At 31.5% G+C, this 72,089-nt stretch overlaps 7 protein-coding genes across 7 annotated transcripts in view; 2 read left to right on the top strand and 5 right to left on the bottom strand.

Moving 5' to 3' along the window:
* Nucleotides 1-6,087, top strand: part of LOC100812127 (ABC transporter G family member 25) — a 7,278-nt gene extending 1,191 nt beyond the window's left edge. The window contains exons 2-3 of the mRNA XM_003535496.5: nt 1-107; nt 4,712-6,087. The exon at nt 1-107 is cut by the window's left edge and continues 743 nt beyond it. Coding sequence (XP_003535544.1) covers nt 1-107; nt 4,712-5,724 — 1,120 coding nt within the window. The 3' untranslated portion in view covers nt 5,725-6,087. The remainder of the gene's footprint in view (nt 108-4,711) is intronic.
* A 3,118-nt stretch (nt 6,088-9,205) lies between these two features.
* Nucleotides 9,206-10,214, top strand: LOC100305600 (uncharacterized). Its single transcript, NM_001250792.2, has one exon. It carries the CDS (start codon nt 9,300-9,302, stop codon nt 9,912-9,914), a length of 615 nt encoding a protein of 204 aa, NP_001237721.2. The 5' UTR covers nt 9,206-9,299; the 3' UTR covers nt 9,915-10,214.
* An 8,812-nt stretch (nt 10,215-19,026) lies between these two features.
* LOC100791248 (receptor homology region, transmembrane domain- and RING domain-containing protein 2) lies at nt 19,027-24,746 on the bottom strand. Its single transcript, XM_003536341.5, has 4 exons — nt 24,181-24,746; nt 23,353-23,583; nt 22,268-22,672; nt 19,027-20,128 (listed from the first exon to the last, which is right to left on the bottom strand). The coding sequence occupies exons 1-4, from the start codon at nt 24,302-24,304 to the stop codon at nt 19,479-19,481; spliced, it is 1,410 nt and encodes a 469-aa protein (XP_003536389.1). The 5' UTR covers nt 24,305-24,746; the 3' UTR covers nt 19,027-19,478.
* Nucleotides 24,747-29,508: 4,762 nt separating this feature from the next.
* LOC100791778 (protein disulfide-isomerase 5-2) lies at nt 29,509-34,518 on the bottom strand. The gene is made up of 5 exons (XM_003536342.5): nt 34,061-34,518; nt 33,729-33,832; nt 33,194-33,564; nt 31,707-32,008; nt 29,509-30,066 (listed from the first exon to the last, which is right to left on the bottom strand). The coding sequence occupies exons 1-5, from the start codon at nt 34,265-34,267 to the stop codon at nt 29,749-29,751; spliced, it is 1,302 nt and encodes a 433-aa protein (XP_003536390.1). The 5' UTR covers nt 34,268-34,518; the 3' UTR covers nt 29,509-29,748.
* An 853-nt stretch (nt 34,519-35,371) lies between these two features.
* Nucleotides 35,372-42,405, bottom strand: LOC100527248 (polynucleotide adenylyltransferase family protein). The gene is made up of 15 exons (NM_001250050.2): nt 42,045-42,405; nt 41,811-41,941; nt 41,131-41,248; nt 40,722-40,777; nt 40,415-40,464; nt 40,237-40,335; nt 40,021-40,130; nt 39,730-39,857; nt 38,949-39,015; nt 38,727-38,810; nt 37,935-37,997; nt 37,649-37,793; nt 36,810-36,959; nt 36,048-36,142; nt 35,372-35,962 (listed from the first exon to the last, which is right to left on the bottom strand). Exons 1-15 carry the CDS (start codon nt 42,375-42,377, stop codon nt 35,858-35,860), a joined length of 1,734 nt encoding a protein of 577 aa, NP_001236979.2. The 5' UTR covers nt 42,378-42,405; the 3' UTR covers nt 35,372-35,857.
* Nucleotides 42,406-44,553: 2,148 nt separating this feature from the next.
* LOC100792300 (alpha-(1,4)-fucosyltransferase) lies at nt 44,554-48,271 on the bottom strand. The gene is made up of 3 exons (XM_003536343.5): nt 47,624-48,271; nt 45,354-45,527; nt 44,554-45,270 (listed from the first exon to the last, which is right to left on the bottom strand). Exons 1-3 carry the CDS (start codon nt 48,086-48,088, stop codon nt 44,704-44,706), a joined length of 1,206 nt encoding a protein of 401 aa, XP_003536391.1. The 5' UTR covers nt 48,089-48,271; the 3' UTR covers nt 44,554-44,703.
* Nucleotides 48,272-53,514: 5,243 nt separating this feature from the next.
* Nucleotides 53,515-57,086, bottom strand: SUT1 (sucrose transporter). The gene is made up of 4 exons (NM_001348923.1): nt 55,752-57,086; nt 54,427-54,490; nt 54,291-54,334; nt 53,515-54,170 (listed from the first exon to the last, which is right to left on the bottom strand). The coding sequence occupies exons 1-4, from the start codon at nt 57,027-57,029 to the stop codon at nt 53,991-53,993; spliced, it is 1,566 nt and encodes a 521-aa protein (NP_001335852.1). The 5' UTR covers nt 57,030-57,086; the 3' UTR covers nt 53,515-53,990.
* Nucleotides 57,087-72,089: the final 15,003 nt, after the last annotated feature.

A 72,089-nucleotide genomic window follows, 5' to 3' on the forward strand; every position in this document is an offset into this window, starting at 1 on the left:
TTTGTACTTCGGCAAAGGAAGCGACGCCATGCGCTACTTTCAGTCGGTTGGGTTCGCGCCGTCTTTTCCGATGAATCCGGCAGATTTTCTGCTCGATCTCGCTAACGGTACGTCATCGTTTTAACCGTTTCTGTTATCTCTTAACGAATTACGGTTTTAACTTGTGTCGGTTTAACTGATTCAACTGCTTTTGCTATTGTTACTAATTATTGGTGTGAATTATTACTTATTAGTGTTGAGTGATGTTGGCTACTAAGGGAGTGTTTGTGATTGAAGTTGATATGATATAGTAGTAGTGTGTTATAGTGGGGGTAATGGTAATGTGTGTAGTGTCATTGTGTGGGGTAGAATGTTTAGAATATGGGCATGATGGCTGAGTGTTTGTTCATAAAACTAATTAATGAACGTCATTCAGGGCATTAAGTTGGGCAACATACTGTGGGAGACATCATACTAATGTAACACACTCCGTTGCTTCTTCCATACTCAACTAGGTTTTCTCATTCATTTTGGGGTTTCTTCCTAGTTATTTAGACCCTTTTTCATAATATATATATAGGTCCTGCTTTGATCCAAACACAATTTTACTTGCAAATTTTTAATTAATTAACACTAAAGATGAAAAGTAAAAGAAGAAAAAAAAATAGACTTATAATAAATAAATGATCTCATAGAAAGAGATTTAGAGATAAATAATAAATGTTAATATATAGTGTATAATATATATAAAAGTATCTACGTATCATCACTTTTTCTAATAAAGCATCACAAATAATGCTGGCAATAAGTATTTTTAAGATATACCATTATAAAATACAAAAACAAAATATTATATTAAAATTATTTAATGTTTATTATTTTAAATATTAAGTAAAATATATATTATATTTCTATAACTAATATTCTGCAGATTCTCGCGAATAATCCTTAACAAATGTTACTTTCTCATTTCTCCCCAACGCCTTTTCCTTTGTCCAGTCTCTTTAGTGGAAATTTAGTAGCCATCACTCTAATATTCGGATCAATCCTACAACATAATAGGATGTAGTTAAAAAATAAACTTGTAGGCCACTTGTGTTTTTTTTTAATGAGTTGGCCATTCGTACTGTGGTAGACTGGTAGTGATGAAATCGAGTGTGTGTAAAGAATATTTAATAATAATAGCGATAATTTTTTTTAACATGACATTACTTACTATATTTTTTTTTTTACTTTTCTTTATAATTTTCGCTTGGTGTAGTAATTTTTTTATTTATCAAAGGTATATTTTAGGTATAAGCGAGGAGAGAAAGATAAAGATTTCTGAGCTAGCTTGAGTGGAGCAAATCGATTAGATACGTAATGGGTTTTGATTTCGCATCAATATAATTGGGTTGCTTTATTTAAACAGATCGTTGATGCTTACCACGTGTCCTCTTTTTTTGGAACTGTCTGTCGTTGGCTCTACTTTTCCTTGCCTTTCTTGTATAGCCAGTTAATTTTACTTTTTTGGGGGGCCAACCTGATTTGACTCGATATGCTGCTGGTTTTTCGGTTTTTCCTCTCTTTTTTCGTCCATTTTTTTTCATCTCTCAAAATACTCAATGCTGTTTCTTCCTGGCCAAACCAAAATCATAATCAATTAATCATTGCTTCCTCCAGTGAGGCATGCAAATTTTCCCTTTAAACTAACTAGCAATTTGATAAGAAAAATTAAGTCCACATTTACCACATATTTGGAATTAAGCTGGACGCATGAACTTTCTAGGATATGGAGGGAACTAATTAGGGATATTATGTGATTACATATATCTCCTTAGAAGAGTGAAAACTAAACTTATAAGCCCATTTTAGGAAACAGAAAAGGGTGGTTTAATTAGAAACTAATAGAAAGTGATAAGAGTTTCCAAAATTGGTGCCAATCAAATTCAGTTAATTTGGTGCCAATTTTTATGTGGGTCCGGATATATTCCAAAATTGGAAGAAAAATAGCGTGGACGCGTATCATGCGTTCATGGACTTAAGCGGGGGCATGGCCGCTTGTTACTAGAACCATCAACCATATCCTTTTCAACAGGAACAAGTTGATCTAATATCTTTGGAAAGAATAACATCAGAATCAACAATACTTTTGTTGTTGTGATGTCGAAAATTGGCATTTGGGTTGAGCTTGTACGAGGACAATAAATTATTAGGATACAAAGTAACCTCTTGGGGTGCAGATGCATGTATATATATTGACGTCGTGTTTTGTCATCACAATCCATAAACCGCTTTCTGTTTTCAAACTTAAATTGGATTATTTTGCATTTTCTCTTTTCTTTTCTTTTTCGTTTTTGTTCTTCTTTGCCCAAGAAACCTTTTCAACTAATAGTCGTCTTCGTTTCCCATTTCTTTGTTTATTTGTCAAGTTGAAACAAGCAAAGAATGCTATATAACTTGCTTTATAAGATATGAGAGCTTAATTAGTATAAGCTCTCTGAATTATTTACAACCTTTAGCATCTGTTGAAAGACTAATGTAATTAGAGTAGACTAGAGTAATTGTCGTTGAAAACACCTGCCATGTGGACCAAAGCAATTTGTGGCCGGTCAAATTAAAGAGAACGTGCATATGGTATAAAGTTGGAAATGCTTAGGTAGTGGACCGGAGTCTTTTGAGTTGTAGATAACTGGCCTTTTTTTATGTGCTTCTGTTTACTTCTTTTAGTATATATAAATAGATAGATTGGTTGGTGATATCACTAAGCACAATCTCTAATTAATTAATTAATTCACAAATAACTGTATGGTAAGTGCTCTTTGACTAGGTATTTTTATCTTATATGGGATTCAACACCTTTGGCACTAAAAGATTATTAGGGGTATGTGCCTCTCTTAACCTTTTTCGTTGATTCTTGGGACCATGATGATAATGTGGATATTAAGGTGTGGAGGAGGTGATGACGACATTGATAGCGTGAGAAACCATCAAACTGAGGTAAAAAAAAAAGAAGCAAAGAGCAACTGGGAAAGGTGGCACACTAAATCCCTGTCTGCCCTTATAAAATTAGTGAATACTGAATAGTTCAAAAGTAATTTACCAACACGAGTGGTATCTTGTATTCTATGGAGGAGGTTAACCCTTCGGAAGTATAAGAGGTATTAAATTGGTGTTTAGGATATATCTTTGTCAATGTTCTACATTTGGTACTTTGGATTGCTCTGCATATATAATTGTGGTACGTTGATAATATTTCCTTTAATAAAGTTATTCTTACTCCTAATGTATCCATGCTCTATAACTTTTTTTTCTATTAAAAAAACGGGAAGAGAGAAAATATTTTTTCTTTCTTATAAAAATGAATTGTGGAAAAAGAAAATGTAAAGAATTGAAGTCTAAGAACAAAAGTTGAATTTTCGTTTAAATTATTCTTGACCTACTCGAGAACATGGTCTCGGGGGCTGGGGTGTTCCGTATTCATCATTACATCTGAAAAAAAAAATCCCAAAAAACTTGAGCTTCACTTCTTTGACAATGATCTGGCCAATTTTGCAAGGATTCTCTTTTCCCGTTCACTTTGTTTCTTTTTCTCTTTTCCTCCCACTTTATTAGAATCTCTTATCTTAGGATCTGTTAGGGAGCTACACGTGTTGGGTTGCTTTACATCCATATAAACATTTTCTCTCGAAAAGTGAAGTCTGATGGCAGAAAGGTGTAGTGAAATAAAAGTAAATAGCTACATTGATATTATGCAAGTGAAAGTGGGAGCTGGTGTGGCCCAGTCAGCAGTGCCATCACCAATCTTAGTGGAGACTCACCATAACATAATTAGTCAGCTTTTATAAGTCCCACTATCCTATTTAAGCACGTTCATGACCCTAATAAATCCCCTTTTTGAATAATCTAGTACTTGTTTAATGAATTTAAACATATTTTGATTTAGTTTATCCCTGGTTCGACCGATCCTATACTTTGTAGGTTCTTCAGCTTCAATATTTATTTTAGCTAGATAGATCCGGGCTATCTAAATGCTATTATATTTTACAATATTTTTCCATAGGGCATCGCCGTGGTGCTGCATCTGTCACTTTCTTTAGTTTATTCCTTTGTATACTATATTGGTTGAGAAATTGTATAGTAAATAAATTTTATATAAAAATATAGTGTATAACAAAAAGAGAGATAGGAAGAGAAGCCAGATAAAAATGAGATTAGATAACTAATAAAATAGAAAGAGATAAAAAAAAGTAAATACTATTATAAAAGATATTATATAAATTTATTTAAAATATCATAATAGAATAATGTAACTATATTATATGTTGCCTTGTGATAAGGACTTTTCGTAGAAGTCTTCAATTTCTCTCTTGCTTTATTGTGGATAATCGCTTTCCCTTCCTAACTCTTTGTCGTACGTGTAACCTATTCTTTTTTCCTAAATTTGAAAGTTGAATAATATATACTTCTTGTCAATTATAAGCTAAATATTGGTTAACTAGAAAGTGATATGCATAGGACAAGAGAGAAATATAGATACAATGAGCGATATAATATAATAAAAATAGATTGTTGACAAAGGGTCTGATATATTGAAATGTGCATATATCTTTACTCCACATTAGTCCAGTTAGTTTATTCACATAAGCGATACAACTAGATAATTTGAAATGCAAAATAGAATGAACTTTATGTTGTTTTACGAGGGGGAAAATCCTAAGATATTAATCAAGTTTGGCCTTGAATCCTTCAGGTGTTTGCCATGTCGATGGTCAAAGCGAAAAAGATAGACCAAACATAAAGCAAAACCTAATCCATTCATACAACACAATATTGGGTCCCAAGGTAACAGCTGCCTGCATGGACAGTACTAATGTTCCTTCAAGAAACACACACCCTTTGAGAAGCAACTCTTCAAAAGAATTTAGACGTAACGACAGGGTTAGCTTCTTTGATTGGTTTTACCAATTCAGAATTCTTCTCCAGAGAAGCCTCAAGGAAAGAAAACACGAATCCTTCAACACTCTGAGAGTCTGTCAAGTTATTGCTGCAGCACTGTTAGCTGGTTTAATGTGGTGGCACTCAGACTACAGGAACATTCAAGATAGGCTTGGCCTACTCTTCTTCATTTCCATCTTCTGGGGAGTCTTCCCGTCTTTCAACTCGGTTTTCGCATTCCCTCAAGAACGTGCCATCTTCATGAAAGAGCGAGCTTCTGGTATGTACACACTGTCCTCCTATTTCATGGCTCGAATTGTTGGAGATCTGCCAATGGAGCTTATTCTTCCCACGATTTTCCTCATTGTGACATATTGGATGGGTGGATTAAAGCCTGATTTGTGGGCTTTTCTCTTGACTTTGTTGGTTGTGCTTGGATATGTGATGGTGTCACAAGGTCTTGGCCTTGCTTTAGGGGCAGCAATAATGGATGCCAAACAGGCTTCCACAGTGGCAGCAGTGACAATGCTAGCATTTGTGTTGACAGGTGGATACTATGTCCATAAGGTGCCATCTTGCATGGCTTGGATCAAATATATATCCACAACCTTCTACTGTTATAGGCTGCTGACTAGAATCCAGTATGAGGATGGCAAGAAGATATCATATCTATTGGGTTGCTATCAACGTGATAAGGGTGGTTGCAGCTTTGTTGAAGAGGATGTGGTGGGGCAAATTGGCACCCTAGGATGCATTGGGGTGTTGCTTTTCATGTTTGTGTTCTACAGATTATTGGCCTACCTTGCCTTGAGACGCATCAAGAGTTGAAACTTGAAAATCGAAATTCTGTGTTGAATGCAGCCTAGTTCTTTTGGGAAAGCTTGTATGCAGAGAAGGATGGATCAATTTGTTGGCTCCTAGCCAGTGCAGCAGTAACACCACTTTTACACTGGGCTAGAGTGGCTACTTGATTCATACTAACTGTAATTGAAGAATGAATGAGAGATTTTCTGTTGTAATTGTAAAGTTAGAGAATTAAATTAACAAGCAAAATTGAAGTGAAGAGAGAAAAGAATAGTAATTGTAGATTTGGATTTCGAATCGCTCTCCAAGTTCAACCTGTATTCAGAATGTCAAGGGAAGAAATCAAGAAATTTCTTCCGTACGGAATATATAATTTTCAAGTTTTTACGGTTCTTACTCTGCCATCAATTCTTTTCATTCGAATGCATTACGTACCATTTATTATTGTTTTTGCCTTTTGGTAATGGTAATTGGAAACATTTTACGTAGGCCAAACCACGCCCACCCACACTTGAGAAGAATACGTGCTGCGAGTGGCGGATCTAACACCCAAAATCAAACAAACTATTTTAAAAAATAAATCTACACATAAAAATGAAAAGTGATTCAAATATGAAAAAATAATAACTGTAAAATATAAAATTTAAAATAAATATTCATGATTTATTAAAATAAGGGGTGCATTTTGTTTACTTTGAGATAAAAATAAGTCAAAGGTTTAAATATATAAAATTTTTATAAAAAATACATATAAATTTATTAAAATAAGGAGGTGTATTTACCCATCCTCAAACAACCTAGGTCTACCACTGCGTGCTAATGCGTACAGTTGAACAATTGTTTTTGAATTTTCTCCCAAATATGTTAGTTTTTTTTTTTTTTGAGAAAGTATATGTTATAGTTTTAGAAAATAGTTAGTATGATTTTTAATATTCATTATTTAAAGTGATTTTTATTTGTTTGAGAAACCACTTAATAGAAAACGTAATTCTCAATGGATGAAACTATTCAGATTTATTTCAAGATTGAAGTTCAATCATCATGAACACCATTCATGGAGCTCGAGTGAAGGAGAAAATATTTTCTTTTTATGGACAAAGACAACTGATTTTTCTAATCTGTGCAATTTTGCATAGGTTAAGCTTCATTAATGATTCATTTTCAATAAAATTTAATTAGTTAATTAATTGTATAATTCTTTGAAAAGAATAATTATGTGTCTCTCCTATCTATTTTATAGACCCACTTCAATGTAATCTCTCTTCCATTAAACTAATAATAATTACTAACAGTTTTTAAGTAAACTTACAAAATAAATAACAAAAATAATTATTTTTATGATAAACCATGATTAATATTTGTTACATAAAATGCAAAGCAAATTTTAGATAAAATTTATATATAATGCTCTTTCCAAAGAATTGTATAATTAATTAATTAAAGTTGATTGAAAGTGAGTCATTAATCAAACTTAACTTGTGTAAAGTTGCACATATTAGAAAATATAAGTTGGAGAACTCAAAGTTTAAACCCATGATCTGTCATCCTTCCTTTCTCTCTTCACTCTTTTCTAACTACTAAACTAATTTTATATCTTTAAAAAAAAAAAAAGTTGTTCCATCATATGAAGCCAATACAGGGGTAACTACAAAGAGATGAAATGCCACCAGAGTGCCCTTTGAATGTTTTTACACATTCACCAGACCGGCTATCACACAATCTCACTTTAACATCCATACAACCAGTAGCCACATATATGTGATGCACCAAGCCACGCTAATCATGTCACTCCATCCTGTCCACAGCACAAAATTATACAATTTCAAGCCAATGTAAATGTACAATTGCAAAGCACGAAGATGAAACTTGGATCACGTTTCCGTCACAAAGATATTTTTGGAAGAACAAAAATACAGAAAGCATGGGGTGAAAATAATAAAAATGAGGTGCGAATAGAATCTGTACGACATATTTAGGAGCCTTGCTAGATTCTTGTGTACTCCTAAGCTTTTGGAGTCTTTGTCTCTCTGTTTGGGCCTTTTCAGGCCTGTGTCCCTTTGTGCTGTTGAAAAAAAAAGTAAACAAAGCAAAATTTGCATTCCTTAAAATATCTTGTTTATCTTTTATTAGGTAGGTGATCAATCAACAAATATTTAATTAACCAAAACCACGGGCAAAGAACAGAAATTTTACGATTTGGAATTTTGGATGGTCTAGAATTAAATTATTTCCAGATAATTATTTTAATCAATAAAGTTATTATACATTGTGATTAAATAATTCTATAAAGTTTTTTACACTGTTCGTATATTATTTTTTTCTCTTTTCTGAAATTGTATACAATCTCCACCATCAAAACTTTGACTCTAATAAAAAATAAAAAACATAAGTTACAGTTTTCTATAATGTGTACAATCTCCACCATAATTTTTATTCTGTAATAAGTAAATATTATAAACATAAAATTGTTAGTACGAACAACTGGGTGAAAACTGTACCAACTCATGCAATTGGAACATAGATAATCCTGGATTCCTCGTCCCAAAAAATGCATTTTACCAAAAACAAAACTATTTATTTCAAAAGAATGTTTAAAGTCTCAAACTTTTGACTCTACCAATGGAACAAGCTGAGTTAATAATTTGATGTTTGATTTGACATCTTCAAACATATGCTGTGTGCATTTATGGTTTGATGTGTATTTTTTAGATGAAATTAATTATCTATTCTTCGAAATGGACATGGAGCAGGTCTTTTTTGCTCCAGAACCAAATTGATTTAAAACTGCACCTGTGTAGCTTCAATTGCTCATGTTTGCCCAGCCACCTCCATGCATGTGATTGCTTTCTAACCACTCTTTATGGTAACCCCCCTATTTAAACACATGGCTTTATCTGCCCCATAATTATTGATTTTCCAATTTTATCCCCCTCATGAATGCTATGGGGTCGTTTTTGTTAGTCAATAATATCTTTTTTTTTTCGTTACCTTCTTTTTTTTAGAGGTTTTCTTTACCTTCTTCTTACTTAACAAATCGATGATCTAAAAAAAATATCAAAGCATAAAATTAATTTAAAAAGTAAATAGTCTATCCTTTAATAAGACAAAAAAAATTTCATGTTATCTTCCTATCACAACTTGATATGAATGATAAATTAGTTAATCTTTGTAATAAGAAAAAGTAGACAATTTACATGTAAGATAGTTTTACACAAATATTTAATCATAAAAAATTAAGTATCTTAAATTTATTGATTCTTATAATAATTAACTAAAAAGTTAAATTAATAATATTTTTTTATTAGTTAGACAGTATAAATATTTTATTCCAACAATACAAATTACTATAATTTTTCTTAAACTTGTTGACTTTTACACTAAAACCTAAAAACTCATAAAAATTTCTGATTAGCTGACATGTAAAATATTTTACCCTAAAATGCAGAGAAATTAAAACTCTTACTAAAATAGGACTGGGACTCCTGTCTTAGTCTTTGTGCCTATAAAATAAAATGTGCAATGAGACCTAGAGAGAGAGAGAGAGAGAGAGAAAGTTTTGAGTGACACATCTTTTCTCCTCCTCACACAGCAGGAACACAATGGATTCTTCTTCATCAGCAAGTGTTAGTCAGCATGCCAAGGTTGTTCCAAAACAATTTGACATCTTCTTCCATGCAGGAAGGTACCCTTCATCTCGCAGGACTCATTCCTCTTCCTCCTCTTCCTCCTTTGAATCATTCTATTTCCCAGAGGATCCTCTTCTTAGTCCTGCATCCCCTCTTAGATTCTCTGGTGTTCCATTTTCTTGGGAACACTTGCCTGGAATTCCCAAGAAACAAAATTCTAAAAAGAAGCTGCAAGAGTCTTCCTTGAAACTACTACCATTGCCCCCTCCAACTACCACACACTGTTCTTCTAAAAAGCACTCTCATGAAGAAACAAGGATTAGGAAAAAGAATTCAATACAAAGTGTTTTCCAAAGGGATCCTTTCTTTGCTGCACTTGTTGAATGCTCAAAGGATGATAATGAAGAAATTACAAGTAGAAATTTGTGGAATGGAGCTAAGGTGCCAATAAGGAGTATTAGTGATCGTTTTGGGTTTATTAGCCTTTATGCCTCTTGCAAGAGAACTTGTGCTGTTTCTGAATCTTTAGTCTACCTTCCAAGCTCAAGAAGAAGCACCTGTGAGCATGTTAGTCCCAGGTCCCTCTAAGCTTGTGATGATGCATGCATAGCTGTCAATGTACTTGTGTTCATGTTTTTCTAAGAAAAACCCAGAAAGAGGTATTTCTTTCCCTCTTTTCTTAAAATATTTCAAACCTTGATCTTTGTTTTTAGTTTCTAAAATATGGTATGTGAAGACAAAGTATGTCTTTGGAAACCCAAGTTATTGTAATATGTTAATACAAGTATATAGGAAGTAGTGCTGGTCTCCTTTTGTTCAGAGATCACTGATGACTGATATTTTTCTAATGTATTTTTTTATCCTTCTGGTTTTTATTTTTTTAGCATCAAACACCAAAATCTCTAAATACAATATACGCTCTTTGCTGTATTTCATGTGATAACAACACATTATGAGTGAAAATTACATGATCCCATGAGGAAACAATGTACCGGACCATAGTGGAAAGAGACTGCCAAATTATTAATTTGACTTTATTTTTTAATTTGTTTTCTAATATTTGCAATTGTATCAATTGATTCCCTAATATTTTCAGTGATGTCTATAGTGGCTGCTGTTACTGATGTTGATAACAATTAACAAAGTTGTTGAGCTACCTTCGCTTTGTTTTAAACGATTCCACGCTACACAAGTACGTAAACTCTGTACTCTGTACAGATTAGAAATTTAATATACCACAAACAAACATGTAATCATATTATTATAATAAGGTGGCTGTGGAATTAGTTTACCTTCTCAAATAATTTTATAAGGTTAATTAGTGTTAAACGAAATAATGATCACCCTCAGAATATAAAAACTTCACAAATTGAGTGTACCCTTCTTTTCTCCTGCTGTGTAAGCTATACACAAGACTACAAGAGTTAACTTTCATCTTCCAAAAAAAAATATTTTATTTTTCTATTAAGGTGAGATCTCATTTCAGGTCCTGAAAAGTTGGCATCAACTTAGGTGATTTGACTACGAATTTTCTAAGACATGGATCCTGAATTATTTGCCTGTCACGGTTTCACCACTATTCTGCAGAAACAAAACTGAAAAAAATTAAAAACTTCACAGATTTGTTTTGTACATATCAGAGTACAATCAATTTAAAGTCCACATGCTCCGTTTGGTTGGTTCTGCATTTAGTGACATTTCCGTGTAGATTTTAAACAACCAAAAGTTAGAAAATGTTCATCTATTTAGATTATTATAATGGTACTTGTAAGTTTTAACGTGCATTTAATACCCAAAATTACACGTGTGGGTCACATACAAGTATGTGGAGTAAAATGTATTTTATTTTCTAATAAACCAATCTACACCTAGCTAAGTGAAAGGCATTATTATTCATTAAGTGGAGTTCAACTATTGGTAGAAACATATTCATCTGATACATTACTCTACGTCACCTCCCTTTAGGGAAATATAAATAAATAAATAAATAAACACCGTATTTTAGAGAAGAAAATAAAAGGGAGAGACAAGTGAGGAAGCACCCAACTATCATGATTCAACTATCACCATAATTGTTTTAGACAATCTTAGAGCTCAAGTTATGCAAATGGGTCCATCTGGTTTTCCCCCACATGGTTTCTCAATATATTCAATGCATTTCTTATGACAAATCCACTAGCTAGTAGCTACTATTAAATCCATGGATATTGGAAGAAAATAACCATTATCTTGATATTTGAAGCCTCTATGTTGGTGTAAATTAAAGGTCAAAGCCAAAAATCCTTTCCCTTTATCTTTGTTCACTTTGGCTGTGCAGCATATGATGAAAGCTACCTGAGCATATATATCCTTGTCATGTTTTACGGTAGTGGATGTGCTCAAAGTAGAGACTATATAATGAGTAAGAGGCCCATCTGCCCTGTGATATAGCATTATTCAACTTAGGGTATCTCTTGGTTATGATAGCCGGTGCCCAAAAAAGCATTAAGAAAAAAAGGGACCAAATTCAAGTCAAATGAGACTGCTATGGGGTAGGTTGGTTTTTATTATTGAAAAAAGTGAGGTAAAGCTATAGTGTCACTAATGTACTTAAAACAAAATAAAAACATATCCTCCTTAATAATCAAGTACATATACTCAACTGGAAATTGGAACGACTTAATATGTAGACAAAAGGTAACTAATAGATGATAATATTCATACAAGTACATGAGAGGGTTGATCCCATTTTACCGGCTAGAAATGTGACGAGTTCTTCAATCTGGATTACCCCTAGCTACCTTGTTGTTCAATATGCATACCCCATATATGTAATAATGAGAATAAACCTATCCTCACGAGTCACGACAATTAATGTGCCTCTTAGAACTCTCTAACGTGTCTCTTACTAATGATATGTTACTATTTAAAAAGGCTTTTCATTATAACTAAATATTGTGCATTAAACGCTACAGCCAATTCAACAGTTACAAATTTAAGTGGTGGAGTATTGGGCTGGCTGGAAAACAGGTAAATGGATAATCAGTAATTCAGATAGTTAGTTATACCAAGTACCATATTTGTTTCACACTTAGGTTACAGACTTACGGCAACACAAGTCTCTTATATAAAATATACAATTGAAGTGAATTTATAAATACATTTTAATCATATTGAATAAAAGTAATATTTTTCTTTTTTTCCCCTCAAGATCAGTTCGTTTTTAGTCAACAGTAAAACACGTACTTTTTTTTAATGATGAAATGAATGAATGAGTAAAACACTAAGATATTATTAAAGTATTGACCCCCTTTGTTCTTTCAATAAACGCTATACTATTGTATGAGCTTTTGTTTCTGTAAAATAATTTTTTTTAATTTTTAGGGATAATCACATTCTCCTAATTTTTGGAAATTTTCTATTAATTATAACGTTTTGTTTGTGATTTTTAATCTTTCTTTAACAAGCTACAGAGGATTAATATCTTTAATAACTTTTATGAATGTTTACATTGAATTTATCAATCAAACTGTTTAGTCATGTAATATTATCTTAATGATCACGTGTACTAAATTTTATATAATTTAAAAAAAATTAGATAAATAATTTATTATTATTAATTTATTTATATTTTATATCATATGTTAAAATAAAGTAGTGGGATAAAGTATTAATTAGTTTTTCAATTATATAAAATTTATAAATTTAATATATGTCGTGAGTAATTTTAATTTAATGGTTAAATTGATAAAATTTAACAATATTTAAAAAACATAATAAAGGTGTAGCCTTATCATATGCATTCTTAAATATACAATCCAGACTGAAAAAAACAATTTAATAGATAAATAAGTAGTAAGCGGTGAAGTGGGCTGACCTCAACCATCGCAAACATGTTATTGGTTGGATTGGTTCGAGTAAAATTAAGTTTAATTTTGTCAAACAAGATTTTGGAGTCAAGCATTGCATTGTAGATAAAAAAAAAAATCATAATTGAAAGATAAGACTCAATTAAAGATAATTAATTAATTAGACTTTAGATAAAGATTAGTAAAAATTGATAAATACTATATACTAATATCATTTTATGAGAAAAAAAACCTTATATTATTAATCATATAGGGTTTTAGTTCGAATGATTCTGACCCAAGATACAATAAATAAATCAAAATTCGACCCAAAATTGAGTGTTGATTTCACGCTACTAAATATTAGAAAATAACAGTTCATCATGGTACGATTAACTAAGAAAAACAGATGGATCGTGATTCTCTACCATTTTAGAGAATTGCAAAAAAATGCAAGTCGATATTTAGTGAGAGAAAGAAACGCTGGTTTTTATTTTATTTTATATTTTTTTAAGAATGAATTCGATGATATTTTATTCAGCAACAGAGTGTAAATTCTGTACGTCAGATAACACTAAAGAATCTATCTGACGAGGGTAGTACTCCATCCAATACATTTCATAAAAACAAAAGGCCAGCTTGGCTAATTTGTCCGCAGAAACACTGAACTAAGATTATATAATTTTAAAAAAATGTATATTTATTATTTTATTGTGCCGTTTACTTCTTTATCTCTCTAACTAACATTAATAAAAAGTAAAAAAAATTGTGTCTCATGATGACTCATTTTCCTAACGAGTTTTATTTCTTGCTTGAAAATTATATCGTCTTTAGAAAAATTGATACGCAAAGTTTGTTTTTCTTGTGAAAAATACTCGCAAGTAGCATTGTTCACGCAACGAAAGAAGAAAGCCACAACAAGCTTCCAATAATAATAAATAACACTCTGAAAATATTGCATTTGTGTATGTGATCGCATAATTCATGCCGGTCGGGAACGTGGAAAAGAAAGAGAGACAAAATATCACAAACTTATTCTGTAAGATCAACAATTTCTCCACTTTTTCTTCCAAGTTTATTTTTATTGAATAAATAATACTCCTTGGCTTCATGATAATGTTTTTCTTTTCTTCTTCTCCATAACCCTCTTCATCTGCCACAACTCTATCATTGCTCCAAATTTCAACCAGTACATATTCTCATTATTCTGCAGCACTACTACATGGGCCACAAAGAAACCATCAAACACATTAATTAATTAGTATTAAAATGTTTTAACTTAATCAGAAATTTTAGATTTAAATCTTAAGTATATAAACCTATATTAAATAAGAAATTTTTTTATCGTTCATAATGTTACTTGAACTGGGTGGAGGATAGTGTGTTTAGACCAAAAACAAGATGGGCCACCAAGATTACTATGTGTTGCCCCAGTTCTGATTACCTATAAATGCACAAAAGACGGTTGAAACATAATAATTAATATGAAAGATTTTTTTCATTTTAATTTGGAAAAAGGAATAATTTTGTATTCCAATAACAACTACATGATGATTTATTTTTCCCATCATCTCATAATATGAAGTGAAGTTGCAAAAATATATAACTTTCCACGCCGACATATTTTCTAGAAATAAATATTAGCCATATAAGGCACCTTATTGCTTGATGTTAAAGACTCCATAGGAATTGGGTCCTCATCAGAGAGCACCCCAAAAGGTGAATCCAATGCAAGCATGCGTGCTGAGAGAAGAGTTATAAGAATGATAGCTAGCCTGCTACACGTTAATCCGAGCATATATAAGAGAAAACTAATATTTGAGCAAATTGCTATAGTTAACTTGCAAATTTTCAGCGTGTAAAAATGTTTGAAATTCATACGGTCAACCTAGCTATGCTATTAATTAATACTTTACTCCAAATTCCAAAAAGTAAAATGAATGTCATTTAGGTCCATTGGACAAGAGTTCTCATTAATTAAAAATATAAAATAATTTTATATTGTCTATCAATATTAAAAATTATGATTAGAGTAATTTTTAAACTAATTATTATAAAAGTTAATAAATTTATTATATATAATAATTTATAATTAAATGATATAAAATTTATTATTTTACAATAGCAATGCATAACTTATTTTTTATTTAAATAAACAACTTAATATCTTATTAAATAAGTATTTATTATATACATACTTATGTAACTTGTTTTTATAATTCAAGGTCATGAAATAGGATTAAAATATTTTCATATAAGTTATAAGTTGTTTTCATTAGTTATTTTAAAGGGTTTATTGAAATAACTTGAAAATTATAGACATATATAAACTATTTTCATAAACTTTCTCAAATACATGTGCTTACTTGAATAAATCCTTTACAGTTAGCACTTAGCACTGTTTACAAACCTTCTTTATAGATCACAAGATTACAATTCGACACAATCTTTTTAACAGCTCAAGTTCTTCAAAAAAAATGGAAACAATGATTTTCCTACCACTCAGGCAGTTTTATTAAACACTTGCCAAGCACTGGGTGCTTAAAGAAGCCTTTGTGCTTGTCACTTTGTGTGGGTCCTTATAGGGGATGTGAGATTATTTGTGTGGAAGTCATTTAGTAAGTTGTTGGGTTGGAGAACTAAATTGCTTAAATTATGAATAGGATAGTAATACTATTTTTTTCGCTTAATATATTTTTTTCCTTCAATTTAATATTTTTTATTTTCATTCCTATAAAAAAAATTATTTTAATTCTTATAAAATATGTTTTTGTTTTTCGTCGTTGAAGTATTTTAAATAACTTTTTTACTGTATAAAGTATTTTTACTATTTAAAACATTATCTAGATCATCTAAAAAGATGAAAAATAAAAACAAATATATTTTTTATGGATTAAAATAAATAAAAATTACAGAAACGAAAATGAAAAAAAAATATTAAATTATATGGAATAAAATATATTTAACCTTTTTTATTGGACAAAGAAAGATAACATAAGGGTGGTCAAATGATGAATAAGATAATAATTTGCAGAAGTTGGATATTTTTTTCTTAAGTTTTTCTTTTGGTGTTTTTTTTATTATTAAATTTGATTCAAGCAAGGGAGTTCTTCTTTGATTTTGAATTAGAGATGCAGCAGCTGCAATAAACTCTTCTGGAAATTAGAAAGGGTAGCATTGTGTTATTTGGTTAGTAATTTTTTTAACAAAAATTCATTTTTGCAAGAGACACAATTTATTTCGAAGTCACCAGAATTAGAATCAACAAAAGTGAGATTCAAACACAATTTGGAAAGTTCTCCAAGAAACACAACACATCAATCAGCTTTGATATGCAGTGCCATCAAAGCCCATCGATCTGGAAGCAGACGGAGATTGACGATGCAGATCTGAAAAACCACCCGAGGAGGAGAAAGGAGCGTAACATAATCCCTTTTAATGAACAAGTCTACATTTTTAATAAAAGGTATTGTTTAAATTTTTTATTATGTTTTTCTTTCGATAAGTAATCTATTATTACAAGCAATTTTGACTTCCGATCCTTACCAATGATGCATTTTCTAAGAGACTTTACCGTAGCCATCACCATTGTGTACAAGTATTGTTTAATGTTTACTTTGAGTTGTCAAGATGATTATAGTTTAAGAGTCTCAATGTTAAAATTCTAATAACAACTTATCTTCCCAATGTGACACAGTTTATACTAGCTGGAGTACTATCATTTTTTCCTCAGAAACAATAGGATTGACTCCTACATATATAAAAAATCAGATTAAATAAATTTTAGGTCTTTTATATAATAAAATTTATTAATTTTTCTATCTGAATAGATATATTCTCGCAGAAGAGAGAATCAAACACCATCACAAGCACACGCAAGAAGTGGGAATCATACATTATTGCATGAAAGAGTGGCAGATATATAATAATAAATTTGGCGTAACTGGTTTCATCTCATGTACTATGAAAAAGAAGAAAGAAAAGAAAAGTATGCAATAGGCAAACAATCACCCGTGCAGTTAGGGTTGGAAGTCTTCCCATCAATCCCAATCTGTCTCAAATTAACTATTGAAAATTGTCTCTACGCCAAATATATAGGCGATTTAATGGCAGAATTAACAAAGTTTACTGGGATTGGGCTTTCATCTTCAGTAGTAGTGACCATGAAGAGACATCTTGGGTCCTACGACATTAGGCAGCATGCTGCACAAGCGTAAACGTTTTTGTTAAGGAATGTTTCTATATTCAATCTTATCTTCTTTTTTAGCTTAATAGCATTTTTAATTCTTTGACTATTGTATTGTGGGATTTTAATCCATCGAGTCCTAATTCTATCAATTAGATTTTTTAATTTTCTTTCATTTACAAAACAATCAGAATTTTTATTTTTACTTTTATCCATTCGATCTATGTGTCACAATAATTTCAATATTTAAACATGTACCAATTAAGTAATTTTTTTAGTAGACTTTTAATTTCAAACGTGAAATATACTATGTTTGGACTGAATAAGATCCACACCCCATCTTTTTTCCTTTTTCCTTTTTATTTTTAGTTTTAATTCAATAATGACAAACAATAAAGCTGAAATAATAAGGGAACAAAAAGGGAATTTGGATTAATTTTGCTACATCTTAAGACATACAGTACGACTATATTTTATGAGTTCAAATTTGAGTCGTCACTTTAAATGAATTTTAGTGTATCTGTGAATAAGAGTATTTGCATATTGGATTGAACTAATCTTAAAGAAGAAAAATTATCCAATTCAGTTGTTTTGTTTTTTTAATTCTTCGTCTAATTAATTTAGTTTAAAATTTTCGAATTCAATATAATTAAAAACAGGATTAGACTGATTTTCATTTTTTTTAAAGAAAATATTACACAAATTGTTTTTTTGCATCGTGAAAAGAAAGACCAAAAACTAACAGACTAGGATACCAAAAAAGAGTCATGCCTTAAGGCAACTAAGACACCATCAAGTGGTTCATCATCCCACTGTTTCAACCAGGTACAACAGCTCCAAATAAATTTGCCAACTGTTTTTATGTCAATCTACACAACTTGATAATTATATTTATGAACCTTTTCTCAAATAATCATTAAAATAATATCTTTGATTAAATATATTTTTATAAATAAATATTAAGTTATGTGATAATTTTCCATATAACAAGAAAAAAATATAAACAAGAATGATATCATAAATTTATAAATAGAAAATATATACATGTGCATCCATTAGTTTTGTTTGTGACAAATCTCTGTCGAGTTTAATTTAGACCGAATAAAATCGATTTTTATAATTTATGTTGTAAAATACATACATGTATTTACTTTTTTCAAGAAATTGAAACCAAAAGAAGAAAGAACGTGCTAAGTTGAGGGGGGCCGGGAAGGATTTTTTTTAATAATTTCACATAAATAACTTTCTTCTTTTATTTTTTTTTTCTCAAACAAATAATAAGAAATTAATATTTTTATTGTAACTCTCAACACGATCGGAAGGTTCTATTGAATCTTTAGACTCTTGACAAATCAAAGCTTCATTCATTGTTGTCCCCTCATGTTCTTTAGCCATGAAACTCATATCCTAACACCGACAAATACGGGTTAAGATCCTCTCCATTTTTTCCATTACTAAAGTTTTGGAGTAATAAATAAAATTGACATTATACACATTAAACTGAGTACCGTATATTTTTTCAAATCAATAGAAATGGAGAAAAAAAGAAATAGAAACCTAAAATTTCACGCACTCTCTAGAAAATTCAATTTACAAGTATCTATATATGATGAATTTTCCACAGATCAAATAGGATACCTAATTTGCCCCCATGGTTTAAAACTGATAATCTATTAGCAATGCAAGCTACGAAAATTTTACAAGTATTATTACTCACTTTTGCAATTAGATGATCAAGTATAGATAACACTAGAGTATCACATCACATGATCTCTCATGACTAGAAAGAACTTAAAGAACTCTTCTTACTTCAGCCCAACATTTCTCTTGTTAGCAGTTGACTATACTTTGACATCAAGGCCATGAAAACATCAATATCCAAAGTACAAACAATACACACTAGTGACTGTATGCAAGCTCGCCAACCAGCACATGTAAAAATGAAACTAACACCACAGAGAAGCTACAATGTACACCAGGTGCCAAGAAGGAAGTCAAATGCCAGAGGAGACAAAGGAGGAAATGCTACGCCCAAATATCGACCAGTCATCCATGGTCACCTTTTAGTTCAAGACTTGGCAATTACTGGTTCAACTGCATGGACGTGTCTCAATCATATGATATAATCAATTGAACAATTTAACATTCCGGAAGGGAGTGTGTCGATGCAAATGGGGAGAAGCTTGCAGCTGACTCACTATAGCGGAGAGGATGTTGTTGATGACTGGATGAGCCCATATAGCTCACCGAAGCATTGCTTGGACTTGGAATGTGTGGAGACATGTACCGCGAGTTAAGAGATGACAAAGACGGGTATCCCATGGAACGTGGTGAATTCAAGTGAGAAGCTAGAGATCTTTGGGATGCATTCCTAAGATCTACGGAGCTTCGGCTGATACTTAGGGAGGGGGATTGATGGTAGGAGGACCTAAGAGATGGCTGAACATAAGGTGTACTGGCTATGGAGTGGTTACGAGAAACAGATGGGGTCTGTGAAGCTGCCCGGGCAATTTGTATTGCCGAAGAGGAAGCTAGGGATGATCTCGCAGAAGGTAAGGCAGAGGATGCCATAGATGCTGTCCGGGCAATTTGTATGGCTGAAGATGAAGCTAGCGATGATCTTGCAGAAGATAAGACAGACGATGCCATAGATGCTGGGGTTGATGAGAGCAAGGGTGTGGATTCTGAAGGTGGTGGATCAGTTAAGCCGGATCTAGCATCACGCTTGCAAACTGGACAAAAGGTTCTCCATGAAGTAAGCCACGAATCCACACAGGCAGCATGAAACTCTGTGAATAACTCATCAGGTAAAACAGCATTAATGTAATCTTGTAACATAATCATAATTTAATATGCACATAATGCAAATACAAGTAATACCAATGCAGGCAGAAGAGATTAATCTTGTTAAGCAACAAAACATCAATAGCATGTAATGTATTGCAAAATAAAAAACAAAGGAAAACAAGAAAAAAAAAAAAAATATATATATATATATATATATAAAGGCCTTGTCTAAACCTTCAGAAGTCTCAGACCAACACCAGGAATCAAGCACATTGTCTAAAAGCAAAAATACAACGAGCAGAAGTTGGTGATGTAATTAGCATCCTATTTTCAAGTTTGATTTATGAATGAAGATCACTCTTTCATCTGGAGCATCATTACACCGCCCATTTGCAGTTTTAGAATTCATAGAGCCACACACGGGATTCAGATAATTCTTGAACTTCCATTTTTTCCAAAACTTTAATGACAGTTTTTTATATTATATCCCAGGCCAATCAACAATCATCTGAACCTTTCAACCAATTGGGTTGACTACTTAGACATTGAGATATGGGTTGCTAATTAGAAAAAAATATTTTCCCAGTCAGGTCATGTGATGTGAATTTTATACATTCATCCATGATCCATCAACAATCAATTTTCATATACCACTTGCAAGTCACAGACCAAGATTCCACATAAATTAAGCAATTTGTTTAATTTGCAGTACTTAGTGACTTGTGAGGAATACAGAGACCAAATTAAAATTGTAATGAATCGTTCCATTGTTCAACTGTAAAAACCATTGGGTGCCAGTTCTTTAGTATAGGTACTTCTCAATTGGCAAAATTAAAAGTTTTCAAGATTAAGATGGAATGAAAATTTTAACCATTCTCACAAATGTCTGTGTTAAAGGTTGAAGATTAAGAAGCAATAGGATTGTATAAGAGGCTTACTGGTGGTTGCTTTTTTTTTTGGAGGGGTTGTTAAAACACACTTCAACCCCATCAGGATTGTCAGTATGACACTCAAGCCCAAAAAAACTGTTAACATGCCTACTCCTTATAAGACTCGGGAAACAATCCTCCTCTCTTAAGCTAGCTTTTGGAAGTGAGTTAAGCTTGTTCTATACTAATAAAAACAATTAACTGCTTTGCAAACAGTTAAAATAAGACAGAAATTTCCAATCAACTAAATTAATACACAAGCTTTGAAGAAAAAAAATTGTAATAACATATTGATAAAAGCTTAATTAAAAGTTTGAGGGATCTTTCAGAATTCCAAATGGTATTTCAAGGTGACAACTTATCAGTTAAAAATAGGAAAAGGGGTTTGCAAGAAAACACACCAGAAGAATCCAAGTCTGAATTACCCTACCAGGATTAGCAAAGAAGTGGCTGGAATGCACTATCAAGTAATATGAGCAAGAGGAACTGTAAGTTGAAAGTAGGTAGCACCTAGAAAGTATAACTGCTCCCAGTTTTCCATTTTCGGAAATCTCATTAGAAGATTTTTTTTTTATTGTATTTTTTATTTGTTGCAACATGTGATTACACTTTTCATTTCCAAGGATTAATTGTGATGATCAACGTCAATGATACAATATAGTCAAATTGAAAGTGTCTGAGATTTTAAATCTCATTTGTAAAGGAAAGGTATGGCAAAGGAAAACACCATAGTTCAAACTTCAAACAACTAAATACTTCACCATAGTTTCTAGAGGAACAGAAGGGTGGGAGAAGCTCGAATATAAGTGTAAGCCTCCAAGCAAAGAGATATCCTGCTTGAGGCCTCTGAGCAATGTAAATCATTTATTTCATAACCTATTATTTCCTCAAAACTAACATTCATTGTATACTTATCTCCAATGAACCCTAAAAGGATGGCAGGGAAAATATCCAAAACCTGCCTCACAATCAAGGACATTTTTATTTGCCAGTTAAGGGTAAGTGGTAACTGATATTACACCAGAAGTTTACAACATGTGACGGCTATCGTATGTCTTAACACAGATGAACATTAGATCCAACAATGAACTGCATACAGTACCAGGGAATTCAAGCTGAATAATGCCCCAGTACATAGGCATACACTGAAATATATCAAACCAACACAATAATATACTGAATTTATAAAAAAATTGGCATGGGAACACTTACTGTGACAGCAGGGCAGAATCCTGAGCTTCTCACCAACACAATAGTCTTCAAGGCATATAGCACATGTTCTTGATGTACAGTTATCTTCCAAAACAGCAGTAAATATCAAACTTGGCATTGCTTTCACTAGGCGACTACTCATACCATGAAATTCACGAACAAGAGGAGCTCGAGGCCTTTCTCTTCTTATGCGATGCCTGCGGACGAAGAAACAAGTGGCCAGCACCGCAGACATAGCTAGCAGGGAAATAAATGAAATTGCCATGATAGACCACGCTGAGTTTTCAAAAGTTGGAATGAGCCATATTTCCACATTAGTCAACCCAGCATATTTGCTTAGTATTTCACCTGAAGCTTTAGATACAAATACAGCGTGTATTTTTATACCAGCAGAATTTCCTGCCACTGAACTCAAGAATTGTTAATTAGACATTCCCAAAATATGAAGTAGGTGTGTGAAAACATATACAATTACTATATTCAAGGTAACAAGAAAACTATCCAAGGATAAGTTATCTATCTTTAATAGCCATTCTTTTACTATATAATTCATATGCTGGACAAGTGTCAACATTTTGCCCATATATTGTATATATGTTGTCATCCTTTCCAAAAGTTTTACCTTGATAATATATTCCATCAACTACACATAAACCCCTAATACATCATTCAATCATTGCTGGCACCTGAATTTCAATGGGCACAAAGAAAATCACCTCTAGGGAGAACAATGAACACAATTGTTTCTCCAGCATTTCATTTAACATCAGATAGCAACCAACAACCCCTAATACATGTCTTCCAAGTGACATCATATTAATTAATTTCTTTTACAGAAACTTCAATGGAATTATAATCTCTTTTAGGGTTACAAAAATCATAATTAGTGTAAAATTAATAGCTACCTCAATCATTAAATGATGAATCTCTAATCTATACAAAACCATTTTGCCACAACCAGTGAGTGCACATTACAACTCACATTATCTTTAGCAGTTGGAGAAAACATAAGTTTGATGGCAATTGCATGTGAGAAGAGAATGATAAACAACAAAATGTAGCTACATATAAGAATTGGTCATTACTCGCAACCAAGATGCCACCATCTTCATTGTCATAGACAATTACAGCTTTGAAGCCAGCCTTTTGTGCCCTTCTGACTTTTTCCTCAAAGCTACATCCCCCTCTAACCACCAAAGCAAAAGGTGAACTCGCATTGGGAAGTTGTTCAACTTTATTTGTCAATTCTGTACATGCATCCAGTGGTTCTGCCAAATATAAGATCCCATATTCTCCAGAACCTTTGACTGTTGGGGCTGAAACCAAAAGACATTCATGTCAACAAAAAAAAGATTGATAAAATTAACATCCACACACCATCACATGCAAAAAACATCGACATCAGAACAACAACATAACACCACACTTACATTCTTCTTCTGCACTATTTTTTCCCCACAAAAAAATCACAAATTTAGTGATACAAATTACAAAAATCTTGAAACTTTACAATGGCAAGCATATGCTTTAAGCACGTGCATCCTTAACCCAAACTTGCATACCACACATCAGCATCTACTGTTTGATATCCCCCCGAATCATTTCAAAACCTTTCTCCACTTTTCCCCCTCCTATCTACAGTAATCTCTCTCTGTCTCTTCTCATGAAATTTTTTACTTTCTAACATGACAAAAGGTTTCAGCTGAACCAAATTCCAACTTGAACAAGATTGCCTCCATGGACAATACCTTTGATCCTAGATCGAAAGGCTGAACTAGTTTCCCACTGAAAAGGTTCCAACAAACCACTATCCATCACCCAAATTGAAATTTTCAACATTCATAAGGCACAAAGACCAAAACCACACCCTCCCTTATCCAAAACAGTTTATACACAAAGCACAGAAAACTCACCAAAATTAGCTTCAATATCATCGAAGGAGAGAGTGATATTATTCCCAATAAGAACCACCTTGGAAGCCGCCATAGCACACAGACTCACCAGAGAGAAGAACAATAGAAGATTGGAAGTACCCATCAGAGCAAAAGATTCGAAAAGCACAAAAGCACAGATTTTTGGTTGAAAATCATCCAAAGCAGAGAGAGAGGAGGGGAAATTGGGATTTCTTCAATTTAGGGTTTTGAAAACGCGGCAAAAATAATAGAAACATCAGCTTCCATATCAAAATGGAAAAATGAATCTTCTATTCTATTCCTTGATGCTCTCAGCTCTGTATCAATTTCAAATTGATCGATAATAATGTTTTGACAGCAAATTGGAAATATAATATCAGAAGATAAAATAAATAGTAATCAATATTATATCCCCAAAAAAAATATTTCAGCAGCATGTATTCAGAAAGTTCCAAATCGTACGTGGATAAGCAAGTTTGATGTGGAAATTGGTAAATATCAAAGGTAATTATTATAATGTGACTGAATAATTTGAAAATGATTATAAATTTAGCCAATTGTTGTTTGTTTCTTGTATCAGACCTAACAAACAATAAATGATAATATTAGGTAATCGTTTGTATTAAATTTATCTTTTTTCTTTTAGGATGACAATTGACAAGCTCTTTTATGAGTGATAATTTTCCTTAAACTGAAAAGATCTACACTACTATATATTAACAATCATTCTCTTGAGAGAATTTATTTTTACTTAAAGAAAATCATCCGTGTATTAACATTTGCTGCTTGTAATTGTCGCAATCTGATTATATTATATTATCAAATTAAAAATTGCCTTAAGTGTCTCAATCTTAATATTATTATCTTATCAAATTAAAAGTTGTCTTGGTTGAGGTTATTATTAATTATTAATTAATTAAAAGCAATGGTTACTTATGTCTCACCGCCAGAACAGAACAGCAGTAGTCCCTGGAGTCTCGATTACTCTATAGAACTGTCGAACCTCAAATATTTATTTATTTTTAAACTAATCATAACAATAGTTTTTTTAGGGTATAATAATAATAATAGTTAAATGCATTGATAAAATGGAATATTCTAGGATCGGAAAACAATGTACTAGATGCAAATTATATTCGTGTACATTGCTTATCAATTTTAATACATTGTGATAGAAAAATTAATACAGTACATTAAATTGATTAAAAATAATTATATTTAAAAAGGTGGAATATATATTTTTTATTTCATTTATGGAATTTATTTAAATTCTTTATCTTTTAAAAAAACATTTTTATTCATTAATTTTTAAATTTGAATCGATATTACCATTATTAGTGTTTTGTATTTTGTAACAGTTATTAACATACTTTACAGTGATTATAAACCACCAATGAGTTAAATGATTAAAATAAATAATTTTAAAATATAAAAGATAAAATAAAATTTCACAATGAGAATAATGACTAAAAAATATATTTTAGCTTATTTTTATTTAAGATTATATTGTTATTTTTATTGTGGACATTTAATCTTAAATTGGATTCCAAGCTACTAGAGCATCTAGAGGGAAAGTGGTGCATGGTGACGATAACAATAGTAATCACCATTGTTGTGTCGGCTAAAGAAAGAAAAAAAATTAAAAAAAAAGAGAACAATAATAATAAATTATTTTTTATAACAATTAGTTTTTTCTTACTTTTCTTATGTATAAACTCCAAAAAAAATATTTTATACTCATATAGTCAAGGATTAAAGACGGTGATTTCAAATGAAATGAAATGATTTATAAGGTTTAAAAGTTGGAAAATTAATAAAATTTAAATATTTTGTGGATCATTAATTTAACTTTCTTAGTTCACTTGGATAATTAAGCTACTAAATGTGATTTTTGAGTGTGAAGGTTCAATCGTCTTAAAGTTTTATCTTTTTTTATTCATTTATCTTTGTTTTTTATTCTTATTATTTATATTATAAATATTTATTTAAAGAAAGATAAGTAACCATTTTTAAATTTTTTATTTTTTTATAAATTCAACAAACAAAATTTTGTTATTGTCTTTCTTTTTTTTATTTTTTTCATTAGAAAATGTTAGTTTCATAGTTTTGTTAAAAATATTAGTTAGAAATTCGAACGGTCACCTTTTCTTTATTCTTTCTTTCTTCATCATTTTTTAACCCGTGGATCAATCTTATATTTCAAAATTTTGTTATTGTCTTTCTTTTTTGTTATTTTTTTCATTAGAAAATGATAGTTTGATAGTTATATTAGAAATATTAATTGGCAATTGGAACAATTCAAAGTATTACCTCTGTCTTCCCCTTTTGTAACATACCCAGGTGCCCTCCTTTCCAATCACTAAGAAAAAAAATACCAATCAAAGCCCTATCTAAGTAAAGCTTCGTTCCGGCCCCAGGGGAGTTTACTCAACCCATTCCCCAGTCTTCCGCACTGCTCAAGTAAGTGTGCGACTCTGTATGAGAACTTCCTTCCCTTCTGCCCACTCTCCATTCACACGGTTCTCAAAGCAGAGGAGGAATGGTGGGCAGCAGGTACCACAAGCCCTCTGTCCCACACATCTATCCAGAAGCAAGTGTAGTTCACCGGTTCCACCGAATGCTCCTATCTTCCTTCATTCTTTCTTCTTTTTTTTTTATCATTTTTCAACCAGTGGATCAATCTTATATTCCCTTCTTGTTATAATAAACAACAATGAGACCTCTTGAGTCTCAAACTTAAAACCAAAAGTCCAATTATATATAAAAGTTTATTTGAATAAGTTTCTTTATAAATATTTATAAGAAAAATATGAAATGGATTTTTTCATAAGTTAAAATGAGTTATATGTTAGTTAACTATTAGTTAATTTGTAGAATATTTATAAGATGAGAAAATATGTCTTCTCTAAAAGATGAAAGAATATCTATAAATTAGTTAATGATTAATTAATGGAGAATTCTCTTTGACTTATGGAGAAGTTCATTTTATTTTCTTTTTCTAAAAATGTTTGTAAAGGAGTAGGTTACCCAAACAAATTAGTTATGGTAGAAGCTGAAAGAAAAATGACATCATTCCATTGTTTCTTAGCTACAAATAGAACCCATGAAAATTTCAAGAAGAAAGCAATGTAGTACATGCACCTTGAAGAGAATTAGGAGCATTGATCTCAATTTCAAACTTCTCAACCTTAATCTCGATAATCTTGATCTTAATCATTTCAATGGTTTTAAATACCATGTTTAATCTTGACTAGTTAGTTGCCTTCGAAGAAACAGTTTGTCAAGAGAAACATCTTCACTCAATAAAAGGATTAGGTACTTTAGAATTTAGATTTACCTCAGATAACAGATAGCACATGTTGGATAAAAATTATTTATATATTTTTAAACTTTAAAATATCCCTAAAACAAACCAATTACCAATAAAAATGAGATGTCGTAAGTATATGTCTCGATCTTATTATAAAGTAGCATCTTTAACTTCTATCGAAGAAAGAGGGAGAAAATCTATCAACATAACCGCAAGTTGGCCACTTGAACATTTTAGAATTTTTGTGTGGTTGCGCGCCAACGGTTGTGCGCCAACCTTGTTTGGAAACTTAGACTATAACCAAAGTATAAAATAATGATGAATCTTCTTTCAAATTTATTTTAATGACAATATTTTTAGTTATCAAATAAGATGCTCGAGTTTTATTAATATATTAATTTATTTTTATTTTGTATTATATTAAAAATTACTATACAAAGATACAACATTTCTTTTAATATTAATTATAAAAAATATTTATTTATAGAGTTAAATATGATTTTGGTTCTCCAAATATTGACTCATTGATTTTAATCCTAAAAAATAATTTCATTGTATTTGATCCTAAAATTTTCAAATTTCCTCTTTAACGTAAAAAATTGAATTATTTTCCATAAAATACAAGCAAATTAGATTAGAAAAATATAACATAAAGAAAAAAAATTAAAAGTAACAGATAATTTGAAAATTTTATTAGACTTAAACCAATGAGGACTGTGAAGATACATGTCCTATTAAAAAATGCAATACAAAATTATCTCAAATCCAATAATAGATACTTTATCAAATAAATAAATTTTATCTAGCTTAGTGATGCACATTTTTTTTTCTGAGTTGAGTTATTTTTTCTTCTTGTATCATTCTTTTTTCAAAACGCAGGCATTTATAGTTCGACTGGTGTTCCTATAATCCTATATCAAGAGAAATTAATAATTGGACCTGGACAGGTATTTATGTTTTTTCTCCACGTGCAGAACATGGGCTCATGTTCTGCTTTGTTTTCATACTAGCACTAATAATGTTTAATTATGTTTTCTATTCTTTCAGTTTTGGAGTATGTATAATTTCATTTTTTTTATTTTTAAAATTTAATGAATGTGTCCTCTTTATGAATTTTATTTTATTTAAAATCCTCAAAATCCCATTTTCTATCCACATATTTGGGATAGTATCGAGATATGAAATGTTTTTAAAAGTTTAAAAGTAAAAAAAAAAAATGAAGTGAAATTTTGAAGTATTTTGTGGAATTTGGTATTAGGATTTGAAGAGGAAAAAATATGATTTTTTTGTTGGTAAAACTTAATATTTTGGTTAGTGAACTTTAAGTAGAATCAATTTGTGAAAATTTAAAATCAAAACTGAGAATTTGAGAGGTTTAGATTAAAAAAAAAAAGGTTGCTAGATAAATCAAATTTGCTTTAATTTTCAAATGAGAGATTTAATTAGCTTAAAATTTTTAAAGGATAAGTTGCACATAATATAAACTAAACCAGCCAGATGTATAATTTTTTGTAAAAATAAAAATAAAAAATTGAAGCCGAAACCATGTCCAGAACAAGGTTTCTCTTTTTAAAAAAATAAAAAATAACTCTCAACAAATTTATTGTACAAATTCACAGCATTCATGTATTTTATTTTCAAATCATCTATATTTTATTAAATGAAGAGTTTTTATTGTGTTCATTTTTAACGTGCTGAAGTTAAAATAGAAAAACATAATTTGAAACCATAAAAGTACAATAGTGTCTCCTTGAGTTAATTAGGTAAATTGTAGGGAATAAAATATCGATACGCAAGTTTGATTTCTCGCTTTAACTCTTTTTCTCATTTTTTTTACATCATTCTTTCTCCTACTTGTAAAGCTTTCATTAAAAAAAAAAAAAAAAGCATCTATCTTGTGAAGGATGCAAATGAGTCAATCTTTTATGTTACATTGGCCTTGTTCAACTCTACGATGCAGCAACATACTAAAAAATCAAATAAATACTAAAAATATCTAGGATGGACGCAAATAATAATAAAGTTAACAATTTCATGATTGTCATTTTTAAAGTAATAAATAAGCCTTTTTCATGCTAAGAAATAACTAGTGGAAAGGTGTAAATCAAAAGGCAAGAGTTTGAACAGTATTCAAAATTATGGAGATACACAAACTCAAAATATTTACTCATACCAATAGGTATGGTAATTCTAAAGCCAGCTACTTTCTAGAATACTCCTGACCACGTTCATTAATTATCAATGTATTATGTTAATTTTTAGTCTTCCTTGTCACCAGGTTTATACTCATTGTTTTCAGCTTCAGAAACAGAACTGATTGCATGATCAGTTTGAACTTGATTGGGTACACTCTGGTATTCATCACCTCCTTTACTGAATGTCTGAATTAGCATCAGTACTGCCACCACAAAAACAATGATGTACACCATTCTAATGTCAAAGGATCGATGGATGAATCGCATTAGTGAAGGGCCACTAAATGTTTTCTTTATGGTTCTTCCTTCCCTGTATCCTTCGAGAAATTTAGTGATTTGAGTTCCTTGGTCCTCCCCCTCTATGGTTTCTGAATCAACAACCTGAAAATTATTTTAACAAATGGGATTGGCTTCTCATATTGTGAAAAATTTAGGCACAAATGTACACAACAATAGGCAGATTAAGTTTATATGACGAACTTGATATGAACAATTCATGTTACCATGATAGTGAAACTTTGATAGCAAAATCAACAGTATGGAAGTCAACAACGAATCAAATGCATTAACTAACTGGTAAAAGGATGTATCTGAAAGTTCCAGATGAAACAGTGACATTGATAATATATCATGGACAAATGCATGGTAATCCTTCATACTGATATAAGCACAGTTCATAGTTTATCAGGAAGAAATAATATATCAAAGAATTTAACAACACAACTGTAATATATTGGAAGTGACTAAGACATAACAATGAAGACTAATACATTGAGACATAGACAAAAATCTTGTGAGGAAGAAAGATGAGACGTGGAGAAGAGGTTTGATTTGTTTGAACAAATTTTCCAGCAATCACTTGCCCCAACTAGGTTAAGACCCATTATGTACATGTAAGTTGTAACAAGATTGATGCACTGCTCATACCCCTAGATATGTCTACACTGGGAGATTTAGAAACAAATGCAAAATTTGGGTGGTCAATGGAAGGAATCCCTGAGTTATTTTTTAAAAAACAGATGGCAAAAATATGGAAAATCCCATCAACACCATCAACCTTAAAAATGAAGAACCTATATAACTAGTCCATGGCTTCCAGGTCATATATCTCAAAGCAATCCTTCAACTGATGATGATCAAAGGAGATCCAGATTTATAGCAGTACATGTTATGGAGGCATTTAGTATGTTCACCTATAAGATACCCCATATTTAGGACTCTGATGTTTGAAAAGCTGGGTTTGTGGGAATGTGTGATATCTTGCAAGTGGCAATCCAAAATCTTATTCTTGAATATCACAGTTATAACTGAAATGAACTTTAATAGCCACATTAATCATAGGGATATTAGATTCCAGGTATTTAATACCAGGGAATCTCAATTCTCACTTCTATTTTAGAATGCTAGTGTACCCTACATATAAATAATCAAAGATACCTATTTACTCAACATCATTGTCAGGATAGGAGACCTTTGTTCAGCTTAACAACTCATCTTTGCTGATAAAAAAACAACTCATCCTTGAAAACCCAAGTACTCCCTCTAGTCTCAATTATAAACAAAAAAATAAACTAACTTCACACTAATTAAGAAAATTAGTTAATATTATTTAATTTAGTTAATCCCACTTAAAAAATAAGTTTTCTTCCCAAGTTATCAATCATTCGAACTTGATATCAAGAATGAAAGGGGTCACTGGAAATAGAATCTCAATGAAATTAAGGGTATTTGGGAGATGATATTATTAAATATAGTAAAGTTAGTTGAGATTTGCTTATATTTGAGACCAAAATATAAGAATTTTTTGTTGCTTATATTCGAGACCGGAGGGAGTCTATAAATATAGATTCAAATTGATAACAACAATACATGCAAGAGGAGAGTATCAGAATGAGAAAAGAAACTTGAAACCAGACAAGGTAAATAAGAGTACAAGATAAATAGAGACAACAAGCATATCATCAGAGAACTACAATTAGGATATACTAAAATAACTTCTAAAGTAAAGACCATTAACTTACTGAAAGGTAATCATCACTTTTATCCCAAATGACCATTTTTGGTAGTTTAGTATCAATATCAAAATTTTCAGCAAATTCTTCCATCTGTTTAACTCCAACGTAACCAAATATTAAGTCACGATTTGCAGATGCCGCAGCCTTCAATAACTTAATCAGCTCTCTTGTTGTTTCTTCATCTTCATCCTCAACAATTGTCAAAACTATTTTCCTTCCATCTGCTTTCATCAACTTGAGTGTTTCATAGGATACAGGCACAGCCAAAGGAATCAGGTTTTGTCTTACAAAATCTTCTAAAAAATCCTCTGCTTTACGAAAACAAAAACATCATCAAAAGAAAAAACAAAATATATAACACAAAATTCAAGAAGTGCTGATGAGCTTAGAACATCATAGTAACTTCTAGTGATGATAGAAGGCAATCTAGATTAATAGCTGACATTGAAGCTCAGATTTTATTTAGAAGAAAAAAAGTCACAGTAGCATTTGAGTTCAAATTACAGTTCCTACCATGAACAAAAAAGGCCTCTCAAATGAACCTATTATGTTAAGCTTAGATTTCACATTCAGTCAAGTTCCCTTGGTAATTTCATCATACCTTATCTTATAAGATACACGTCTAGTCCAAAGAAACCAAGAGCAGAAATACATACAGATACCATAAAACTCGCCTTATCCCATAAAGGTTGCAAAGATAAAGACCCAGCTTCAAGTTTTACTAATATTTCAGCCAAGAAAAATGCACCAAACATTTTAAGACAGAGCTTAGTTCCATAGAGATTTACAACATTTATGCCTCCAAAAACCTGGATAGTCAGTGCTAAGTGTTCCAAATTCCAAATAGCCAAACAAACCCAAAAGTAGCAAAAATATTATTCCAAAGCTTCCAAAATATCTTAAAATGCAATTTCATGACTACTAGTTACTGCATCCCAGGGGGAAAAAAAAAACTAACCTGACTTTTTAGAAAGAACCAGTGAAACTAAGGACTAAATTCACACTAATGGGGATCAAATCAAGTATTTAATAATTGGCTACAAATGATTAGGAATAGTGGATTGGCTACAGATTATCATAAATACTAGATTAAGGATTATAAGCCATTCAATAGAGGCACATCCCAATATCTAAATAAGGTTTGACAAATAAGCAAGTGAAGTCAGCACAGTCACAAAATATGCAGTTTAAACATCATTAATGGGATTCTATGTAGTAGCTTCAGCATTTAGGAGAGTTGGTCTATGACATGAAATTGGTTCCTCTTTGACCAAGTAGTTAGGAGTCTGATCCACGACAAAGCCATTCATGATTCATCACTCTTCAGACTGAAGAAAAACTTCAGCACAAGGTAAAATGAGGCTTTGCATTATCCATGCTTCAAGCCCAAAGGGATCTTGTGTGAAGAGGTGTGTTAGATACTAAGGTACATAAAAATTAAAATAACTATAAGTGATGACCTAGATTATCTACGGTATAAACTATAAACTTACCTTCAAAGGGTCCATAGAATGTGTTCCGCTCATTGTACTGTGGATTCAGGGAAACCAAGGCAGGAATCTTATCAAAGTCATGCAATACCATGAGATCCTCTGAAAAATCCTTTGCCACAGAAAACCATGCATTTTTCTTGTACTTTATGCCAAACTTTTCTAGTACCGAACTGTTCAAACCAAAACCTATATAAATCGGGAAAAAAGTGCCTGCTTCTTCAACGAACATATTCACAGCAGAATCTGAATCCAGAATGGAAACATCAGAAGCAGAAAATTTCTTCAGATAACGAACAAGTAAATCTGCCTTCCTTGGTCCACGGTATTCTGTGGGGACGCCATGATTAAACAGCAAAATGGTCGGATATGCACTACACAACAGAACAGAAGCATCATGTGAGTTCATTCAAGAAATAAAAATAGTTGTCTCCTTAAATGCTGAACCCCCCAAAAAAGGAAACACTTATATCAAAGTTACTAAGAAACAAAGACAGTTCCAACAAGCCTTATAACCATATTAGGGACACAAACATACTCAACATCATATTTTTTCGCAAGGCGGGTATGCTTGTCTGCATCTACTTTTGCTATGATTATGGGTTCCTTCAAGGTTGCAAGTACAGGGGCGGCTGCATCTAACTGCAAGACAGAAAATCACACCCTTTATCCTCACACAAAATGCGACATAAATGACACTCATTATTAATCACAACAAGAACGGCAATGTAGCATCACATTACATACAATACAAGACATGACCCATGAAGCAAAAAGAAACAAAAAAAAAAAAAGAGTTTTGAAAGTGGGTTTGAAATAAAAATGAAAACTTGAAGAGAGGCATGAAAGAAGGTCAAGGTGGGTATCAACCTCGGGAGAGAGACGCTTGCAGTGGCCACACCAGGGAGCGTAAAAGTCAACCAAGATGTGATCGAAGGAGGCTATGGCGGAATCGAAGTTGGATTCGTCCAAAACCAAAACCTTTCCATCCACCGAGAATGTCTCAGCCTCACCAAGCCAAAACTGGACCAGCAGCAACAAAACACTGTAAACAACGAAAACCCTCTTCATCCTCATCCTTTGTTCTTTGTTTGTGTCGTGTTCGTGTTGGATCCCAACAACACAACCCTAAACTTTGTTCTCTCCCTATTCGGTTACTCTGCTTCCTTTTTACTCAATAATCATCAGATCGGATCAGATACTGGGATTTAAACTTAATTTCACCTTAGTATTCAAAAAATGACCTTATCATGGGATGGGATTAAATTTATCGAGTTGACTCACTATTTTTTTCAAATAAATTCAGATATCGTGTATATGGATTCCCTAACTGCACAAAATCTACACCCTTAAATTTATATTTTAATATTAATTAAAATTAAATAAATATATAAGAAAAAAATACATTAAACCATTGGATTATATTGCAGGGGATCCTCGTCCAAATTTTAGATAGCTTGTATAATTAAGTAATAAAATTTTAAAAATAAATAACACTTTTTATAGAAAAAAACAGTTAAAGTTAACAGTTGTTTTATAATTTTTTTTAAAAAGTTATATTGATAATAAATATGTAAACTATATTAGTTCAAGTTAAGAAATTGTCATTTGTTATTATTTTTTTCTTATCGTCCAAAATACTTCCTTACATCTTCGTTTGATTTACGAATTAAATAAGCATATTCATAAATTTGTATTTATTTTGTCAAAAAAAAATTGTATTTAGATAAACCTACAAAGATGTAATATTTATATACTTTATAAGTAACAGGATGAAATTGCATTATGTTCCTGGGAAGATAAAATGCAGTCTTTCAGGCTACGGAATTGACGTCATTTCAGTATTTTCTAAATACAAATTGTTACTTGACTTTTTTTTTTTTTATATATAAGCCGAAAGAACTTCATTGCTATAGATACAAGGGGTACCTTCCCATTTACAGAAGGAAGTAAAATACATCAATGCAATGCTATAGATAAGTGGATCAACCTATGGACCAGGGTGGGCGTTGGATAAAACTACATTTTCATAAAAGTTTTAAATCTTGTTTCCAATACATGCAATGCTAGTTACACAACTATATCCATAAACACCGATACAACTGATGCATCTACCTCCAACCTAAGAAACTTTTATTATGTCATTCAAATGCATGCACATAAAAAGTGAGGGATTGAGCCTGGATAGTTTATGTCTCCAAATGTATTATGTTCCGGGGAAGATAAAATGCAGTCTTTCAGGCTACGGAATTGATGCCATTCCAATATTTGTCTCAATACAAACGGTTACTTTTTCCTGATAGAAAGCTCAATCTATTCTCATTTTTTCTTCTTGCACAACCACACAGATATAAATATCATTAAACAAAAACTAGGTAGGCTATGATACCTATTATCATCCTTTCTTCTTTCACAATTACACACACACAAAAAAAACACTTTCCAGGGTTCAAATTTACATCCCAAAAGTGAGAAGGAACTGCATGAGGCTTTATTAGGTTGCGAGTGGCAGGGCAACCTCAAGCAAAGAATGCTGATGTACTCCCAATATCATCTACCTCATGCAGCCAACTGGCTAAGCTTCCTCCATCCAGGGCACGTGGTCTCAATCCATAACAAGGTGAGGAAGGAATAGACAATCAATCAAGGCAATCAACCTCACTAGAGTCACTGCAACTTAATACGCTTAGAATTGGCTTCTCTCAACCATTCGATGCATTCCTCTGCAGTTCCAGATGGATAGGCAAGTTGCCAAGCCATTGCTTTATCCAGCTGCAAGTGAAAATCAAAACTTCAAATTTCAATGCAGTGTGTACATCTATGCATGAGTGAAAATGCAGTCAGCCAAATGACTTACCGACTCCTTAACAAGAGGTCCTCCTTTTAGCTGTAGGGCATTCATAACATCTTTGCCATTGATCAATTGTTTTATGTCCCATACTTTCTCAAGGCCTGCCATCCACGAAAATGTGTTCATTAAAAATGAAATTTGAGGCGTAGCAAACTACTGAAGTATGACCAGAATACAGTAAAACACATCTCCTGTCAAACACTCTTTTTGGTGCAACATGATAAACTATCAATTTATCTTCTTTTTTTTCCCTGTTATCCTTGCTTTTATATTTCATTTATAAAATTGTAGTGTAAACCATAAACTATATTTCTACCACAACATAGTTCATTGGCATTCCCATTGAAACAAATGTCACTAATTCAAACAGTTGCATGCCTGCATCGTCTAAAGAGTGAATTCCCAATCACTCTTCACCTTAACCAACGCATTTAAGCTCCTGTTTTAGTTAAGTTTTTGATGTGACTGCACTGCAAGTGCAAGCTTTCCTATATTAGAACAAAGCATCCAAAATTCCAAATCAAAAGGAAAAAGAAGAAAAGGATCATAAACCAAATGAACATTCAATTATTCAGATCAGAGAAACACATCGACAAGTTTAGATATAATACAAAAAAGAAATACAACTTCAAATGCTCTGCAAAAACATGGTACGAATATGGCTGACATAATAAGTATTTGACTTCTTCAGAAGATATAAAGCACTAGAGATTGGTAATAAAACTAAAAGTTAAAGACAAAAATTGACAAAAGAGCCACTAAGCTCACCTAGTTTGATTATAGAATTCTCCACAGTATTAAACAGATCTCTTCGTTTGCCCAACTGTGATGGTTCATCCTTAATGTCAATGGGATGTAGTATAGTGGATATCAACAGAGCAACATGCCAATAATCTTTAAGCTCTCTTAAGAGAAACCCTAAATAAATAAAATATAAAAAACTCAGCCATAACAGATACAATTCATAATGCACAATAGCATAGCAGTAACCTCCCATACAAACAAATATGGAAGAGCAGCAAGAATCACAGTGCAATACTCCATCGAATTCAGTCCTCATAATCTAAGGAAATCCCATATTTTCTGTTTCTTTTATTGACAAAATTTAGTCATGTGGTTTAAAAACTTTTGATGTCTTAACAGGCCAAGAAGTGTTACTTGTAGCTTGACTTTGACCGAAGCAATAGTTTAACATAGGAAAAATGTGACTGCAAAATGAATTTAAGGGAATATGGATTGTAGTTACTTTCTACTAGAAATTATAAAGCCAATAGTAATATTGAAACTGCAACATAGAATCATGAAAAGCAATAGTCCGCAACACAATATGTCATAATAAAGAAGGCTATAACTGAAGATTAAGGTCACAGGCCTAGGTATGGTGTACTGAAATTAAACTTCAAAATTAGAAGAATGGAGAAGGCAAGGATTGAACTCTAGACCATTTGGTCATCGCTGATACCGTGTCATGAACCAACAATAATTCCAAAAGGCTTAAGCTGTTAGGGGGAGATTCATAAATGGTTCTACATTAGATTTCTAACACAATCCAAAAAACCAGCATAGTGCAGATGCAATACCAAGTTAGCAAAGCAAGCAAACTGTACCTGTTAGTACCCGGACTCTAGAAGAGACAGGGACATCCACTAAGTCTCCCAGCCAATCATGATCAACAACTTGGACATCCTCACTAGATGCAAGACAAGGGATCAATGACAAAAATTTATGTGACGCTTGGTGTAAGTTAAGCACCTAGATTTTGGTGAACAATTGCAAACACGTTAACCAACACAAAGTATCAACCAGAGTAAGTAATACTGAAAATAATTTACATTATGCAAGTTATAATACATCCTTAGAACTTTACTTAGGCTACAAGGAAAGAAGACTAACCATTTCCGCATCCTTAGCTTTCCGCTTGAGAGATTCCCGGATAATATGATTAACAACAGGAATCTATAATTCCAAATCACATATTAGGCTATTGAACCAACATGTCATTTGAAATAAAAATTACAAGAATAGACACAAGGTACAGCAATCACATGTCCTATTGCATATTTGCACAGACACAGCACATATATTAGTCTCCATTCTCCATGGGGGAGGAATTGAGTCAAGAGTCCAAATTGTTAAAGTAGATGAGCTCAAACACTATAACAGAATTTTAGATCAAGATTTGGGACTAAGTTCGATTCAAGTCATCATTTTAAAATGTTTCTTTTTTTTTTTTTAACTAGAAGTGCCAGCAAACAGCAATGCAGGCACCAAGACAAAAATATTGTTTTATTTTGTAGTTTAGAGGAAGAAAGATAATTTTGTTTCATATTCATTCAGATTTTCAGAGATTGGGATTTATAGGCAGAGTTGGTTAGAATTTTTCTAACCAATCTGATTACACTTCAAATTCAGAAATAGACAGGGCAGGAAAAATAAAACAGAAAAGATAAGGATATGATCAATAAAAAACAAATTGTATCTATCCTAAGGGCTCAAGGATTAATTTATTCTAAAATATCCATACAAATAACTCCTTGAAAAAGAAACTAGAGTTGAAAATCTAATATAGACATTGTGCTAGAAGCGTCAATTGGACAATTCAAATCACAGAGCTCAGAGATAATGCACTTGAGGCTTAATATTGCCAAATCATAAATAGTACTAGTATATAGAAAAAGCATGTACCTTCTTAGCTTTCTTTTCTCTGTAAGTGGTATTTCTAAGAGGGAGAAACAAAGCAGCACAAAGTGTTAACCTTTTTTGTTCAGCCTAAAATACACAAATTGTGTATCAGCATATAAGATAGATAGTCAAACAAACCTTAAGTGGTATGGGAATAACCATGCACTCCCTTACTATGATAAGAATATATAGCAAGCAAAGATAAAAGTTTGACTGATTAATTACAGTAAAAGTTGACTCTCCAAGTAAATGGATAAGGTTCCATGCAGTATCCAAGTAAGAAATGCAAAGCCTGGAAAAAGTTTAAAAAATACCTGATCAGCATATGACCAACAAAATATCCATTTCTCCATGCAAGAGATGAAAGAAACAAAATAAAGAACTAAGCATGACCAAAAGGTTTAGGGTAGGGAAGTAAGAAATGAAAGAAAGGAGGCTCTCAATAATACCAGATTGATATACGGTATATATATATATATAAAATAGAGTATTGTAATAGTTCTGTTTGTACAGCTTTCTGTTAGTTAGATAGATGCCTAGTCAGCAGTTAGTTAGGATTCAGTAGCTTGCATGCCAAGCCTCACTATATTATACTTTAACCATATATACAGCCAATGTGGGATCTCAACAAAATATTTCAATCTAAGGTCATTGCATTTCAGACTGTTTATACAGGGAGATTGTGACTATTAAAATTTTAAAATACAAAAGAGGTCAACATTTAGGAATGGAAGAATTCAAAAACAACCATTCAACTCTTATCTATACACTTGCACGCGTCTCAAAAGCTATACTGTTTCAAATATGAAATTCATTACAAATATCTATCATTGTTATTTGTCCATTAGGTGTTTCTTTGTTTTCTGGCAAAGAGGCAATAATATATAGCTAATTCTTACTTTGTACAAAAGATGTAAATGAGATTGTTTTTAATAAATGGATTTGCAATCACTATGCACTTTCAACCTACAAAGAAACATTTTTTGAACCTATCTATAAACTATACCTTTCACACCCATCTGAAATGTAAGGTTCAAATTCAGGAGGAAGACTGAATACAATCCAAAATAGTGTAAGATCACAAATATAAGTCATAGCTTTGACAGGTTGATTTCCGGATATCATCAGATCAATCTACAAACACAGACATAGACATAAGAGAATGAATGGCAAGATTTCAGTACTGACAAAAAAAACATGGGCACATCTTTATAATAAGAAGTTCCAATAGCATTCCAAAATTGAAAATAACATTCTAAGGTGACTACACTGAAGTAATGGAAGAGTTAGAACGCACCTCAGTTCCAATGCGCTCTCTGCTAATTTTAGCAGCTAGAGCATCTTTCACATCATCACATGCAGCAGCTACTTTCAGATCTTCATCTAGAGTAAATTCAAATCTAGCACCTAAAAATAATGAAAATGTATCTTCAATATAGCAGGAGGACAAGTTCAAACTTCAAAAGAAAGCATAGGACAAAATATTCACAAGATAAACTAAATTAGAATATACCAAATCTAATTGCTCGAAGAACTCGTAATGGATCATCAAGAAATGTGGCCTTTGGAGGTAAAGGAGTCACTATCTTTCCAGACTTAAGATCCGAGATGCCTGCAAGGTGCCAAATAGATTATTAGATAGACAATATAGCTCATAAAATACTTGTTTATGAAAAAAGATCCACTCTAACCTCTCTTGGTGAAATCTTCAACTGAGTCAGTGTTGATATGGTAGAACAAGCTGTCATTCACAACTAAATCAATTTATGAAACTATCTTGTAAAATAGGTATAAAAGTAGGTGAATATTAGAGAACACTCAAACCAACATATATGCAAAAAAGAAGTTATCAACATAATTCTTAATTGTATCATTCCACGCACAAACTCTTTGAATATTTAGTGGTTTCTTTTTTTAATTTCTCCCAGTCTTGTACTTTTTCTTTGTCTTATCTAATGATACTTTTTTTTATCAAAAACGAAAAGCACAGAAAGATACCTGTTAATTGTCAAATCCCTCCTATATGCATCCTCTTCTGCTGTGCCAAATCTTTGCTGTTAGGCATAAAGTTACACTTTATTCCGTTATTTGACTAGGGTATGGAATGGGGGGGAGACCAAATATTCCAAATGGGAAATACATGGTCATCTAAGCACAAAATTAGCTTAAATATCAACAAAAGTGCAAAATATAGGGGAATTTTAACTTAATAGCAACCATGCATCTTCTTCTTAAGCATTTAACTAACTAGAAAAAAAATAACATCTTATATGACCAAAATAAACAAAAAAAAAAGACTAATTAAAGAAATTTAGAGGAAAACAAAAAAAAAAATACCATGCAAATTTGTAAGTACAGCAGAATAGGTAAAACTTGTACACAACCAAAAGACTGAGCAATTATATACCTTAGAAGGAATGCGGCTATTCTCAGCGTATTCTTCACTCCTTAGGTTAACAAAATCAATCCATATATCAAACAAACGCATCCTGGCTGTTTCCAAATGTTTGGACTGATCAGGATTGCTGCAAAAAGAAAGAAAAATAATAAGTAATGCTTTACAAAAAGGTAGAAAATGCAACACAAATAAAAAAGAGGAATGCCTGCGATTTCCGGATGCAAAGTTGAATGAAAAAGAATGATAACCAGCACACTGTTGAGCCACTCCGCTCTGCTATTGACTACTATGCGTCTATGGCTCTATGCCTATTACGATATGAGAATTAATGATAACCAATGCCTAGCATAACAGGTAGTAAGCACGGTTATCAAACTTGCACATTTACTAGTTCATTAACACCGGTGACAAATATGTGTCAACTTGCTTGCTAACTTGCAATCCAGTCAAACTCAGAAATACTAATCAAAATCAAAATTCGAAGATTACACTAAATTTTGTTAGCACTACTTCCTTTCAATTAAGGAGTCATCCGTAGTTATATTTTGCAACGGATATCAAAGCCTGTTATTCTAATTAGGAAATATACTACAGTTAATTAATTTGGTGAATTTGACAATCACAACGTAGTTATGTAACGAGACCTGCATGTAGAGAATACTACAAGAGAAAGAGAAACAAAAAAATACCTCTCGATAACGCAAACTCCCTGTGCATCTTCGCCAATGGACAACAAGTACTCCCTCACCTTATCCACAAACTCGGTTCCCATCATATTGTCAAGCGCGATATCAATGTCATAGCACTCTTTTCCCAGAAGCTGCAGAACAGAACAGAACCAATGAGGAAAAAAAAAGAGAGGAATAAGAATCAACGGAGAACGAACGAATTAGGGCTAGGCATTATTGTTGGAGGAGTGTGACCTTGTCGCGGACCCAGCCACCGGCGACTCGGAGCTGAGTTTGGAGGTCGAAGTGGCGAAGAGTGGCGAGAAGCCTGTCGAAGATTCTTCTCTCGACGTCGGAGAGGTCGATTTTGTCGCGAACCTGGAACGTGGACATTGGTGCGCAGCCACAACTCCGAAACGACGGCGTCGTGGCGATTTGTAGGAGGGTTTTGGCGGGACGGTGAGAGTGGAGAGGAAGAACAAGGGTTGGTGACTGTGAGAATGAAAAACCCCTGACACAAGTCAAACTGGGTCCGTGATGCACCACAGGAACAAGAAGCCTTGTGGCAATATTCAAAGCCATTCTCATTTCATGGGCTTAAATTTAAATACTCGCTTCCCATTACATTTGCTAACAAGTAACAACGAAAGAAGGAAATATAACAAAAAAGAAAAATTATCGGCCCTAGATCTAAAAGAAGTTAAATAATCTAACGGTGACAAGTACACTTTCCCACATGACAAAAATGTTTCACTTTCCCATGCATCTCGTCATGTTTTTTATCCATTTTTTTAAAAATAATCTGCTATATTTCTATTATATATTTATCTATGTAAAAAGAAGGTTTTCAAGTCTAAAAACACTAAATTATAATTTAATTTTAATCTTTTTATAATTTAATTCGTAAATTTAGTCTCTTAATTTTCACGTATTATGTCTTTATTAACCTAAAAAAAATATTATTATATGGGATGAGTTATATTTATTCACTCCAAAAAAGTATTAAATGAAATTATTTTATTTGTAATTCAAATAAATATAATTAGGATAATTAACATGAAGCGTGTAAATTAAAACATTCATATTTTATATTTCAAATTTATATTTTGTGAATATTCAGGTTTTAATCAATATTAAATGTAATTAATTATTTTTTATTTGTTTTATTCTTCAATCTTAGATGTAATCAATTCAAATAATTTTGTTACAATTACATTAACAAATCAAACCATAAATCAATTAAAGCTTTTATATTTGTGTTTTTACTTCATGACAAGAAACAATACATATGAAATATAAATTACTTATTTATATGATATTAATACTAGGATTCATAATTTATAGACTTTTCAATTATTTTAATGTATGGAGTCAAACTAAAACATTAATACCAAATATAAGTATATCATGAAATACTAATTTTTATACTAGTTATAGTTTATTGAAAATTGATTGATGTAATGAATATTTGATTGTTTATTGTCATTAGACATACTTGACTATTTTAATCGTGTTTAATTGATATTAATTGTTTTATTTTAGTTTCAAAATTTATTTAATAAAATATATACTACCTTTAGTAAGGTCAATCAAATAAAACAATTTTTTTTATCATTTTTACTTGTGATTTTTTGTTCTTTTTTTATTTTTCAGTTTTAATTACTTTACAACAAAATATTATTTATAAAAAATTGAGAAAATTACCATAAGTATATATTTAGCTTAATTAAATCTTACATGAACTTTTATTTTATATAATATCTTAATTAATTTATTAATTTTTCTGGAATATTTTTAAAATTACAATAATCAATTATCATGTGATCAAAATAATAAATAAAATATTTTATTTTTTAATTGTGATGTATTTAAAACATTGAAACTATGTAATTACTATGAGTGTAAAATATATATACAAAAAACATAATAAATATATTCAATTAACAAGACACAAAATCATAATAATTAAACAATTTCATTCAATTTTTGTTATTTCAAATCAAGCGTGCAAACAAAAAAAATAAATTAAACAATTTTTCAAAAAAAAAATGCAAGATATCATTAAAGCGAAATATATCCTACCTAAGATAATACTTCCAATAATATTAATAGTAATTTTTTGAAGCATGTGTACATGTATATAAAAATATATTTAAACATTTATTGATAAATATACTAAAATAATTTATTGAAATTTAAACTAAATCATTAATAATATATTAAAAATTTACTCCTATACATTATAAAATGTGAATTTAAGTAAATTTTAGCAAATCAATTAGACTGATAGTAGCTACACCTGTTAGCTTCTCACAGTAAACACCAGAAATCAAATCAATAACGTGCAAGATAACATACCACACTTGTTGCACCATAACTGAAACACTTGTTTGTTTTTTTATATGTATACTGTAACTGAAACACCTGTTGCACCATAATATTAGCCCATGCTTGTACACCAGACTTGATTCGTATCATGAAAAAAGGTTCGACAGTTATAAAATTACATTTTCCTGTGTGTTATTGTTCTAACTGGTTCAATCGGCTAATTCAATTATGAATGAAGAGTGGTGTTTGCATGAATTGTCATAGCAAGTCGGCATATGCTCGTGTTTCTCAAAAATTATACATCATCAGCAAAAACACTTCAGCTATAGTGTAACTTATGTGGAGATCTATCAGAAAAAGGGGGAAAAAAAATATATATATATATATATATATATATATATATATGTATATATGTATGTATATATATCGCATGAGCTAAACCTTTCTAATTTTGTTTTTTTGTTTCCTTTTTTGGCAAAATGTACTTAGCTTAGAGAAACAAGCAATGTGCCTCTATACAGGTTGCAAGCCTAATTCAATGTGTCAATCTCTCATGCAGGACAACAAATTTAGCCAAAAACTCAACCTAGCTTGCCGCATTTCTTCCACCTTTTCTGCTAACAGAATCGCATAATCGACAAGGCAACGTGTCAAGGCTCATGGCTCGGGTTTTTCCATAGTTTCCCAGTACACCACACCTTCTCCATGCATGGTATTCTGCATAGGCTACCGGGTCATTAGCAACTGCCTTCACGTATGAAGCCAACTCTTCCAATGAGTTGAATTTTCTACCATCTATTATTGAATGTGGAGGAACAAAATCCATGACATTTGGTGCACCAAAATAGATAGGAACTGCACCAGAGTCTAAGGCATAGAATAACTTCTCTGTCACATAGCTCTCAGTAAAAGTGTTCTCAATTGCAAGAACAAACTTGTAGTGAGACATGGCACAATGTAAATGATCCCACCATTTTGGTGTAACGTTGGCATCGTTTGCACATTCGGGATAAAGAGAAAGAGCCATGTCTAGACCACCAACATTATTTAGGCACTTGCCAAATGAATGATGTGGCAGTAAGCTCAGGAGTTTCTTGGCAAGCTCATTCCTTTGAGGAAGACAACGTGATGAAGACCAATAAACAAGTATATCCTACAAAAGATAAATTGTGTTAGGTTGCTATGAGTCCCTCTTTCGTCATCTGTCATTTAATATCCTCTTGATAAATTACTTACTCTGTTTTTTTTATTGGAGACGTGGTAGTTTCGACCATTGTGAAAGAGTGCACCAGCATAGGTTGATTGTACATCATCCTCAGCATGGTAGCTAATATATATGTCCTCTCGACCTGATCTCTTTCGCCCAGCTTCAAGATCCATATATACGCGAAGAGGTTCTCCCATGTGTCTCTGAAATAAATAAATAAAAAAAGAAACTATAACAAAGTGGTCCTAATGCAATATCACAGTACAAGTTACCAGCCAAAATATCCTGAAAGCCTAAACATGCACTCTGCAAGACAACCATGAATGAGAAGCATTTGAGAAAGGGTAGTCAATAAAAGCACCTCAAGTACAAAACTAAGAAAATGGAACCATGGTGAGATTTTGAACTGCTTAAAATAAGAAGTGCTTATTAAACTCTTCTACAAAAATGCCCTCGACATTAAATCAGATGAGAGATAATTGTATAAAGCTAAAGAACTCAGTATTGATAGTTGATACTGTATTGTAAGCATGTTACTAACCACATTTTAAACACCTAAAGGCTCAAACAAATACATGACTTGAGCCATAGGAAGTACAGATAATTACCAAATTTACCAAATAAATTATGTCTGGTTTCATATTTCTTAGGTGTTGTTATATATGTATTTTGTATGTTGAGAGGCAAGAACTACACTCCATGAATTAGAAGTACTTTGAAAACAACTAAACCAAAAAGCATTTTAGCTGTTGACTTTCTTAATCTGATCCTTGACAACAGAAAAATAGAATTAAAATGTCAGGTGCACAGTTAAAAAATTAAGGAAAAATGGATGGACCCAACCACAGCCCAAATGGCAATAAAGCTAATAATATTTTGAAAAAAGGGGGATATATCTTTTGTCAGCGGTGGTTGGTTAAGATGTAAAAGAAATTAAGAAGAACTTCATCTTGCTATGAAGCCCTATATGGTATCAGGTTAGAAGTAGAGACATGAAGGACCAAAAATTAAAAATGTGGCCTTTTGCTTAAGAAATCTCTGAAATGAAAAGGGATTATTTTGTTATTATTTGCTGCTTTTATCTCTAGCCAGCATTTTCCTAAATAAAATGAACTCCAAAACAAAGCAAATAGTCCTTGCCAATTGCCATGAAATCATTGTACCAAATATCTATATTATATGCTACTGCTAGCTTATTGAAGTCCAATAAAAAACACTCGAACACAGTTTTTTATTCTTTACAAATTCTCAAGTCCGAGATCCATTAACCTAATCTTCACACAAAGATCATCACATGCTTCCAGACAACACTGCCTGAAAAAGCTGACAACAAAATGCTTAGGGCCTGTTTGTTTTAAAGTTGGGTAGTAGAATTGATTATGATAGAATTAATTTGACTCACTGATTATAATTAGGATGTGCCCAAATTAATCTCAGTCATAGATTTACATTGGAAAGTGCAAGAATTAATTAATATTCTAACACCAAAACAAACAAGGGATTAGTAAAATAATCTGCATTCAAGCTATGAAGGTGTGACTAAGAAGAAATCTTCCAAATTGCAATGTTATCTTCTAGTTATTGACCAAAGATTACAACAAAGGAAGAAAAAAGTCCACGCATGGTTATGGCCTATGGGTATATGCTGAAAAGGATAACTTAACTTATTACTGCCACCAGCTTCCCCTGACTACGACTCCTTGTGCACCACAATCAGTCTGCCACCAATGTATTATATTTCACATCACAACTAGTTGTGGTTGTAACATTACCACTTCCTCCTATTCATGAGAATGAACCATTGTTCATCATATCTTCTCATAACTATATCTAAAATCAGATCAATGCAACATGAGAATGAACCATTGTTCTTTAAAAAAAATGACACCCAATGCAAGTTTTGCAAGGCTAACAAGTTCAGTTCAGTCATGATCTGCGAACATATCCTTCTCAACTAGCACGGTAACATACCAAATGTCCCAGATCTACTCCAACATCAACTTCAACAGCAATCTAAGGTCACTAGCGCTCAAACAAATTACAAACAGATAAACCATACGAAATTCTCACTATCTATTGTTTCAGCCGTGAAAACCGAAATAATAAATGAGAACCAAACTTCAAAATAGGCAACTACAAAGCAAGGAACATAAATTGAACCCTGAGCAACATTAGAGTAACCCCATTCATGTCTTTACTACATTTAAATTTCTACAAGACTCGCCATCATTCCCAATCAAAAAATGTGATTTCGAAAACAAAACTAGCACACCCGTGTACATTAGAAGGAAAAACCTACCTGAACAGGAGGCGTGGAAGATTCAAACAACAAAGCATCAGGCTTGTCAGCGAGAACGGGCGATTTGGTCCACAAGCAGCTCAAGCCACAAGAGCAAGAGTACAAGTTATCCAAGTTATCGGGAATCCAAGTCCACCCTTTGACCAAAACGCTAACATGGTTGAGTTTCAAGCCCCCACAATCGCCAACTTCCTGCAAAGACGCGACCTTTGACTGGTTAAGGGGCACCCCATTGGGTTTGTCTTTGAAGCGAGAGCACCCCACTTGCGAGTCCCATTGCCTGAAGGCCGCGACCAGATTGGAGAAGGGTTCGGCCTTGGACGGCGTGGTTGTGATGGGGCGCGTGATGGGAGGGAAAGAGGAGGAGGGGAAGTGGAGGAAGCCGGAGAAGAAGAGGAGGAAGAAGGCGAAGGTGAGCATGATTGTGATGGTGAAGGTGTTTATGGGTTTGGGAGGCACTGGCATGGTGGAGAGGAAGAAAATGGGGGGGTTCTATCCCTCTCTTGGAGTCAGAGAGGACATGGAATGGGAATGGACTGAGTCGCAGTACACGAATACACCAACACTTGTTCCTCTTTCTTCTCTTTAGTCCTACGTTTCTTTGAATCCAATCGCTGGAATTTTGGGTCCTTCTTCTACTAATAATAATTACAGAATTACTACTACTACTTTTCTAACGGGTAAAGTGAATTTATCCGGGTTTACATCCATGGTTTGTAAATTGATATTATAAATTTATACTAATGATATTGAAACATTATTTTTAAATTCTCGAAGCTATTTTTTTATTTTTTTTCTGTCTTGTCAATTATTAGAATTATCATAATGGGTCAACCTGCATACTATCATTAACCCGAAAAAAAATAGTGAGTTTTTTTTTTAAATTTTGAAAGTAAGAAAAATTAGTTGAAAATTCAAACATATTCCGTTTATGCTTGACTATTTGTTATTAAGTAATAAATACTTAATAATATATATATTATCTTTATAATTTATTTAAAGAAAAATAAATTTAATGAATATTAATAAGATGTGGATAAACGAAAAAAATATTAAGTTTATTTTTTTATAAAAAAGAAAGAGGATTCGTTGGTTAAAAATCTCAATCTAACTTACCAAAAAAAGGGATCAAAACGGATTATCCAACGAGTTTAACCTATTTTGTTAATCTTATCAATTATTCCATACTACTTATGACACACAAGTAACTCATTGGCATTCATCACATGTATCCTCATTTACACTTTTACAAAAGTTTAAACATAAAATAACATAGAAGAATGGAGAAACCCTCCAAATAAGATGGGTGATATAAGCAATTTAGTTTATTTACGTTATGAATTCTCAGTTTACTCTTTATACATAAAAGTTTATTACATTTGTAAATGATATTTTTCTTTGTTCTTAATTATAAGTAATAATAATAATTTTAAAACTTATTAAGAATTAAATATTTTTTATACTATTAATTTATTGTTAATTCTGTCTACTAAATTCTCATTTATTGGATTATGAGTTTTAACATTAAATAAGATCATTACTTACAATATTTAAATTTAACACTGGAATAAAATTTAAATTTATAATAATATTATACTGTGATAATCATTTTTTTTAGTTTTGATAATTTATACTATTGCTTATACAAAGAATTGAAGGTAATATTAAATTAGTCCCTACACATGTAAAAGTTTTCATCATCATTTTGTTGTTTTTAATGGCCTTTCGTTGATAATTGATCTTCTTACACATTCCAAGCCAAAGCCTCAACCAATTGAGGCTTATAAAACACGCTTAAACACCAAACACAAAACTCATTGGTGTATATTGATCTCCTACAACTCAAAACACACTCCTTTATGACTTGTCGAAGATGGTGTATTGCGGAGAAAGATTCATTAAAGATGAAAGTACAGTGATTACATTGAAAGTAGAATGAGAAAAACTAGATCCTGGCGATGACATAAAAGGGGTTGAGGATGAAGTGACATGTATGACAACATAGGGAAGGATTAACATGGAAGGGAAGTGTTTTATGGGAGTATAGAAGGTGTAATCTAAGATGACCACATTAAGAAAGTGCAACTTTGTGGTTTTGTTTATTGATACCTTATTTTTAACACTTTCAGAAAGTAATTTTCAAAAATGTTAATTCCATAATTTGGTTTCCCAAAATGGGTAGTTTTGAGAGGAAAAAACACAAATATATGAGGTTATATTTAGCGAAAAATGGAAATTGCATTTAGCAACTGCCTAAACTTAATCTTATCCCGGAAACATAGGCAAACAAAAAACTAAAACGGCTCAGATAAAGCACTAAACTTAAAAGTCACGAAGAGTATTACTTCACAGTGGTTTGCTAACATTTTTTTTTGTGGAAAAATTTATATTAATAACATGTTATTTTTGTATGAGTAAAAAACTTTTGTAGTCTCTCTATACATATATACATGATCAAATTATTTTATTTATTAACACTTCATATATATATACACACATATAATTTTAATAATTCAACTATTAAATTTAAAACTTTATTGAATATATTTAGTCTTTTTTTTGTGTACTGAATAGATTTAGTCTACAAAATTTTATAAAATTAAAAAAATATTTATACTTCATTAAATAAATTTAAATTAATATATAGTATATTTTATATATAAATAAATATTGATTATAAAATTACATAACTACACTCCTTAAATTTTGATATATAAGATTGTTAGTATAATATTAAATTATTCATCAATTAGGTTATAAAAATTAAAGAAATAAAAAAATTTATTGACTGGATTAATTCTATTAAGAATTACTCCTAAAATAACTTAAACTCTCCCTCTCCCTTCTTTTTATCATAAACTCATCTAAATACGATAATATTTTTTATTTAAAAACGTGAAAATATAAATTTAAGTTATATAACTAAAAAATAATTTGAAAGTTAATTAACTATCATATAACCATTTAGTAATGTTTATTTACATTTATAATAGTATGTATTCATTAATATTCTTATTTTTCATGATAATGTTTTAACTGAATTATTCTCTCTCTCTCTTCATATTTTCTATTTTTACACGCGTTAAGCTTTCCTTGGACCGTTCCTTGCCCAAATGACCAAAATAATATACTCAGTATGCTATATACTGCTAGCTTTCTATATACTTCATGGGTTAAACTTAAAACCATGGGCACTCATAACTTTATTTATAAAAAGATATAAGTAATACCCAATCTGTTACAGCTGAGTTATAAAAGATAAAAAAACATGCATGCTTCTCTCAACGAAGGTTGAATGTTCAATTCTTCGCTTACTAGTTCTAAAAGGTAATCCAAACAAGTATTTAATTGTCAAGTTCATTGAATTGTGATTTTTTAATTTAATCAAACAAAGTATATTTATCTCCTTACGTATTAAATGTATAAACAATAAAAGTAATATTTGATGCATGCTTAATTTTTCCTTTTCTAAAATAATTACTTAAGTTTCTTAAGAAAATTTCTAAGAAATAGTTTTTTTAATTAAATTTCATCCCATGTGATGGATGCATTAAATATGTATTTTTTGTTGCAATGGGAGAGTAATTATTTATAGAGAAAAATATGATTTTAGTTTCTATACTTTCATAAAATTTTATTTTTAGTCTCAATAGTTTCATATCATCTAATTTAATCATTGTATATATTTTAAAAAAGTATGTCTATTTTACCATGTATCATATCTAACTCACTTAAATTAATAGTAGTATTAGCAGTCTAAAAATGACAATTAGAAATTTGTGTTTAATAACCATAGCATATTTAGTCGTGATAAATGTTATTTAAAATTTTCTCTCCGAAAAATAGTAAAAATGGATAATTACTTCTTTAATATAAACCCAATTAAACGTATACTTAAATAAATCGATGGAAAAGGAGAGGCGGAAGGAAGTTCAGCAGCAAAGAATCGGATTCTATTGGGTGATTCTATTTAATTTGGTTGGCCCATTCACAATAATTAATATAAGTGTTTAAAAAAATAAAAAAAATTAATATACAGTGTGACACTAATGCTACCTTTACAAATCTAATACGATGGGTTGAGAAAGTTTCCAAGACAGATAGCTACTTACTTTTTTTTGCGTTAGTCTTTGGACATAAGCCAAGTCATTACTTTGCAATAATCAAAGTGATTCACTTTTTACTTTCATTTTTAACAAAGCAATATTAACTTTTTAACGTGTATTTTCCTCTTTCCATTATACTTTATCATTTTTATGTTTTGAAATAAAATGCACCATGATATCTTTAGCAGGAGCACGATTATCACGCTGGCTCTTTTGGTAGATGTGGTAGTAAATTACAAATTAAAATTTCAAGGTAGTTCCAACTTCAAACCATAATTACGTGTCTATTTTCATGCACTAACGATATTGTTGTTCCTCTGCCTCACTAGAAGTCGTGAAGCACCAAAATCATATAGTTTGTTTATTGAGGCATCCACAAACCCAAGTTTATTCTTAGTCTGCAAGGTCATTTTCATGGCATGACACTACAAGCAATAATAGTCACTAGTGAATGGCAGATATATATATATACAATACTAGTTTAGTTATAACTAGTCAACCAATTATGTAATCAACAAATTGAAGTAAGCTAGCAAATAAATTAAACTAATTGTTGTTTGCATATATACATTGACAAAAGTTGATTAACTTAATTTCACAGAAAGAGTTAGTTTTCACAAAATTATGAATAAAAGTTCAAATTTCTAGTAGAGATATAGTAGTGACTAAAATCAGACACTTATATTTAATATTAATATTTGATTATGTCTTCAACAAGATTGTCTTAATTCAATGAAAAATAAGAAATTAAAAAGATTTAGTTTAAATAACTAATTTACTCTTAATATAAGATCTCTTTTAGTAATACTCATCGTTGTTGAAAGATAAAAGGTTATTAATTTTTTTTTCAAGTGTCTAACACATATCATTTTTTTTAGGGTAAAAAGTTTGAGTTTTTTTTTTTTTTTTGCTTTACATCTTATTTACTTATTTACACCTGTATCAGGAATTTGAATTGGAAATCCTGCCACGAAACTTATAACTGAAAAAGGGAATATTTGAAGATTACTAAGCAAATTATTAATAAATTTAATATACATAACATGTTAAGGCAAGTTTAACTCAAGTGATCTCAGCAACACAATGACTGAAGTCCTTGAACGAGCATCAGTTACTATGTTCGAGTAAAATGTATGTTGGACAAAGATTCGTCAAATTCTCCTCTTTTGTCAAGTTCATCCACCACTTGCGCGCCATGACATGAAAGTTGAAAGCTTTATTTTCAGTCTTGCTTCATTAACAATTTTTTGTTTATTCTCATCAATCATCACATCTAATTTAGCAACTTGATCGCTACTGCTAAAACAAAATTAATGTGGTAGTGGTTGGTCTTTTACAACAACAACAAAAAAAGCATGGTAGCGATTCTCATTCACTCAGTTTGTAATCAAAGTAATTTCAGGTGAGACAGCTAGATATGTTCTCAAAATGCCATAACCACGAGATTTTTTAAAATTAATTGGTGTAAAATTATAGTTTATAGGTACCACTCCTAGTAAGATCAGAACTTCCAAACAAGCAAAACTGATAGAGCTTAACTTTTGGACATAAATCAAGAGCAATTCCTCAATTGGATTGGGTTATTTTATTACTAAGATTTTTGTTCAGCCATAATTCCATAAAAAAATTAGAACTATATATACGTAACCATTTTGATAGAGAATAATGGAAGAGGGATAAAAGAATATATGGCAGAAATAATTGATAGCAAGTTGTACACAACTTCTTAGCCGTAAAATATTAGCAATTATTTATAAAGTTTAAGGACAAAAAGAGAAAAGATTCTAAGACAAACACAAGTGATCCTTTCACTGTGATTGAGATAAAGAGAGAATGTTAATTATTATTATAGTACTAGTAATCACTGGAGAAGAAGACAATGGAAAGTAGTCCAGTCTGGTCCAATTCAGCCCACATATGTTATTATTGGATTAACATCCATGCATGCTACTTCAATCACTACATTCCCCTGACCTGACCTGAGAACCCACAATATACCAACTAGTATTATAAATTAAGACAGGCCTGGGTCCTGGTTCAACAGGGTTATGTACAGCCACATCAAACTTTACAATTAAAAATGACTGTTATTAGTCATTGATGCCACAAAAACCATGGCAACTGTAGCATTTGTTGGGATCTAAGATTAAAAGCCTTATACAAACGGCTTCAAACAAAAAAAAAAAGCTCTCCTTTTCCTTTTTTCTTCCATATTAAAGACTGGGCCAAAAAAGAAAGATGATGAACACGGTCAACTCTGATTAGTGGAATCCTCCTCCGGCTGCCGTTGCTGCTTTGGCCAAATCCGGTGGTGGAGATGGCAGCAGGATTATGGATAAAATGCCACTGGCGGCCGCCGCCACCGCACCCACCACGAACGCTGGCAAGTTACCACCTCCAAATAGAGCATCCCATGGTCCACTTATCACAGACACCACCATCTAAATATACATAAACATGTACTCAGTTAGTTAATAATTCACACTAAATAACATTTACTATATCACAAATATAAAATGAAGTTACTGAGTGGAACTATATGGAGTGAATTTAATTCTAACCTGTGGTATGACAATTGCAAGATTGAGCACTCCCAGAGACAAACCTGAAAAATTTAACATAACATAAAAGGTTAAGCATTTTTGTTAAAGATGATGACCAATTATGAATTGACCTCAATTTAGTGAAATTGCTTACCTTGGCCTGCCCCTGAGGTGCTGGAGAATATTGATGCTAGAGCAAAGGGTATGCTGTAAGTAATCTGAACACATGCACGTACAAACAAACAAAAATTGTTAGGTTGCTACTGTGTCTTGCAGTGCATAAAGCTCTTTGACTTTTTTGTTCTTTTGTTTGCTTTTGTTTTGTAAACACCACTTCTTTCTTTGATTAGAAATAAATGGATTAATGAAGAGAAGTAAAGAAGTTTCCTTGTACAAACACACAGCATCACGGAAAAGCTACGCTGCTATTTGCAAATTACAATGCAAAAAGAGTTAAATGCATTAAATACAATCACGATGTATATAAACTGGGACCTCAAACTTTGGATGACTAAAAGGATGATTCTTTTATTTTAGTATGAGATATCTTGTTAATATAATATTTTTATAATATATTTTATCATAAACATTATTTTTTCTACATATTTATCTCTCTTTTTGTTCTGTTTGTCTCAGTTTTTTTTAATATAAAAGATTAACTGAGGATAGGGTATATTAGCCCCTCCCTATGCACCTTTATTCTACAATGAATCTATTTATGTCACAAGTGGAATACTATTTAGTATTTATAATTAAATGGACAGTTCATAATCACAATAAGAAAAAAAAATACTTGAAAACGATTTTGATCTTGTCTTTTCCGGTTCAACCAAAAGCAACAGTCCAAATAAAATTTGTCCAACTGAGAAACAAAGTTTGTGAGAAAAATTCATAGCCCCGTTTTGTATTTACTGCCCTACAGTATCAGTATCACCCACAAAAAATATTTTCATTAAAATCTTGAGAGATCGTAAATTCACATGACTCTTTCATGCATGCCGAGATTCCAATTCCCTTTCAAAAAAAAAAAAAATAGAAGTAGGTTAAAGCATTTTAACTTTTCCTCGTAATCTGGCAGTAATACGGAAACTATTTGTACTTTTTTAAGTTTATTCTCCCTGTCCCGTGCCTACCGTCTTCCAATACGTCAATTAGTAATAAAATATGCACTGTATTATATTACCAAAGTTCACATCTACAAATCTAAGCCAATAATAATTGATATACACTTTCTCAAAAAATATTTTTTTTATCTCAAATATAAGAAAATTCAATTAATTTATTAATTTTAGTGATTTTTTGCGGCAAGTTTGAATCAGCAATAAATTTAAAAAATATGATTAATTAATTTGCTTAATAAAGGTGAATGAATTTTTATTTTCTACCGAAAACAATAGTGTTTTATAGTTAAAAAAAAGTAGTAGCCGTAGAGGAAACAAATATTTTAATAAAAAAGAAATTGAAAGAAAAGACGGTTACCGCGAGTGGGATTCCGAGGAGAGAGAAGAGAGCCAACGCGCCGGCTTTGACGGCGGCGGGAGGAGGCAGGGGTTCCTGGTGGGCGTTGGGGAGTAGGGTGTATTGTCGAGAATGTTGGGCCATCTTAGTAACCAAAACCGTCATGGCCAAACAAACCGCGAGCAAGAAGTTAACAATCCCCCACAGCCTCTTGACGCCCCCAACCCCACGCGCCAGCACTTCCACTCCCAACGACGTCGCACCAAGCACAACAGAGTTCAACATCAGCCCCAACGCACCCGCACGGACACCCCTATCGTACGCCTTCCCTTCCCCTACTGTCCCTCCGTACACCTCACGCCCCATCCAGTCGGTGTCGAATAGCAAAAAAGGGAACCAGGCGATCCAGTTCAGACACGTCACCAACAGAAGGATCCACATGGGACGCTTCAGTTCGCGGAACGCACCGAATAACTGCCCGAAGCACGGCATGCCCCCGTGGGACCCATCCTCCTCCACCGAACTCCTCACCGTTTTCTCTGACGACACCGTTTTCTCCTTCACGTAGGTCAAGGCGATTGTGGAGAGAGTGAGAAGAAGCGCGATGGAGAGGAAGAAACAACTCTTCAAATTCGCGCAGTAAACATCACATGCTTTTGTTTTAGTGAAAGGGAAGACGTTGTGGAGGCCGCTGTAAGAGCCCGCGGCGTAGCCCAGGACGTTTCCGACGGCCATGAAGAAGGAGAAGAAGGCGTTGGCGTTTCGCGTTTTCCGGTGGTCTCCGGCGCAGAGGTCGGCCAGGAGGGCGCGGCAGGGGCCTTGTAGCATGTTGTTTGCGACGTCGAGGATCCAGAAGCCGACAACGAAGATGGCGATGGCGCGGGGGCGGGTTTTTTTGGCTAGGGAGTCGCCGAACATGTGGCCGAGGTCGGCGGCGTAGCCGATAAGGAAGACGGCGATGGCGACGGCGAGGGAGCCGGCGGCGATGAAGGGGCGGCGGCGGCCGAAGCGGGAGGTGCAGCGGTCGCTGTGGTATCCCACGATGGGCTGGACGAGCATGCCGGAGATTGGGCCGCAGAGCCAGATGAAGGCGGCCCAAGTGTGGGGAATCCCCAGCAGTTGGACGTAAGGGGTAAGTAGAGAGAGCTGTAGGGCCCACCCGAATTGCACCCCGGCGGCGATGGAGGCCACCACCATGATCTTCCGGAGGGGACTGGCCTCCGGCGGCGGAGCCTCCGTGTGGAGGGAGGAAGGCTTGGAGAGATTGTTGTTGTGTTTGGTGGAAGAGAGAGGCTCCATATTGTAGCAGCAGGAAGAAAGAAAGAGAGAGTGTGAGTGTTTGTGTTGAGTTATGTTGTGTGACTTGAGGGAGTGTTGGGGTTTTTATAATTGAGGGAGTTGCATGTAAATGTAATATTGGAGAATCTTATGAGAGTTACTGTGTGGGGGGATATACACGGTAATTGTTGCCTTATCCGTTTGGCTCATTTATTCTGCCTTTCCTCCTTAATTATTCAATTCCACTTGTCTTCACACTGTGGGACTTTGCTTGCTTCATTCATGCCTTAAAATGCATCATTTTTTTACCCTATCTAGTGATTAAGGAAACAAAAATTAAAAGTTGGTTTTCATAAATATTACATGAGACAAATGAAATCGTTATTTTTCAAATTGATATTCACATGTCGGGATATACATTTTCTTTAGAGATGTAATAATTAATCTAAATTGATCCTGCAAGTATATTAATTAGGAAAGCTTAAATTGTTACTAGTATAACAATAATTAGTGTTGTGTAGCCCTATCCGTTTGAGATAAAAGACTTGAGTTGTGTTGTGGGGGAGGGTCATTTATTTTGGGTTTCCTCGTTGGAGATTGCTGTAAATTCCACTTGTTTTCGTGTGCAGGGCACTTTTATGGATTCTTACATCACCAAATCTTAGCAACTTCCCGATGCATCATCATCCTTGCCATTAAATGCATCAACTTTTGAATTTGCTCTTCGCTGACTCATCCTAACCAGCAATTAAGGAAAAAAAATGTTTCAAACTTATTTTACTGTTTGGTTAAATTATTGTTTTCCATTGATCAACTGATATTTAGAACTATGTATATATTTTTTAGACAAAAATAGACTTATTAAAAAAAGAAATAATAAATCCTAAATCATCAACATATCATGCATGCATCCAAATGATATTAAACTTGAATTTATTAAGTAAATTTTTGTTTGAATTTTGTGGATAAAAAATATATATAATTTGAAGATGAGATTCCAAAATAATGTTATAGTAACCCAAAAAAGTCTTAAACGATTAGGAAATCTAAATTATTTTCTTAATTAGAGTAACTAGGAAAACTTAAACACTATCTTAATTACAATAAATGTGAAAGCTTAAATCGATCATCATCTAAATTATAATAGTTAGAAAAATCTTAATCATTAGGAAAGATAATAATTACAATAAATGTGCATGAAAATATATCTTCATTAATTAAAATAATGAATATTTAATGCTCCTGGCGCGATCGAGGTGGCGAGGTCAACCGTAAAATACTGCTCATCGTGGTAGTTTCTTGCAGATCATGCAAACGAAAAGTTGATGTCTCTGAAGAACGAAGATAAGGGTCGAGACTCGAGACTACTAGACAAGAGTAACAACCACTACCCTCACTGAAAATTTGGATAAAAGGACTATTTTAATAAAAAGCAATTATGGTGTAATTGATATTGCTGAATGTCGAATACATTGTCAATTAATAAGATTTGAGGAAATTAGGTGTGCATATTAATCAACGCTGCTTATCTAAGTTGAGTAGAGGAAAATAAAAATCATACTACTGCTATTAACTAAAGAAATTAAGAATTGGGTACAGAAGAGTAGTCAGTAACGTACGTACCAATTTACAAGTTACTCCTACATAACTACCTCAATTCTGGAAATTTTTATACGTATTGTATGTAGTTTTATTTTGGTTATCAATGTTATGGGAGCAAAATATTTTATAATCAAAGATGAAATTAAAGCCTACTCCATAGCCCATACTTTATCTTTGATGAAATTAAAGATAGATTGTAACTGAAGAAAGAATAGACTATATGGTAATGGAAAACCAAAACAAAAATATATTCATCTGAAAAGTTTCATATGTATAATTAAGTTGTTTAATTTTGATATCTCATTTAATATGGCAATATATTGTTGAGTGACAATGTAAGAAAAAATCATATTGCTAATTGGTGAAATATGAAAAACTTGCGACTATTAATTAACACTGCAACTGCAATGCAGGGGAGGAAATTGGGAAAAAACCAACTGCAATGTTATCTTTTTGTTGTACATTTGCGATGTTATTAACAACTTGTTTCCCGCATAATTATATTTGCGGTTTATATAGGTTAGTTTGTTCAAGTTTACTTTTTAAAATAAATATTGTCTTAATAAAATAAGCAGATTTTTTTAAATATGTTTGCCTAAATCACTTTTACTTAAAATAAACAGTTTTTTTTGTTTTTTTAAAATAAATAAATATTATCTACTTTAAAAAAAAAATTTAAGAAGTATTATTTTAAAATTGTTTTTTTTAGAGTAATGCTAAATCTTCTTATTATATTCTTCTATAAATCTTTCTACTATCTTTTATCTTTTATGGTAAGTATTAAATGAAAAGTAAAAATATTTAATATCTTGTAAATATAAAACATGTTTAAAACTTATTATAAAAGACAGTAGGAAGATTTGTAAGAAAATATAATATATAGGAGGACTAAGAATTTTTTTTATTTAAATAAACTCATCCCGTAAATTATACTTAATTGTATTTAGTTTAGTATGCTTATACGCTAAAAAAAAACTTATAAGCTCACTCTCTTCCACTCGTACAGCCATAATGAGATATCTAAGGGGTGAAACTGTAAGGGCACAGAATTTTCAGAGATCCGAATCCGTCTAATAGTTAGGAAAAAAAAAAACTATATGGTAGGTTTTATCAATGATAGAATGTCATTCCCTTGAACAAATTTAAAAGTATAAGCAATGATTTCACAATCCACTACACAAATAAATACTAAAGTTTAAGGACGGTTTGAAATCAAGTAACGGAAAACGGTTAAAGTACATGCGTTCCAATTTTTTCTTTTTAACTTTTTATCAAAAAAAAAAAGTAAAAGGGGTGACCAGCTTTTTCTTATATTTTGTGGGAAAGTGAAAACTTAATTAAAGAAGAAGAAGAACGAATCAGATTCGTAAAAGTAAAAAAAAAATGAAAAAGGAATGCAAGCTTTGATAAGAAAAGTTGGACGTAAACCCACCGATACCCTTTGACTAGTGGACCCCACAACCGTCTACGATGAAGAAACTGTGCCAAACACAACAACGACAACGTATTAATGTGATGGCGTCATCCTTAGTCGAAAATAAGGGTTTCGGATTGCATACAAATTAAAAAAATTATTCTCCGTGTATTATATTATGATGATGATATGTTTGAGATTCAATTTTTTTTAATGACGATGATATATGATAGAAAAATTCAGAATTGTATTTATCTTTTATATTTTACGCTTGAATATGTTTTTCTTTTGTTTATGTATTGACAAGTCTGAGTATCATATCCACATGGATTTTATGTATCTAGATGAATATTTGATTAGTAAAAAAAATTTAAAAAAATTGATTTCAAAAGATTATGAGAAAAATAATAATTTAAATTGACAGAAAATTAAATCAAACAAGAGGAGAAATTAAACAAGAATTTAAATCAAAAAAAGTTTTTCTTTTTTTGGATTTTATTTTACTCAATAAGCATCATAAATTCATCACTTTTATCCTACTTTTTGGGTTTTATTTTACTCACTAAGTATCATAAATTCATCACTTTTAATATTCTTTGCACAAAACCTTAAGTGATGTTAATTTAACAATTATTTACTCAAAAATGAAGAATTAGGAGAAAAAAATTATAAATTCCTATATTATTTAACCCCAAAATGTACTCATAATTTTTTTAATGACAATGATATATGATAAAAAAAATTCAGAGTTGTATTTATCTTTTATATTTTAGGTTTAAATATATTTTTGGTCCCTGATATATACTTATTTTTGGCATTTGGTCTCAAATAAATTTTTTCTACAAGATGGGTCCTTAATATTTAAAAACTTTTGGTCGAGGTTCTTGCCGTTAGTTGAAATCTGTTATCTGCTTATGTAGCCGTTAACTGGACACGTAGACATGTGACGTGTGGTGCCATATATAATATTTATCTGAGTGGGATTACATATAGAATTTTTTTAAAAAATATATAAATAAAAATGACATTGTTTCTCTTTTTCCCATAGCGACGAGACGACACCACTGTAACCACCACATCGACGCCATCAAAGGAAGAACAGAGCGAAATCTCTGCAATGACAACGATAAAACAACCATGAACAAGGCACTAGTCCACCCACTTTGAACCACCACCACCCATTTCTCTCTTGAATCAAAAGAATTGAAATGAATATTCAGCACAAAGATTCCATAGAGCAAATAAAAAACTAAAACACATTCAGCTTCAATAAATAAAAAAATCATATATATTAACACATAATCTCAGATATGAAATCCAAATCTGATTTTGGACCTTGAAACTCAAACCTAATATTAGACGAGTCGTCGCAGATGAGACTAGAAAGCTTATGCCTTTGCAGCCTCTGCCACAAGTGAGATCTGGTCAAACAAAGTCATTTTGCCAACCCACTCCACCTCTCTGTCAAACAGAGTCGTTTAAACCCCTTTCCAACACCTTGTCTTCATGATGGATTTAAAAGGGTGGGTGGTGGTGAGGGTGAAGATGAAGTTGGTGGGTGACAAAGAAAGAGGGATAAAGGTGTGGATCTGGAACCAGTGTTTGTCGATGTCATAGATCTATTAACTTTCTGTTGAGTCTCTATCCACCTACAATGCATGCCACGACATGAGCTCCTTGGAAGACCAATCGCATGACCAACCAGGCAACCTGTTCGATGAGACGATGAACAAGACTTCCATTAAAGGTGAGATTGGAGGTGTCTCTGTAGGTGTTTTTGCTTAGCTAGAGCAAAAATGGCATCTCGAAGCAAAAACACAGAGTTGTCGAGTTTTGTGACGTCGTGCTCTGTGTGCTCTTTGAGGGATGTTTGAGCGTGGGCGAGGAAGTGGTCAAGGGAGGCCACGAATGAGGTTTTGACATTGTGAACATGGGAATGGGTGGGGGAAGGAGAAGAAAAGGTGCAAAGAGAAGAAAGAGAATTGGAACAAGAGGAGAGAGAAAGTGAGGAGGAAGAGGAAAAGGGTCATTCGCAAATTGAATCTCTGGTTGTTCTTTCCTACGTGTAATCTCACATGTCCATACCTAGGGGCTTGACAAACTCGTCACCCTCTGCTTGTCAAGACTACTACCCCAGACATAAGACAAACTCTCTCAACACGGGACAATCTCTTTCAGCATTAGACAATCTCTTTTAGCATTGGACAACCTCTTTTGCCCGCAAGCTGACTCAGAGCTTGGGGGGCTTATGTATTTTCCAGGATCCACAAAATCTACGTGACATCCTACTTGACATTTAGAGATATGTGTCAGCCCTCCACGTCAGTTCTGCATAGGAGTGCGTGCGCTTGACCCTTAGCAATCAGGCTCCTTAACAAATAAGTTATATCTAGCCTAACTAATATTCAAAAGTATTTGAATATCTTATCTATTGATAATTATTTAATTATCTATAACACCACATTATCTACAAAGTACGATTATCTTCTACCTTTTATCTATAAGCAAATGTTTATCTTTAACATTATCTATAAGCTCATGACAATCATCTACAAGTCGAGAATTATCTACAAGGCTACAACAGCTCTTACAAACAAGGGTCAGTAACCACGTTCAACTAATGTAAATACAGGTTTCATCGAATCCTTTTACACGACTTGCTCAAACACTTAGCACACGACAACAAGCATGTGCCCCTCTCTTTCTCTCTCTCTCTCTCTCTCTCATACAAGCCTTATTAAGCATATACTTATTTTAATTTTCTCACTCATTTTCTTACTTGAGCCTCAAACTCTTTTGTTTTGCAGGTCCCTCCTCTTTTCAAAGGCATCTCTTAAAGTCGACGTGTGAAATTCAGGATCTCACTCAACCAAATCAATCCTGACGTTTTATGGTTTCAAATTTTGATAAGAACAATAACTCTATATCAAAAAAAGATTAATATTAACTTATTATATCGTCCAAAAAGTGTAGGATGGTTAACAAAAATAGACATCACACGGTTAATTTTACTAAAATTATAATAAATTTTCTTAAAAAATGAAATACAATGAGGAAGTTTTGAAAACACAAGGATACATGATAAGATGGGGGTATTTATAAAATATTTTCAAACATAATTTCAATACAATAAGATATACTATAGATTTGTAATATAATCTATGAATAGTTCAGTAAATAGTATAGTACATTTTTTATTACAAATATAAATATTCACTGAAAAGTACTTTATTCTTACTGATATAAACTTTATCCAAATAAAATTATATTATTAAAAGGTGTAAAGAGATAACAAGATGATTTGAGCAACCGTGCCGATTAATGACATTAACAATAGTCAAATCCTTTCTTTTAATTAAATTACAACATATATATAGGTGCAAACATTAATTAAAAATATATAGGTACTATGTTATTTTCTAAATGAATTTAATTCAATTATTAATTATAATTGATTGAAAAATAGAGATATTTTACGTTGTTAATCAACTACTGTACATTACGTATAATGTATAATAGGACTTGGTATATATTGAAGTAAATGTGTATTCTCTCCCCCCGCCCCACACTCGTGAGTCGTAATATAAAAGATGCTCCATTAACTTTCACGGGGTTTGGGCTCAAAAGTCTATGTGTTTTCGAATTGTTCCGAGGAGTATATGCAAGCAATAAATTACTTTTTAAAATAATAGTAGTAAGTCAATAGTAGTTCGACTTTTTTTATATATACAAAGATATCAGAACATTTCAATTACAATATTTTATTTGAATTTTATGCAAATATTGTACAGTGTGCACAATAAATTCTATTTGTTTGTCAATTAATAACAATAAGTAATATCGTTGACTTTGAAGGAGTAACAATATGAGGGCGGGAAGGCCATTGCATGCATATTCAATTTGATTTATACTACCATCAGACATCAGCGGATGATGCCTTGATAAATGTGCCAACTGGACATCGGAGTTCTATAGGAGTATATGTGTACATTTTCATAACAAATCGTGTCTGAATTTTGTGTTTTATTGTTGTTTTCATAAGAAAAATATTTCTTTAACAAGATTTGTCTATCACTTGAGAGAAAAAGAAAAAAAAAATAAGTATTTGATATAATTGACGAGTAATGTTATAAAAAGAAAAAAAATATTAATAAGATGTTTAGAATTTTTTTATCATCAAAATATTATCACATACTCTTTTTGTATAATTCAAAATCTTATTGCAACATTTTCTTCTATATATATTCCCTAAATTATTAATATTATTAATACCAAATAAAACATTCAACGCATTTAATACTATTTTGCCTAGTACAAAGCACAGATTTCATATAACATGAATAATGCATGGGAACCATTCCTTCCCTTTTTGATTCGAACCAAGTCTATGAGACTATGACAGAATTTTAATCATGTACTAGTATGTTATTAATAAAACATTATTAATAAATAAATAAATAAAAATTATTAATACAATAATATACATTAAATTTCTAATTATTATAAATACATATAGTTTAAAAGATTTTACTTGGTCTAATAAAAATATGCGCGCATACGTGTATGATAAATAATTAATGCTCTATATTAAAGAAATAAATATTATAAATAAGTATAAAACATATTACGTATTTATATTATATAAAATTATATAAAAACATGTTTTTTTTATTAACAAACTGTAATCACTCGGTTCATTTAGGATCATTTTTTTATACCTAAAGTTAATTTTTGTTCGGGAGTCAAAGCTCGCTATCTACTAATGCTCAAATTCAGCAAATATATCAAGAATAAGGATCATATATAAAGCACAATATGATCGAATAATTATGTGAAACAAATATCTTAATTTAATTAAAAGTCGTAAGATTTGGTGAAAATACCTCACAATTTTTTACTTTGTAGACAGGTTTATAAGAAATTACATCACTTTTAAGAGTTTGAGTGCATTTCTAAAAGATAAAAGACTTATATTACATATTATTAAAGATTCTTGATAAATGTGTGGATTTTTTTTAGGTCTTTAAAATTTTTATTTTGAGTTTATAAAATTAATTAAGTGATGATGTGTTATTTTATAAATTAATTTTTCAAACATTAACAATAATTGTGATGATGTCATGTCATCACATAACTGACGATAACAAATTAAAACAAAATTTTTAATATAACAAAAAGTCAAAACAATAAAAAAATATTAGGGACTCAAAATAAAATTCAATTACTTTTAAACATATTTAAATCAAGATAAAAAGTTAAGTGATTCAAATAGATAAATAATGAACATTTGACATGAGCTGACCCAATAAAGAGTGAGGTCTAAAGTAAAAATTAAGAAAAAAAATTATATTTTGAAGAAAAGAATAATATGAGTCTTTTTAACTTTTAGTCAACATACAAAATCTTTTTTACCTTACAAAATTTAATAAAAAAAATATTTTTTATTGATGGGAATGAAATTTGAGCTTTAATACGATCGAGCAACATGCAATGATATTAGCTAGTACTTTAATTATTGCTAATTAAGGTCAAGTCATTAGTAGAAAAGTTTATATTCGATCCAGGACCACACGTTAACTGTAGTTTCAGTTAATAATTACGCGACATGTTGAAAATCAAACTCACTGATAGCATGACTAAGACTAAGAATGTTATTATTTAATAATTTTGAAGAAAAACAATCCACTTTAAAGAATCAGGATTAGCTCGAGTTTACACTTCAAATTATAGTTGATTTTAAATACAAGCCTGACAAGAGAACAAAAGCACTACAAACCAATTCACGAACTCATGACATTGATTTACACCCTCTCTAGCTAGAATGAAATCATCAAAAATGTACTCGTGTAAGGCAGGACGCGGAATAATAGATTGCCAAGAGAAACCAAACATGAGAAGACTTACAATACTGAGCAAATTTATGTAATTAAATCAAATTCTGACATTCAGATTCCTCTACACGTGGGGGTAATAACAATCAACAATCTAAATGTGCTTCAGAGCTTAAACGAGGATTCTGACATTACATAGAGTACTGGTAGTGGTTGTCATGGAATTGAGATTATGACAATAAGAAGTTAATTAATAATAGTATTTGTTAGTATTATGAAGGAATTAATTAATTGTGGCATGTGGTGGCATTAACAAATATGAAATAGAATAATGACGAAACTGATGATTGCTAGTAGAATATACAAGAGAACAAGAATGGTGTGGACAGTGTGGACGAAGGAAACAGTCGATTAATTTTAAGGTTGATGATGAGTGTCGTAAACAACTAAACATTATGATATTGATGTTGGAATTAGCCGTGTCATTTTCTACCAGGCAACCTTTGTTTTATATTTCCTTTTCTCTTTTTCATGTTAACAAAATTTAGGATACACAAGTGAAAAAGGTTTGACGCCTTCAATTTTCAAATTAAAATAAGGGAACTCAATACAATTACAGAATGTCTGGTTTTAATTATTTTTTTACCACAACATGAAATTTTACACTTCTCTCAACGCATGAAACATGAAAAAAGATCTATTATTATTCCTTTGTTGAAACACGAAATGACGGTGCAATATCTAATATGTGGTGGCTATGGTAATTAAAGAGTTGTAAAAATTCTCCCTATTTAAAAAATTAAAAACAAATTTTTCTTTAATGATTTTGTTTCCTCTGGGATATTTTGGTACACTTACTAATCTTTATTTTGTCTTGTGCACTTCCACTATATGAAGCAGAAAAACAGCCAAATGGCAACACCTGGAAGACATAGGAATTGAAACGAAATATAACCTAACTATTAATAGGGACCAGCTAGCCAAATCATGCGAGATTACAAGGTCAATATTAGAGAGATACACGGGTGGTAGTGCTTGTGAGTGAAAGGACGTGCCTTTTCTAGATATATAATTATTCAAATTTGGCATGTGTGTTGACTATAGAAAACGTTTGTCTGAAGTGGGTCGACAAATGCAATACAAACACACAATCTGATTCTCCATTTCTCTTTCATTTTATTTTCCCATTTCATTTCACCTTACTAACTATTTTTTATATATATGGGACAATTAAGCGCGTTGTAATTGACTAGCGTACTTAATTAATCTCCTAATTTCCTTTTAAGCCAGAACTTATATAATTTTCACTTGGAAGAAGAAAGAGCAATTAAGAATCCATTTTGATTAGTGACGAATACGTATATAGGACAAATTTAATTTAAGTAAACCCATATTTAAAAAAAATAATTTAAATTTAAGGAAGTGGAAGAAGAATATATGTATATTAAATAAACTACCACAGAATCCAACGCTTTATGCGAAATGATAAGGTTTTAGACATGTAAGTGGAAATACCAAAAGTGAAATGACGTAAAAAGATTAAAGACAAGATCCGAGGGGGAAGAAGAACTTAATTCACATTCTTTCAGTCTTTTAATGTTCTCCATATCCGTTTCATTGTTTTTTCTATTCCAATGCACAAATTTTCAATCCTTCAAAAAATCTTTGTTTATGTTTCTTCGCTGTTTACATGTACCTTTGTATCGCAAACATTAATCATGTACCAAACTTTTAGTCCCATTAACATTCTAGCTTGAAATACTAATAAAAAACTGTATGTGCTAGTCTTTTTTATCCATACAGGTAGATATGTTCTTTGCCATATAAATATATATGGAGTCATATTGATTGATAGCACAACCTCATGATTCCCATTAAAATTTGTAGAATATTTTTCTTGTGGTCTCACCATTGGTTACTTCTTAGATTTCCTTTTGATTACAAATTGCAGAATGACGTAAAAAGATCAAATAGAATAGAGGAGGAAATATCTATAAATTCTCGATCTTTTCTGCTTACTCAATGTCCTATATATATGACCTTTTTTTTTGCTCTTGTTCCTCTTGCATTGTAATAACTTTTTCATCCTCTTAAGTGCATAATTTATTTGACTTTCCACCTCATGCTGATTTATAGTATCTAATTCAAAGCTAAAAATGAAAACAAAATTGTTCTCTTACAATAAAAAATTTCACTAAGCATATACAGTTACCCTTTTGTGGCCTCATCATTGGAGTGCTAATCAATTCATCCTAAATAGTGTCTTCCAATTACAATATTTCAAGCAAACAATATCAATATTGTTATCTTAACTTACTATGCATGCATGTGTCCTCTTTTTCTTCAATGTTCTATTTTTTTATAATCATAACCATCCACATTTGGCCTAACAACGTGTTTCCAATATATTCGTTTGTGATAAAAGAATCGCTGCGTTCTTGTTAAAAAACAATTATAGTGTGGACAAATAAGCTAAAACTTTAGCCGTATCCGTCACGGGTGATGTTTACCTTCTAATTCCATGTTCTAACCGCAATCTCTAGCCACGAGAACACATCTCAGGTCCACACAGTGCAAATTCTGTGGAGCTTGATTCTTTGGCTGCCATGCTTTTTGATAACGACTTACCCACTTATATGCCCACCTTGACTTTTTCATCCCCTTAGGCTATTTTTGTTGTTGAATCTCTTTCAATACGCGGTACAATTATAAGCTGGTAGAGAAATTTACTTAATTAACTTAGGTTTTTCTACAAGCTAAAATTACTCGAAAAGGCTTCCCCCACAAGTTTGTTATTAGCGAGGGACAAGAGAAATTGGGTGAAGGTTGTTTTTTACATAAGCAAGTGTCACATCCATTTCCCCTTTTAAGAAATATTGTCTAAACTTTTATATAAAATTTCCAAAAAATTATATTTCAGAAGCAGATTATAAAATTTAGAGAATTTTTTTTAAAAAATTTAAAATAAAAATTTCCAATTTTTTTTAGTTTTTTATTTAATTAATTTATTGTATTTCATCCAATAAAAGATTAATTTAGATAAAAATAAATTAAGAAACTATTTGTAACAGGGACAATATAAAATGTTGCCAATTTTGTTCTTATATAAAAAATAAAATCACATGTTTTTTTTTCACGAGAATGAATTTAGCTTAGGTTCAGGTAGAGTTATATATTAAGATGATCTATTGTAAAAGATATAAATCAATTTTGTAAAAATAAAAGAAAGAAAAATGATTCAGATTAAAATACTTTAAACATTTACTGAGAATTTAAAAATTAGCAGTATTTACTTTATTTTTTTATTTTTTATGAAACTGTTAATATATTAAATAATATTTTTTTTTAAAAAAAAATTCTTAATAGTATGACAACGAAACTCCCCTCAGCTAAACCAGTGGTATAATCATAATAATTGGAGTGATGAGGACCAAACCAAAGCATCGGAAAATATATGAAATAGTCTTTTGGCCGGTTTTAGTTGGCAGGATATTGACTGCCCTTAGTTCATCAAATTCAGTGACTTGATTAAAAAATAGTATTAGAAAAAAATTATAATCAAGTTCAATTGAGTATACATTGGAACCTAGCTAGTTTTGATTAAACTGAAAAAGTGACAGTTTTTGTACAATTTATTATTAAACTATTATCTAGTTGAAATATTTTTAATTTTTCCATCGATCAGACCGTTAAACTAAAGTTTGCTACTTACGACATTAATTGTTATAACTGAAATAGATACGTTTTCAGATTTTTGTAATGTACTATTTGTTTCTTGACTTGCAAGGTGATAGAGTTTAAAGGGTTTGTATTCTCTTATAATATTATAATGTCAATTTCATATTATGGAAAAAAAGAAAAAACAAAATAATGAATCTTATATAAATAATAATAATTTTCAATATAATTATGAGAATGGATAAATTAATACTAAGTGTACGTTAAACTTAGTACTTTTTTTACAAATGTTAAATTTTATTAATTCAACTATGGAATTAATGATGTGAGTTTCCTTGATGTGTTGTACATAAAATTTTAAACAATTTAGAAATTTTGAATAATAGTAAAATTTACTTATATTTTAAACAGTATATTATAATTTAAAATAATTTAATATAATAAATATCAATATAATATTTAAAGTGTATGAAAACTTGTATAAATTTTTGTAAATTTAGTTTATTGAATTAAAACAATTAGTATAATAGTTGAATAAACAAAAAATAATATTTATAAAAATTATTAGGCATATAAACTTATCAAGTCAATTTATCTATCACATAATTATTTTATATGTTTTGACTACCATAACATCACATTTTCATATTAATAAGCATGTGTAACAAAACAATAATAATGGAAAAGATTCAAATGTAAACTCTAAACTTATGACCCCTTAGCCCTTATATTAAACTACCTATTAGGCTATAACCTCTAGAAGTGTAGAGCCGTGATATATTATAATTATATATTGCAACCTACATAGAGACTAGAGAGACAAAATCTTGTGCTTGTGCAGATACAGTTGTTTAAACAAACTTAATCGATCCCTCTCAAGGTCAAGGTCACCCACCATGGAGTCTTTTTCTTTTTTTCGACATAGAATACACATGAATGAAGCAAGGCATATGTGCCCTAGTCAGGTTTGGATAACGACAATTAAGAGTGACCCACTCCTGCAATGAACAAAAAGTCCCAGTTGTTGGCAGAAAAGGGCTCTGAGATTCTATATTCCCTCTATAGGAAATAATAATAATAATAATTGAGTTAAAACAATAAAATTAAGATGCCTCATGAGAATTTTAAATAATATTATTATTCTATATATAATATTCTTTCCGGTCTTTATTCTTAATTATTAGCATTCAGTAATCATTTGTATCTTATAATAAACGAGAGATTATTTTTTTAAGATATTCCTCACTAGTCACTATATAAAGGACGAAATAAGGAAATTTCATTCATAATTGATAAGAAAATCAATTGTTGAAATTACGTGTACATATATAATAAATAATATGTTAAAATGAATGTGTTAAAATTAATGCTAATTCTTTTTTATCAACTCTTTCTTCATCAACTATAGAAATTACTAATTTATTTTTATATTTTTTTAATTAGTGGAGTACTCAAAATATTCCTTTTTTCATACACATGAATTTTAAAATTAAACCAGGAATAATTGCATATTTTAGAAAACCTTCCATTAATTTAAATCAACACCAGTTACTAGTCAATATTTTATTCCTTTAGACTTTTTTAGAAGTTTTATGTAGTAAATGATAAGCTAGCAAAATGTCCATATATATGAAAGTTGGTGGATTCAACTGGGAATTGGCATTTTGTTTCTAGAATATAGAAAATGTCCAAAAACTTTAGGGCAGAGAGGGTGTGGGGGTTTGGGAGGGGGACTCCATATCTCGCAAGCTAAGACCTAAGCTCCACAACTGTGTGGATGCTTGGTGAAGAAGGAAGAGGAATTTGCTTTGATTACTTGTATCAGCAATGAGTCAAATTCCAAAATTATTATTCTTAACACTTGACTATTAACATATCATTTTGTCTTTTGCCGATTAAAAAAAAAAAACCATATCATTTTGTAAGCTAATCAACCCAGGAAAATCAATTGGGAATCCATTTTTTTTTTCATTTAGTTCAATCGATTTAGTTACCACGCACTACTATTTTTTATTTATTAGAATAGCGGAAATAGCTAGGTTAATTAGAATCTCATTTTTCTTTATATTTTTTTGGAATTTCTAATATTTTCCCAAGATATGTCTCATACGCCTAGATAATTTGAATTCCGTATGTTGTCTCTAGATACTAGATGTTGATATCACTAGCCGGATCTTTATGCAACGAAACATTTCCTTTCTATCGGATGTATATTCTTCGCATAGTACTAATCAGCTCGGGCAAAAATATATATCTACATACATACCTGTTACATAACTAGTAGTGCTAGTAACACACTCTTAAAAACATATCCTCATTAATTAGTCAAAAATAAGAAAGAGAGAATTATTAAGTATAACATGAGATTCATTAAATTTTATTATTTTTAATAATTTTTTGTCAATGAAAAAGAATGTATTTCTAAAATTTTTTGTTATATAAAATAAAATTTTAAATTTTAAGATGACCAATTACACTAGATTTTCTTAAATAGATATTAACAATGAATTAAATAATTTTATTAATTAAAATGTAATTTAAATTATAATTTTATTA

Source organism: Glycine max, chromosome 10, assembly GCF_000004515.6.
Source record: "Glycine max cultivar Williams 82 chromosome 10, Glycine_max_v4.0, whole genome shotgun sequence".
Taxonomy (NCBI): Eukaryota; Viridiplantae; Streptophyta; class Magnoliopsida; order Fabales; family Fabaceae; genus Glycine; species Glycine max.

Coding starts and splice junctions, on each gene's coding strand:
- LOC100305600 (NM_001250792.2), top strand. CDS start 9,300: ATGGATTCTTCTTCATCAGCAAGTGTTAGTCAGCATGCCAAGGTTGTT.
- LOC100791248 (XM_003536341.5), bottom strand. CDS start 24,304: ATGGGTACTTCCAATCTTCTATTGTTCTTCTCTCTGGTGAGTCTGTGT. Junction 23,584..24,180: donor TGATATTGAAGCTAATTTTG/GTGAGTTTTCTG, acceptor TTTTGGTTTCAG/CCCCAACAGTCAAAGGTTCT. Junction 22,673..23,352: donor TGGTGGCATCTTGGTTGCGA/GTAATGACCAAT, acceptor TCTTGAGTTCAG/TGGCAGGAAATTCTGCTGGT.
- LOC100791778 (XM_003536342.5), bottom strand. CDS start 34,267: ATGAGGATGAAGAGGGTTTTCGTTGTTTACAGTGTTTTGTTGCTGCTG. Junction 33,565..33,728: donor GCGAAAAAATATGATGTTGA/GTATGTTTGTGT, acceptor TCTGTTGTGTAG/TGCATATCCGACCATTTTGC. Junction 30,067..31,706: donor AAAGTGATGATTACCTTTCA/GTAAGTTAATGG, acceptor AATAATTTTCAG/GTTGTTGATTCAGAAACCAT.
- LOC100527248 (NM_001250050.2), bottom strand. CDS start 42,377: ATGAGAATGGCTTTGAATATTGCCACAAGGCTTCTTGTTCCTGTGGTG. Junction 41,249..41,810: donor GGAGTTTGCGTTATCGAGAG/GTATTTTTTTGT, acceptor TTCTTTTTGCAG/CAATCCTGATCAGTCCAAAC. Junction 37,998..38,726: donor GAGAAAAGAAAGCTAAGAAG/GTACATGCTTTT, acceptor TTGGAATTATAG/ATTCCTGTTGTTAATCATAT.
- LOC100792300 (XM_003536343.5), bottom strand. CDS start 48,088: ATGCCAGTGCCTCCCAAACCCATAAACACCTTCACCATCACAATCATG. Junction 45,528..47,623: donor CTTCCACGCCTCCTGTTCAG/GTAGGTTTTTCC, acceptor TATTTATTTCAG/AGACACATGGGAGAACCTCT. Junction 45,271..45,353: donor TCTCCAATAAAAAAAACAGA/GTAAGTAATTTA, acceptor TATCTTTTGTAG/GATATACTTGTTTATTGGTC.
- SUT1 (NM_001348923.1), bottom strand. CDS start 57,029: ATGGAGCCTCTCTCTTCCACCAAACACAACAACAATCTCTCCAAGCCT. Junction 54,335..54,426: donor CACCTCAGGGGCAGGCCAAG/GTAAGCAATTTC, acceptor TAAATTTTTCAG/GTTTGTCTCTGGGAGTGCTC. Junction 54,171..54,290: donor TTGCAATTGTCATACCACAG/GTTAGAATTAAA, acceptor ATGTATATTTAG/ATGGTGGTGTCTGTGATAAG.